At 35.4% G+C, this 72089-nt stretch overlaps 1 protein-coding gene across 1 annotated transcript; it reads right to left on the bottom strand.

Annotated features, from left to right (window-relative positions):
• Positions 1 to 15011: 15011 nt before the first annotated feature.
• On the bottom strand, positions 15012 to 48957 carry LOC131148260 (probable carboxylesterase 15). Its single transcript, XM_058097985.1, has 3 exons — positions 48266 to 48957; positions 43028 to 43319; positions 15012 to 15203 (listed from the first exon to the last, which is right to left on the bottom strand). The coding sequence occupies exons 1-3, from the start codon at positions 48919 to 48921 to the stop codon at positions 15012 to 15014; spliced, it is 1140 nt and encodes a 379-aa protein (XP_057953968.1). The 5' UTR covers positions 48922 to 48957.
• Between the last annotated feature and the right edge of the window lie 23132 nt (positions 48958 to 72089).

Genomic DNA, 72089 nt, shown 5'->3' with positions numbered 1-72089 from the left:
CTTCGTTCCCATATCTGTATCAATAATATATAAAATTCATACATTTCCATTTCAATATCCTCAGTATAACAAATTGGAACTTTGTTCCCATAATCTATATCAATAGTATAGAAAATTAATACATTTTCATTTCAACATATATCACACAAGTTTAATCCAAAACCCGCTAAATGATAAAAATCTAGTAAACATCATTTAAATGATTAAGTAAAGGATTCGAGCATCTCCTACTATAGTATAAATAAAAATAAATGATTTTTTGTAAAATTTGGAGATCATACGCCAAAATCCTCGTTTTTACCAAAAACCGTAAAATTAAAACCGGTATTTCTACTCGGTAGAATTTAAAGAATAAGCAGTTAAATCAGACATATAAATATAAACTAACTTTTTAGTGGTTTAGTTTTTCAAAAATGTTGTTATAATCAAATTCCCCTTACCTTAAACTCGAAACAAAACTACGTTTGGAAACGATCCAAACCGACAACTTGGGATCCTGAAAACCTAAAACCACATAACATAACCTTACTATAATTTCAACTATTATCCAAATATCCAATCAAAATTAAGATTAGATTCCTACCTTGATTTTTGGAAAAAACCCAAAAATCTCTGAAACGACGATCTGATCCGCTAAAATTGTAAAGTTTCCTCTTCTGATCCACACAGTACCCTCCGTTTTTGAAAACAGATGATGAACGGTGAAGAATCTTAGAGAGAGAGAGAGAGAGAGAGAGAGCACTTTTGGGAAGAAACTTAACTCCTAAGCAACTAGACTGGATATTTATAGGGCCTTTGAACAAGTCCAACTCGTCGATGAGGCAGCATCTTCGTTGACGAATCCACCACACAACTCGTCGACGTGGCCATCCCGTTGTCTCCGATTCCAAGTTCTGGATATTTCTCTGATCCGCTCGATATTTGCTCGTTGACGGGGTTCTGAATTTCGTCGATGAGGATCTGAAGGACTTCATCGATGAACGCGACCCTTCGTCGACGAATCTAGCTTATACAGGTTTGGGTCTCTACACCCATGGCACGGAATGTGCATTTATAATGCTCTAATTTTGTCCTAGGGGTATTAGGCTAGTCACGCTACTCTCTCCAGTCCGACTTGGCCCACACCACCCTGGCCTATGATCAACTAGTGGCCCTTCTTACCAAGTTAACTAGTTCGATACCCACACTCAAGAATAATGTGTGGTTGCACTATACCTCATGCTAGCAACGGTACCGTGCTTTCTTAGTAACAAGCTTTCTTAAGCGGTTCATATATCATATATACAATTTATATTGAAAGCATAGTAATTTGTTTTCATTCAAAAAGCATTTAAGCAGTTCCAGTATTTTTCACAATTCATTTATTCATTTAGTCATTCATTCAATCATTCATTCATTAGTATAAACCAGCACACACAGCTCTCAGTTTAACCTTGGCACATACAAATCTTTGTATTTAACTAGCATCTCTTCTCTACATTTCCTGATAACAATTTGGAACTCCAGTTCCCATATCTCATAATCATATTTTACAGTTCAGTATATTTCCATTTAACATCTCATGCCACACTCATTTGGTTTAAGAAGCATTAGTATAGCATATGGTTCGTAAAATATAGTTTAAATCGAAAACAAAGGTTTCAAGCACCTCCTACTTTAGGTTTAATTCAAATAAATGAGTTTTCAAAAAAATAGAGGTCATACCCCAAATGTGATATCCCATGGATGAAAGACTTAAAAGATTAGATGTTACTACCCATATCAACAAGGTGCACTTTTCTTTTCGGGAGCTTTCCCATAAGAACTCCATAGTTAAGCGTGCTTGGCTTGGAGCAATCTTGGGATGGGTGACTACCTAGGAAGTTTTCTCAGGAAGTGTATGAGTGAGGACAAAACACACTGAAAATGACTCGTGTTGGTTTGTGGGGCCAGTCATTAGTCCGATAAGGCCCGCCCCTTGTTGTCTGGTCCAAGTGGAGGAGGAGAGACACAGTGCTCCCTAGTAAACCCATGTTGGGGCATTATAATGGGGGAAGTAAATAGTGTAGTTATGATGTTTCAAAGCTGAGATGAGTTCATTCTGCATACATGATTTAAAAATAAAATGGACAAAGTTACAGCTTTAAGTACCGAGCTGAGGGATCGTACAGTGTATGGGCCTATACCTTACCCCAACCTCGGGAGCTCTCACTTGTAATGAGTCGTACAATCTTATGCAGGAATTATGTGTATATATATATATATATATATATATATATATATATATATATTTATATATTCTATATTATAGGTTTGTGAATGATATAAATGTCTAGCTGCTTTCTACTGAAATAAACTCATGTTGTCACACACTAATGTAATATGATCTAGCTTACTAAGAAGTGTCTCATCCCAATATACAAATCTTATTTCAGGTCCTACAGGAAATCGGTCATTGACTTCTAGAGGGATTCTAAAGTGTAGTGTTTTTGTTAGTTTATGTAAGTTCCTATTTATGTACTGGGCTTTGACCAGGATATCTTTTGGGGTTTGTAATAGTAGGTTATGTTTTTAGTTATGTATGGATGTATGTGAGGAAACAGTTAGAAACTCTTGTAAGTTTTATTAGAAGATGTATGTTTATGTTTTCTGTTGTGCATGAATGTGAAGTTCAATTTGAAACACCTGATTTCCCTTATTTAGGAGGGTAGTATATGTATGGTATCAAAGATATAATGTTATGCCTATATAGTAGCACTCCGAGGCCACCTAGAAGGCCGGGGCGTTGTAGTTGGTATCAGAGATATACATGTTATGTAGGTATAGTAGCACTCCGGGGCCACCTAGAAGGTTGGGGTGTTACAGTTGGTATTAGAGCAAGTTTCAGCCAGAAGTATGAAGAGATTCACATCGTCTGGTTATGGAAATGTTCAGAGCTTAGGTTCCTAGGTTCTGCAGACTATGTTGGATAACTTTACAAGAGTATAGGATGGGGATAGGACTTTTGAGTTTTGCTTTGTAGACCTAGAGACAGAATTCCATTGATGGAATTCTGTGTTTTTCTGGATCAATTGACGTGTTCATAAAATCGCGGCAATCCATTTACGGTTTTGTTTCTGAGTGGAGGGGCGAAACTTGAGCTAGAATGAGAGTGTCAAGTTAGCAGAGCATATCATCATTAGGGATGGTCATTCATTGAAGTGTGTGTTATAGTATTGTAGTTGTAGTAGATATGTAAGGAAATAGGATTCTAAATAAATTTTCTCAATTATTTCTTTAGGATGGAGTCCAGAGATAATACTGCTAACGCCGAAGGAAGTAGCAGTGAAAGGGCTGGCTATGAGGCCCAGTGACTCCACAGTAGCTTTGTGGGACTTCGCCTGGTAGCTTATGGTAGAAATCATGCGAACTTCTAGGGGGTAGGACCGTCCCACAAATGAGCAGGGATGTTCTATTGATCAGTTCACTCGACTGAAGCCTCCTACCTTCGTAGGAAGTGCAGACCCGATCCGAGCAGAGAATTAGTTTCGAGAGATCGAGAAGATCTTGGTTGTTTTACATTGTACAGAAGAGCAGAAGGTGGCTTATGCAACGTTCAAATTTATTGGAGAAGCCTAGAGGTGGTGGGAATTGGTAAGGATGCTGGAGGAGCATCGATTGGTACCAGTGGTGATGACATGGAGCCATTTCAGAGAGGTGTTCTTTGAGTGGTACTTTCCAGCCACTATTAGGAACGCAAAGATGGAGGAGTTTATGATTTTGACTCAGGGGCAGCTGATAGTTCAGTAGTATGCCTCCCGATTCTTGGAGTTAGCACGTTTTGCTCCTTTTATGGTACCAGATAAGGCGAGGAAGGCTTGGAAGTTTGAGAGGGGTCTGAAGAAGGAGATCTGAAAGCAAACAAAAATTCTACAGATTTAGGACTTTGCTACTATAGTGGATAAAGCCACGGTGGCAGAGGAGAGCCTGCAGGAGGACACAGTGGTACATATCCCGAAAGAAGAGGCCAGCGCCTCCTAGTTCTTATTCAGGTGCGAGGCAGGACACTTGGAAGAAATATAGTGGTAGAGAAGGTCAGAGGTGAGAGACTAGTGGTGGTACATCTTAGGGTAGCACATTTTCATCAGCTTGTTCTAGTCGCGGCAAGCGGCATTTAGGGAAGTGCTTGTTGGGTTCAGGTGTTTGCATTCGGTGTGGTAAACTAGGGTACCTAGTGCGTGATTGTGGCAAGCTGAGGAGTAACGCACCCCTATAGCAGCTATATAGAGGAGGTACTCAGGCACCACGTGGTGGATACCAGAGGGGTACAACCTAGGCAAGGGTGTATTTCCTAACTCCAAGCGACGCAGAGAATATCGGAGATGTGGTGACATGTAATATTTATATGCTTTTGAATAAAGGTGTAGTTCTTTTTGATTCAAGAGCGATGCATTCCTTTATTTCTTGGGGATTCGTCAAACTATGTGGGTTAGAGGTACAACTGTTAGATGATGAACTAGTAGTGGCTATACCTTCAGGGTTTGTAGTCGTATGTAGTAAGGTGATTTGGGATTTCCTAGTAGAGAGTCAAGGGAGAGTATTACCAGTTAGCCTAATTTTGTTTGATATGCATGACTTCGATATCATTCTGGATGTATTGGCTATCAGCGAGTTATGCCATCATCAATTGCCACAGGAGAGAGGTAGTATTTAGGCCTCCCGAGGAGTAGGAATTCAATTTCGTACGGTCGTGTGTGCATTCTGAACCACGGATCCTCTTAGCTATTTAGGCTAGGAGGTTACTTCAGGAGGGATGCCAAGGGTACCAGGCATGTGTGAAGGAAACGCCGAAAGAAGAACTTAAGCTAGAGGAGATTCCTATAGTAAGGGAGTTTCCAGATGTGTTTCTAGAGGACTTGTCGGGATTACCTTCGGATTGTTAGGTGGAGTTTTCTATAGAGTTAACTCCAGGGACGACGCCAATATCGAAAGCTCCATATCGTATGACTCTATTAGAACTGAGGGAATTGAAGGAGTAGCAACAAGAGCTACTAGATAAGGGTTATAGTCGATCGAGTGTTTCACCCTAGGGAGCACCGGTATCGTTCGTGAAGAAGAAGGATGGGTTAATAAGGATGTGCATCTACTATAGAGAAATCAACAAGGTGATGGTGAAGAATAAATAACTGTTACCCAGAATTAACGATCTGTTTGACCAGCTACAAGGCACACAGGTCTTCTCTAAGATCGATCTACGATCTGGGTATCACCAAATGAAGGTGAAATTGGAGGACGTACTGAAGATAGCTTTCCAAAACTGGTATGGCCATTATGAATTTTTGGTTATGCCATTGGTTTGACAAATGCTCCTGATGCATTCATGGATCTAATGAATATGGTGTTCCACGAGTACTTAGATAGGTTCGTGGCGGTGTTCATCGATGACATTCTGGTTTATTCAAGGAGCCTAGAAGAGCATGAGACTCATATGAGATTGGTTCTTTAGGTACTCAGGGAGGAGAAACTATTCGCTAAATTGAAGAAATGCGAGTTCTAGCTAGAAAAGGTTGCATTTCTAGGGCATATAGTGTCCAAGGAAGGAATATCAGTGGATTCGAGCAAGGCAGAGGCGGTAGTTGACTGGGCAAGATTGAGGAATGTGCATGAGGTTCAGAGTTTCTTGGGTCTGGTCAAGTATTATTTCCGGTTCGTTGAGGGCTTTTCTAAACTATAAGGTCCTCTGACACAGCTTATGAGGAAGAATAGCAGGTTTTAGTGGAATGGGAAGTATGAACATAGTTTTCAGGAATAGAAGCGATGTTTAGTTATGGCTCAAATATTGATCATTCCGTTAGGGGATGATGGTTATGTGATTTACAGTGACATATCCTAGAAGGGAGTTGGGTGTGTCTTGATGCAATGGGGAAAGGTTATTACTTATGTTTCTCTCCAACTTAAGGAGTACAAGAAGAACTAACTTATGCATGATTTGGAACTAGTAGCTGTTGTTTTTGTATTAAAGATCTGGTGGCACTATCTAAATGGTGAAAGGTGCGAGATCTTTACGGATCATAAGAGCCTCAAATACTTCTTCACCCAGAAGGAGTTGAATATGAGGCAACGCAGATGGCTTGAGTTGATTAAAGACTACGACTGCACCATTAGTTACCACCTAGGAAAAGCTAATATGGTAGCTGATGCATTGGGTCGGAAGTCAGTGGACGCATCGGTCTCAGCAGTTGTTGTACAACATCAGATCATGATGGATTTAGAGAGGTTGGGAGTGAAGTTGGTGAACAAGGATCCACAAGTATTCATTACTAGTTTAGTTATTCAGCCAACTTTGCAGGAGACAATTAAAGCAGCTCAAAAGGAAGACGCAGAACTGATAAAGGTTATGGAAGGGGTTTAGAGTGGCTTAAAGTCGGATTTCAATATCTCAGGCGATGGGGTATTGAGATTCCATACCCGGATCTACGTACCGAATGATGCCGATATCAAGTGGGTCATTCTAGAGGTGGCACATCGTTCGCTCTACACAGTACATCCAGGGAGTACGAAGATGTACAGGGATCTAAGGGAATCTTTCTGGTGGTCTAACATGAAAAGAGAGATCGCCTGTTTCATATAGCAGTGCCTGACATGTCAGCGGGTCAAAGTAGAGGACTAGAGGCCAGAAAGACCACTTCAACCACTTGACGTTCCCAAGTGGAAGTGGGAGCATATCTTGATGGATTTAGTATCGGAGTTACCTGCAGCGGTGCATGGACAGAATGTCATATGGGTTGTAGTAGATTGTTTAACAAATATTGCACATTTTATTCCCATTAGAGTCAGCTATTGTAGGAATAGGTTGGTAAAGCTATATGTGCTGGAGATTGTATGACTCCATGACATCCTTGTTTCTATTGTTTTAGATCGAGACCCACGATTTACTTCTTATTTCTGAAAGAGTTTGCAGGATTCCTTGGGATCGCAGCTCACATTCAGTACTTCGTTTCACTTGTATACGGATGGATAATCCGAGAGGACTACTCAGACTCTAAGGGATATGTTGCGGGCGTGTGTGCTGGATTTTGGGGACAGTTGGAAGAGTTCGCATATAATAACAGTTATCAGGATAGTATAAAGATGCCACCATATAAGGCTTTTTATGGTCACTGGTGTCGATCTCCAATGTACTGGGATGAGGTAGGTGAGTGGTAGATTTTGGGACTAGAACTGATTTAGTATACCTCTGCAAAGGTCAAGCTTATCAGGGAGAGAATTAGAGTAGAACAAAATTGACAGAAGAGTTATGCAGATACTCACCGACGGGCGTTTGAGTTCGAGGTTAAAGATATGATATTCCCAAGGATTGCCCCGATGAAAGGGGTGATGAGGTTTGGGAAGAAGGGTAAGTTGAGCCCTTGGTACATTGGGCCATTTGAGATCCTGGAAAGGATAGGTTTGATTGCTTATCGAGTGGCATTACCCCCAGCACTATCTAGAGTTCATGACGTGTTTCACGTGTCAGTGCTGAGGAAGTACATGCTAGACCCTTCGCACGTGCTAAGTTATGAACCTTTGGAGATTGGTGATGCGTTAGTATGTGAGGAGGTATCGGTTCAGCATCTGATTCAGAAGGAATAGAATTTGCGTACTAAGGAGATACCACTAGTGAAAGTGTTGTAGCGGAACCACGTCGTGGAGGAAACTTCATGGGCATTAGAGTTAGAGATACGTTAGAAGTATCCTCAACTATTCAGAGATGCTCAAAGCAAGGTAGGTAATTAGAATGGTAAGTGAATGGTTTGTATGTATGTTGGGTAGAGTAGGTTGTTTATGGTTTAGAGTATGTAGGGTCTCTTGGAGGGTTTTGTATTGATATTGTAATCTCCTGAGAAATTATGTTGTAACCATGGTATTCCTTTGCCATAGGTGAGGGTATGTAATAAACTTGGGTCGGAGCCGCTATATGGGTGGCTACTAACTCTTCTGTAGAGCTGAGTTGTGAGTGTAAAGCATACTTAGTAATAGTTGGCAAATTTCGAGGATGAAATTATTATAAGGAGGGGAGATTGTAGAAACTTGAACCCGGAAAATAAAAGAAAATGAATATAAAAGAGAGAAATAAAGGAAAATAAAATAAAAAGAAGGAATTTGGAAAGTGTGGACCCAAATCGGTGACGATTTTGTGAGCTGGAAGAAAACCAGCCACAGTTTTGGGTCAGCTGAGCCAGTCAACCACAAAACAGGCGACAATTTTATGGATATAGGGGAAACTGACACCGATTTTCCTCTGAGCCTACTCACCAATAAATAGGTTTGAGCTCTTTTTTTTTTTTTTTGAGAATCTTAATTCTCTCTCTTCTCTCTCCTAGGGTTTTGAAACATTTTAACCAAAAAGCCTTTCCGAGCTTTTCTTTGCTTCTCGGTTGCCTCTCTCACCCTTAGTCGAGCAAGTTCACATGTTTTCACCGATTAGAGGTTCTAGGGTTTTTTCGTTTCGAGCCATTCGGGTTCATTTTTCCATAAAAAAGGTAAAGGGATTTGTTTACATCAGCTATTTTTGAAATCTAATCCACTAGAACTGTGGGTTATGATATTATGTATGATATGATTGCTTATTTGGAAAATTTCACCAGGTGGAATTTGCCGGTTTTACGGTTTTGGTAAAAACTAGGATTTTGGGGTATGACCCTCATTTTTTTGAAAACTCATTTCTTTGAATTAAACCTAAAGTAGGAAGTGCTTGAAACCTTTGTTTTCGATTTAAACTCTATTTTACGAACCATATGCTATACTAGTGCTTCTTAAACCAAATGAGCATGACATAAGATGTTAAATGGAAATATATTGAACTGTGAAACATAATTATGAGATACGGGAACTGGAGTTCCAAATTGTTATCAGGAAATGGAGAAAAGAGATGCCAGTTAAATACCGAGATATGTATGTACCAAGGTTAAATCGAAAGCTGCGTGTGCCGGTTTATACTAATGAATGAAAGAATGAATAAATGAATGAATGAATTGTGAAAAATATTGGAATTACTTAAATGCTTTTTGAATGAAAATAGGTTACTTTGCTTTCTATGTAAATTGTATATATGATATATGAACTTCTTGAGAAAGCTTGTTACCAGGAAAGCACGGTACCGTTGCTAGCACAAGTTACAGTGCAACCACACGTTATTCTTGAGTGTGGGTATCGAACTAGTCTACTTGGTAGGAAGGGCCACTGGTTGATCACAGACCAGGGTAGTGTGGGCCAAGTCATATTGGAGAGAGTAGCGTGATTAGCCTAGTGCCCCCAGGACAAGATCAAAGCATTATGAATGCACAACCCGTGCCATGGGGGAAGTAAATGGTTTAGTTATGATGTTTCAAAGATGAGATGAGTTCATTATGCATATACATGATTTAAAAATAAAATGGGCAAAGTTACAGCTTTGAGTACCGAGCCGAGGGATCGTACAGTGTATGAGCCTATACTATACCCCAACCGTCACTAATACTCTGTTATTAGCAACAATTTATGAAAACCGTTACTAATAGTGTTTTTTATTAAATTTTTTTAAAGATTGTTATTAAAAATTTAGAAAATCAATAGTTTGTTTAAATGTGTAGAATATTTTTTTAAAATTTTTTATTTATAGATTTCAATATAATTTTAACAAAGATAAATTTTTTTCATTTTTTTTAAAATTATATAAAATAATTTTTGAAATCATTTACTTTGGAATTTGGATTTGAATTTATGTATTAGAACAAAAACTTTACATATGGTCAATATAATTTAAATCCAAAATCTAAATTTCATCATCTCATTCACAATGTAAGAGTTAGAAATCTAAAAAATAATTAAAATAATATTTTCTATATTTTGTATATAAATTTTAAAATTTTGAAATAAAAACTACTTTCAACAATTGAAAAATGAAAAATAAAATTATTTCCATAAGCATATAGTGTGAAAATTATTTATTGTTATTTATTTATCTCATAAATGTTATAAAAATGCAAAATTAGCTAGTTTATGTTTTTGTATGCTCTTGAAAAACTAAAATGAAAAACAATTCAGAATGAATCAAGAACTTCTAGGCAATTTTTCTGGCTTGAATTTAACTAGGAGAAGGTTGAATTCTTGTTTGTCCCGCTAATATCATTCCAAGCTAGAGTTTCCATTAGGTACTACAACTAGTGGAAGTGTCATATGTTGAATCGAGCAAATGTAGTGAAGTATATGTTTATGAACATGAGTAATCCTAAGATTTCACCATTTGATCAAACAAGAATGCACAAAAAATGTTGCAATGCCTCCGTATCGAGGAATCTTAGCAATCCTGGTGAAGCACACTCCAAGATCAAGGTAGAGTCGGTAAGTGAATGGAGCAATGAGGAGAAAGATATCCCTCTGGATACGAAGGTTCAACCCAGTGCTAGCGTGACCCTAATGTGAAATCAAAAGTGACAGCAATGGTTCCACCAGAAAAGGGTGAAAGCAGTTGTCATGACCCAGTCACATAATGAGTACTCTAAAACTGTCACTAATATATATAAGATTGCTAGTGAGAGTCTTGTTGGTAGAAACAACAATACTCAGACTCCCTCCTTGTGTGAATTTTCAAGAAACTATAAAATAGAGCAATATATATGCGGAAAAAATATATATACAAACACCACAAGCATAAGACACATGATTTTTATGTGGAAAATCTTCTCTATGTGAGAAGGAAAAGTCACAGGACCGTAGTCCACTCAAACAATTCCATTATCAATAATTACGGGAATACATGAGTCTTCTCTAATCTTAACTAGATGCATAAAATCAGCAACTATCTTCAAGAAATAGAATTCCTTGGCATAAATCAACTTCTATAAGAATTAAAGAAAGATCTTATAAAAACAGAGGCTATTGTTCATGGGCTGAAAAATAATAATAATGAATACTCAGAATCCAATCTCTATCGTTCACAATGAAGATTCATGTGTCATGAAGATCCCTACAAATTTTCAGCTTAATCGGACCACCCACGAATTCTCATTGATTGAGTAGTTGATCAAGACTGGACAATTATCTCTCACTGTGGTGGCATAAAAATCGAGGCTACTGTTCATGGGTTGAAAACCAACACCGAATACTGAGAATCCAATATACATCATTCACAATAAATTTTCACATGTCACGATCATCTCTATAAATGTTCAACTCAATCGGACCACGAATGCTCGTTAATTAGAGCAGTTGATCAAGACTGGACAACTTTCTCTCTTTGTGGATGAGGAAAAAATTGAGGCTACTATTCATGGGCTGAAAACCAATATCAGATGCTCAGAATCCAATCTCCACCGTTCACAATGAAATTTCACATGTCATGAACATCCTTGTAAATTTTCAGCTCAATTCAGACCATGAATGCTCGTTGATCGAAGTAGTTGATAAAGATTGGACAACTCTCTCTCTCTCTCTCTCTTTCTCTCTCTCTCTCTCTCTCTCTCTCTCTCCTCTCTCTCTCTCTCTCTCTCTCTCTCTTTCTCTCTCTCTCTCTCTCTCTCTCTCTCTCTCTCTATCTATCTATCTATCTGAGTGGCGGCAGCAGCTTTCGCTCCTTTTTCTTTCTTATTTTATAATTGTGCACTACTCTTTGTAGCAGCAAAGGATAGGGTTTAACCCTATTCTCCCAAATGGGCCTCTCCACACATGGGCCCGTATTGGGTAAGTTTGGGCCATCCTCACTTAGGAGGGAAACCCAACCCAACAGGTCTTTCTCTTTAAGCATTCTATTTAAGGAAATCCCACTTTCATCATTTACAAAAGATTTTTTCAGTTTCTTTGAGATAGATTTCGTAGTATATATTGTGCAAAGGTTTCATGGACGCATAACTCATTTTTAGCTTCTTCAATGAATTAGGTCTTGAAGTTTATTTCTCACTTTTTTCCTAATAGAATGTTGGCTTTTTGAATCCGATCCCTAATTTTTATAATGACAAATCGTAAGTTACTTATGTGTGTATCTAGTGATTGAACAGGTTATAATTCAACACACACATAAGGAGAATGAGAATGGAAGCCAAAGACACATAAAGTTCATTTGATTAGGGGTTTTCCATGAAGATTATAGAGCAAAGAAGATCAATAAGAAGACATTTTGATTTTATTTGTATATGCATTTAGGTTGTTATATATTTTTTTTGTAATAAATGCATGCATCTTGCATGATATGTTTTGAATGCTCAGACAGAACCGTAGAAAGACTTTAGGGCTGACTTCGATCGATCGAAGCCAAGTTTTTAGGGTAAATTAAAATGCCTAAACCATAGAAAGACCCTAGGAACCTGCACTTCACTTAAGGAAAATAATAGGGGTAAAATATAACCTAGGTTGAAAATTGAAAGGGATTCGGGTGACAGAACTAGGCATGTTAAAAATGCCTCGGTCGACCGAATAGTTGAAAAGTCAGAATGTTGACCTGACTTCGGGCGACCGAACCGAAATGAATGTAATATTCTCGGTAGACCGAATACTTAACCCTAACTTTTTCCAACAACTTGGGCGCCCTAATTCCACGATCATTTTGACCTCGGGTGACCGAAATGGCCAGTTCAATAGACCAAACTTAGGAACAAGTGACCGAACATCAAGTTGTTTGGAAAATTGCCTTGTTTAGCCAACCCAACATATTTTCAGACACCCGAATGTTTAAAATGTGCTCTTTTTTTGTGAGTGTTTGGGGGACCAAACCTATAGCTCGGTCGACCGAAACTTTCGAGTTGGGGTATTTTTAAATGCTAAAACGGATTTAAAATTTAATTAAACTTTTCTAATAATACCCAATGTGTCCCCAACGGTCAAAAAATTCCCAAACTCTATATATACCCCTTCATAAGTCAATATTAGTAACTTTGATTAGCTTAACTTTTCTCTCAAATCTTTTTCCTAATCAAAGTTCCCCCACATATTCTTTTACTTGAAAAAAAATCATTTTAGGGTCAAAATTTTCATACTCTCCAAACACCCTCTTTCATCTACTCTTGAAAATAATTTTAACAAGAGAGTATTATTTAGGCATTTTGTTTACATTCAAACCCTAGGTTCTCCTATGCCTTATTAAAAATATATTTAGGAGAAATATTTGGTTTAGGATTTAAATCTTTGAGGTGCTCATCATAGATATTATATTTAAAGTCTACAAAAATTATTTTGAAAGCACCCTTACTTCCCGAGCATTATTTCATATAATTGGAGTGTGTATTTTTATAAGCTTAATGTATACATCCATGCTTGCATTTTCAAAAGCATTATCTTATACAAATTTTTTTTTAATTGTACTGGTTTGGTTCAACCCGTAAATTGAACTAGGGAGTCTTAACCCCGTAAATGAGACCGGTTCGGTTTAGCCCGAAAATTGAACTGGGGAGTCTCAACCTCGTAAGTGAGACCGGTTCGATTCAGTTCGAAAATTAAATTGGGATTTTTTCGTCCCGTAAGAAGAGGATGTAAACGGCTTATGCTCTGTCCGTTTAAGTGAGCAGAGATAGTGTAATCCTTAGGGGGTATGCCTAAGGTGGGGACGTAGGCAGTATTGGCCGAACCTCATTAACAAATCTGTGTGTCATTCTCTCTCTATCTTATTTAATTTCCTGCACTTTAAATATCGCATATGTATGAATATTTATTTAATGTCATAATTATTTGCATACAAACATTTGATTTAAATAAGATATAATGCACATGTGTATGTTTACTTTCATCGTTAATTATTTTACATATACGCGTGTATATTGAATGAGATATGAACTGTGGTGAATCGAAAAATATTTAAATTTAGTCAAAATGTTTTAAAACCCAATTCACCCCTCCTCTTGGGATCACACCAATTCCAACATAGAAGCAACCTCGATCTATTTTTCTTTGTTATTTTTCTTCTTTTCTTCCTCGAACAAAAAAAATTAATATAGGCTAAATAAATGTTCCAAGTGACAATTCAAGGGTCAGTCCCCTGATCCTCTATTGCCTGTTCAAAATTAATTCAGAAAAATCTTCAATTGCCTGACAACACAGGTCAATCGTCTGAACAGTTATAAAATCAGTTTTTGAGGTTTGTTTCTAAAATCCTTAACTATCTTGCTTTGATACATTTAAAAAGCAATTTTTGAGGTTTTCAAAGTAAGGTCTCTAAGTCCATATCAACCCCCAATGAGTTTTAAAGCATTCAAAATGATATTTATAATGAAGTACTTACATAAGACATCCTAAAGACTTAAAAACTCTCTAAGCTTGAAGTCTTCTTGTATATCTTTGTTTTGAATCCTCTTAGACTTAGGCTTCAATATTATTTAAGCTTCCACATGTTTTGAACATCTTGGTATTCTTGACCTTTCTTTTGATCATCTTGTTGATGAAGTATAGCTTTATGGTACTTGTGATCTTGGACTTTCATTTCTTTGATCCTTTTGAACTTTGTCATACTAGGTTTCCTGAAATATCATCACTTAAACAATAACTTATTAGATTAACCTTTATTTGTTATCATCAAAGTAAGATTCGAAAGCCATGTTAGGCCAACAATCTCCCTTTTTTGATGATGAAAAATAAGGAGCAAAGATGAGAGAAACTTGAAAAGGCTCTCCCTTACAATAACGATACCTTTTTAACAATATGAAAAATGATGATTTCAAATATAAGTAAGTTCAAAACTCAATAAGTCATAATCAAGTGTTATAGCTCATTTCAACATACTTAATATTAAGATTATGTTTCAATGCATTATAGCTCATGTCAACATATATGCTTATGTTCTCATTTTTTTATGCTCTCATTTTTCTCATTTTTGCTCTCTATGATATCTCTCCCCCTTTGACATAAATCAAAAAGAGATAAGGAGCATAGTCACAAGGAGTCTTTAGGATAGAACATAACAATGAGCATAGTCATATAGGCATCAAAAAGTGCAAAAAATTCATAATCATAGAGAGTTACAAACCAAACTAAAACAAAAAACAAACAAAGCAACATAAGCCAAAGCCAATACATAGATAGTACTACAATAACTCAAAATGAAAAATAGATCAATCATCATCAGAAGTATTTTCATCATTAGCAGCTTCATCAACTATTTTATCACCTTCTTCAGTGCCCTCTTCACTTCCTTCTTTAGAATCTTCATTAGATAAATCATCACTACAAGGGGCAGAGTTGGTATCCATGGGATCAACACTTCGAGATGAGCTAGCCCTATACTGCTCTATGTGAGTAAGGCGCTGGTCAAGTGAGGAGCAAGTAGTGTGGAGTGAGGACACATTCTCTTGAAGTGATTAGAGGCCTGAATGCATGTCTCTGTTGAATGTAGTGAACTCATGGTGGAAGGGTACAAACCAATGAGGAGTGTCAGCTGAAGGTCCTTGTTGCTGATTTGGAGGTGGAGGAGGTACATCTACTGGCCTTTGTGGTCATCCTCCTTTCAAAAACCAACCCTACTCATGTTTTTCATATCCCATTTGTTTCAGGGTTGAGGAAGTGAAAAGATCATACCTAGTACGCTTGATGAACAATTCAATAGGAGTAGTGACACTAAGATGGGCAAAGATGAGGTTTAAAGCACCACCATAAGGAAGAGTGACTCGATGAGCTTCCAATTTAGCCCACCTCCATTTCAAAATTAGTCTAGAGAGATCGAGTCTCTTCCCTTTTAGCAAACACCATAATACAAAACAATCTACGTAGGATATGTGATCATACGAACTGGCTTGGGGTAAGATATTGTTTGTGATAATTTTCTGAAGTATTTGAGCTTAAAGATTCATCTGTTTGTACATTAGAGGATGGCCAAAGAAAATAGGTTCCTCTACCATAATTAGTGGCAAGAATTCCTCAAGAGTGAAACCTTGCTCTAGAATCCATGTTTGAGAAAATGCTGGACACTCAAATTCTCTTGGGCTAATATGCAAAATAAGAGCTAAAGTTTGTGGAGATAAAACTATCTTCTTTCCCTTAAGCTCAGTGGTTAGTACATTTTCTCCATGTATCATATTTGCATATAAGATCTTCACCAGGTTTGGATACAAACCTTTAGATTGATAAGCTACAAAATTCTTCCAACCAATATTCCAAAACATTGGCAGGATTTCCGGAAATTCTGAATCAAAGAAGAAGGTATCTATGACCTTACCAAAAATTGGATCCGTAGAATGAAGATGAGATCGGTATTGATGCTTCGATTGAGGAGTTACGAGCCATTGTTCGATATTATTATCATCTCTCCCTGAAGAATGACCTGGGTTTGCCGTAGTTTTGGTGCGAGGCATCTTTTATTTTGGAGGATCAAATGAATTAGCCAAGTGAAACCCTAGAAACCATGGGAAAAGGTGTAGGAGAGTGATTGAGAGGCTTTGATTTAAGGGATTTGGAGATAAGAATTAAGGGAGATCATAAGAAGGAGGCTTGGGTGAGTGATGGAACAGAGGTCAGTAGACTGGAGCCTAAAAAGTTACGGTTTTTTGCGCTTAAAATATATAAGACCCGTCAGGTCAGGCACCTGAAGTTTTGGGCTCAGTCGCCTGACAATTTATAAAATTAATTTTTCAACAGGCAGTAGCACATCAGTCGCTTGAGGTCTCAAGGCTCAGGCACCTAACCCCCCATTTTTCTTTGTTTGGTTGACTGAGGTTTTAGGCTCAATCGCTTGACCCTCTCATCTATCTAAAAATTCCTTTTTCATTCAACATGAAATCTTCCTAAATTACTTCGCTACTATGTAACAACCCAAGTTCTCTTCTAATTGATATAAATCTTTCTTTGGGAAGAGGTTTTGTGAAGATATCCGCTCACTGGTCATTTGTATTTATAAATTCAAGTAGTATATATTCTTTTTGTACGTGATATCTTAGGAAATGATGTCTTATATCAATATGTTTAGTTCTTGAGTGTGATATTGGATTTTTGGAAATGTTTATTGCACTTGTATTATCACACTTAATTGGAATAACTGAGTACTTTAAGTGAAAGTCTTTTAATTATTGTTTCATGTAGAGTGTTTGTGCAAAGCAACTACCGGCTACCACGTACTTAGCTTCAACGATTGATAAAGCTACAAAATTTTATTTCTTAGAAAACTAAGAGACAAGAGACCATCGTAAAAAGTGACAAGTCCCGCTTGTACATTTTCTATCAATCTTACAACCTGCGTAATTGGGAATAACTGATCATTTCAAATCCAGTGTCCTTAGGGTACCAAAGTCCTAAATCAGTTGTTCCTATTAAGTATGTTAGGATTCTTTTCACTGCTATCTAATGGGATTCCTTAAGAGCTGATTGAAACTGAGCGCACATACGAATGCTAAACATTATGTCCGGTCTACTAGTTGTCAAATATAACAAACTTCCTATCATTCCTTTATAGTACTTCATATCTATTGATTTTCCTTTTTCATCTTTATCAAGGCTTATAGAGGTACTCATAGGAGTTCCTATGGGCTTACTTCCTTCTATGTCAAACTTTTTAAGCATGTCTCTTATGTATTCTGATTGATTTATAAATGTTCCATTTTTAGCTTGTTTGATTTGTAAACCTAAGAAGTAAGTTAATTCTCCCATCATACTCATCTCAAACTCATCTTGCATACACTTTGCAAATTTCTTACATAATTCATCATTTGTAGCACAAAATATAATATCATCAACATAGATTTGTATGATTAGCATGTCTTTATTTTTGGTTTTAATGAATAAGGTGTTATCCACCTTTCCTCTTGAGAAGCCATTCTCTAGTAAGAATCTGCTCAATCTCTCATACCAAGCTTTAGGAGCTTGTTTTAACCCGTACAATGCTTTTGTTAATCTAAATACATAATCAAGATTGTTTATGTCCTCAAAACCAGGAGGTTATTCCACATAAACTTCTTCATTTATAAAACCATTTAGAAAAGCACTTTTTGCATCCATTTGATATAGTTTAAATTCTTTATGAGATACATATGCTAACAACATTATAATAGCTTCAATTCTTGCTACAAGAGAAAAAGTCTCATCGTAGTCTTTTCCTTCTTCTTGATTGTATCCTTGTGCTACAAGTTTTGCTTCATTTCTTACAACTATGTCATTTTCATCCTTTTTATTCCTAAATACCCATTTAGCTCCAATTATTGAGTGGTCATCAGGTCTAGGAACTAATTTCCACACTTTATTTTTTTTTTCAAATTGGTTCAATTCTTCTTGCATAGCTATTATCCAAGAATCATCACTTAAAGCTTCTTCTATGTTTTTAGGTTCTTCTTGTGATAGAAATGCATAGTGATTACGTAAGTTCTTTAATAATGATCTAGTAGTTACTCCTATGGTAGGTTCTCCTATGATTTGATCTTTAGGATGACTTCTTACATATTTTCATTCCTTTAGCAACTCAGAATTTTCTATAGGATCATCATTTGTAGTTTCTTCATTTTTCTCTTCTTTTTCTTCTTTGATTTCTAGATCCTCTAGTTTTGTGAAGTATCATTTTTTTCTTCAATCTCAATTTCTTTTTTAAAAGGGTTTGATTCATCAAAGGTTACATGGATTGATTCAATAATTGTTAGTGTTATCTTATTATAGATTCTAAAAGTTTTACTATTTGCTGCATGTCCTAGAAAAATACCCTCATCTGACTTAGCATCAAATTTCCCTAAGTCATCTTTGTCATTAAGTACAAAACACTTACATCCAAAAACATGAAAGTAAGTTATGTTAGGCCTTCTTCCTTTGCATAATTCATAAGGAGTTTTATTTAGGCTTGATCTAATGGACACTCTATTTATTACATAACAAGCAGTGTTAACCGCTTCAGCCCCAAAGTACTTAGGTAGTTTGTTTTCATTTAACATTTTCCTAGCCATTTCTTGAAGAGTTCTATTCATTCTTTTAACAACTCCTTTTTTTTTTTTTTTTTTTGTGGGGTTCAATATGCTAAAAAGTTATGTCTAATTCTATGTTCATTGCAAAATTTTTCAACATCTTTATTATTAAATTCTCTTCCTTGATCACTTCTAATATTTAAGACACCATAGCCCTTTTCATTTTGAATTCTTTTAGACAAGTTTATTAAGGTATTACATGCTTCATCTTTTGAGGCCAGGAAGAGTACCCAGGTAAACATGGAGTAGTCATATACGATGATGAAAGCATATTGCTTTCCTCCTATACTTTGAGTCCTAGTGGGACCAAATAAGTCTAAGTGTATAAGTTCTAAGGGCTTGCTAGTGGAGATATGTTTCTTCTTCTTAAATTTGGTCTTAGTTTGTTTTCCTAATTGACAAGCATCACAAATTTTATCTTTAACAAACTTTGTACTAGGTAGTCCTCTAACTAGGTTCTTTTTAACTAGTTTGACAATAAATCCATACTAGCATGACCTAACCTTCTATTTCATAACTAACTTGCCTCATTTATAGTTGCTAAGCATCTAATGTTTTGAGATTTTAAATTTTCAAACTTTATGCAATATATATTATCAATTCTTCTAGCGGTGAATATAATAATTTGTTTTTCTCTATTTTCAACAATATATTTGTCCTGTTTAAAGATTACATCAAATCTTTTGTCACTTAATTGACTTATGCTCAATAGGTTATGTTTTAATCCATCTACCAATAGCACGTCATCAATGGTGAGGGAAGATTATTTACCTATCTTACCGATCCCAATGACTTTGCCTTTGGCATTATCTTTGAATGTAACGTATCCACCATCTTTTAGCCTTAATGAGGTGAACTTGAATTTATCCCCGATCGTGTGCCTAGAGCACCCGTTGTTCAAGTACCATTTGTCTTTAGATGAGGTTGTCTTAAGGTAGACCTACAAGAAGGGTTCAATATGTTACTCTTAGGTAGCCAAACTTTCTTAGGTTTCTTTATTTCAGATTTGTTTTCTTTAATTTTTCCAACTTTCTTGATTTTCACATTCTTTCTTTTAAATGGACAATCAAATTTTATGTGTCCCTTTTTCTTACATAAGAAGCACGTAGTATGTTCATAGATATTAGATGAAGATATGCTTGCATAATACTTTGATTCTTTAACAAAGTATCCCATATAAAGATTCTTCTTCTTTTTGTTCTCAATTCCATTAAAACCTATTCCTTCTTTATCTAATGACATTTTTTGTTTTCCAAGAAATTTTTCAAAGTTTTACTTTCCTTTAGTAAAACTGTAAATGATTTTCTCCTTGTCTTCAATTTTACTTTTAAGGTATTTTATTTCAAATTCTTTCTTGCTTTCACCATTTACTTGTAATTTAACTAAATCTTGAGATAATTTTCCAAGTATTTTAGTAATGAAGGCAAGTTCTTCATCATCTAGTTCACTTGCATCTTCTTCTTCTTCACTAGAGCTTTCTTTGGTAGCCTTAAGAGCTATAGATTTCTTATTTTTTGTTTTCAGCTTTCCTTTCATTCATAGTCATTTCATAGGTGAGAAGGGATCCAATCAATTCATCTAGTGAAGTATTTTTAAGGTTTCTTCCTTCCGTTATAACTATGGCTTTGGGTTCGCAAATGAGTGGAAAACCTCTAAGGATTTTTTGGATCATCTCATAAGTAGAGTAAGTTTTCCCTAAAGCATTCAGGGAGTTTATGATATGAGTGAACCTAGTGTACATATTTGGAATAGATTCATCTGGATTCATCATAAAAGCTTCATATTCGCTAGTAAGAATGTCAATTCTATTATATCTTACATCAACGATACCTTCATAGGTTACCTCTAGTTTGTCCCATATTTCTTTTGCTGTTTTGCATGCCATGACCCTATTGAATTCATTTATGTCAAGAGCACAATATAAAATATTTATAACACTTAAGTTAACTTGCAACATCTTATGGTTGTTTTCGGTCATGTTTTTTTCTTCTTTGGGAATTTCTTTTCCATCTACAAGTTTGGTAGGGATAAGATTACCATGTGTGACAACCCTCCATGCTATCTAGTCCATAGTTTGAAGGTAGATTTTCATTCTTTGTTTCCAAAAATTATAGTTAAGTCCACAAAAGATCGAAGGCCTAGTTGAGGATTGACCCTTTCTAAATGGAACTACACCTCTATGTGCCATTTAGATCTTTATATAGCTTCTAATTAATATTTTCTATAACCCCGCTCTGATACCAATTGAAAACTAAGGTGTAGTTCCAATAGGGGGGTGAATTGGGTTTTTAAAAGTTTCTTTTAAATCTTTTTACAAATTCACAACCTTTTGTAAATTTAGAAAACACACAAGAATGTTTTGATTTTTAATACTTAATTAAACCAACCACAATCCACACTCAATATCAATACAAACCAAATACTTTCAATAATGATAATCAATCAACCAATCAATCAAACACAAGATTCTTAACCAATATATGAGCTGCAACACCTCCAAGATTCAGCGTTTGCAAAACACAGCGTAGAGTTTGATTAAAGCCCAATATTTATGGATCTTATGCACTTTGTTTTAGACAAGGTTTCCGCAAACAATTGATCAACGTACTCCCTTTAAAGTTTCCGCAAAAGATCAATCGACATGCTTCCTTAAATTAAAAGTTTTCTCAATCTCAAACTTTCAGCTTCTTGCACTTAGATACACAACCATACAATTTATATATGCAGAAAAATGAAAGAGTAAAGGTAGAGAGTGAGACCAATTTTTTACGAGTTCGGATTATACCCAGCCTACATCCTCTCCTTAGGCAAGACCACCTAATGATTCCACTATAGCATTCCTTTACGAGCGGAACAAACCGTTACAATCCTTCCTTCAATTAGGGTGGAGCCCCCTCTCTAAGCAATACCCCACGCTTAGTACAACGATCCAATAACCCTGAACTGTCAAAAACTACAAAAGAAACAAAAAACAATTCTTGTGTACAAGAGATGCTCTCAGATAAAGCTGATTAGTACAAATATAACATAGCTAATACTTCAAAGTAAATATCTAAGAGAATTGAATTGAAGCTCAAAGAAATATGTCACTGGGATTCTTCCTTTAATTTGTATCAAACCTCATAAGATTTGCTTTCAAATCAGTGATCAAAGACTCATTTTATCTCAGAAAATTCTCAGCAAGAATATGTGAGCAAGAGGGCTTTGAGAGAGAGTGAGCAATATAGCTTGAAAACTGATTTTCAATTCTTGGTATTTGATTTGATTTGAAAAACCATGTATTTATAGACTCAAAAAGTATTAAATTCGTGTTTCCCAAGTTATGCGGAGTGTTTTCCAAGTTTATACGAAATTTGGGGCACAAGTAACTTGATTTTGTAATTTAAAAAACTGTTTTAAAAACTAGTTGTTTGAGGGTCAATCGACTGAGCCCTTCGGGGTTAGTTGCCTAATATTTTTTAATACAGTGCAAATTTTCAATTTAAAGTAGGGTCAAGTGCTTTAGGATTCAGGGGCCAGTCGCCTGATCCTTCATTGCCTGTTCAAAATCAGTTTAGGAAAATCTTCAGTCGCCTGAATAGTTATAAAATCTGTTTTTGAAGTTTGTTTCCAAAATCCTTAGCCATCTTACTTTGATACATTTAAAAAGCAATTTTTGAGGTTTTCAAAGTAAGGTCTCTAAGTCTATATCAACCCCTAATGAGTTTCAAATCATTCAAAATAATATTTATAATGAAGTACATACATAAGACTTCCTAAAGACTTAAAAACTCTCTAAGCTTGAAGTCTTCATGTATATCTTTGCTTTGAATCCTCTAAGATTTAAGCTTCAATATTCATTAAGCTTCCACATGTTTTGAACATCTTGGTCCTCTTGAGCTTTCTTTTGATCACCTTGTTGATGAAGTATAGCTTTACGATATTTGTGATCTTGGACTTTCATTTTTTTGATCCTTTTGAACTTTGTCATACTAGATTTCCTAAAATATCATCACTTAAACAACAACTTGTTAAATTAACCTTTATTTGTTATAATCAAAATAAGATTCAAAAGCCATGTTAGGCCAACAGTTGCTAAATGAAGATTGATTTTCATCCTAAATTGAAAATGCATGCATAAGAACATATATAGAGGAGCTTAGTACCATTCTTAGAAATAGAGCATAAAGAATCCATTTGCATCATGTGCTTTGCTTTTTGAATATTGAGGCTCTTCCGAAAACCCTGAACATCGTATCCAGCTCTTAAAGTTTAGTGATTAAATATGGATTGTTCTTGGTTATGAACACAAAATCATGCCTTAATATAGTATGTACATATATGTTCAAACATTGTATACTAGCTAACTAATTTCTTGTGAAATTATTTTTTTATAGGGTTTGCGGCTGTCAAAACACTACAACGATGCCAAACACTACAGTTGGGTCAAATGCGCACATGTTTTGACTTTTCCTGTATTTCTTGTTAACTGAACAAAATTAATTTGTATATTTTAATTTGAATTTGTACTTGTATGTATTTTAATTTTGAACAATTTGTATTTTAAATTTTAATAATTTATGAATGTTTTAGTAATTCTAGTTTCATTTTATGTATGCTAAAATGTAATTACAGGTTTTTACATGAATTTTCAAAAACAAAAATAATTTTTTCAAAGCATTAGTGACGGTTTGCAAAATCGTTACTAATAATGGGAAGATGAAGTATTAGTGATGGTTAAGAAACCGTCACTATAGAATCAACATTATGGGGCCAAAATCATCACTAAATATCAAATATTAGTGATGTTTTTACAATTGTTACTAGTACTTAATTATTAGTGACAGTTTTAATTACTGTCACTAAAAAGCGTACCATTAGTAACGGTTATTAGATCCATCCTAGTGGTACGGAATATCTAGTTGAATGATTTAATTGTGCCTTATATGCATATAGTAAGAGGGGGGGGGGGCAAAATTATATCTTATTCAATAATATCCATAAATTAAAAGAGAGCTTAAAATTATTTATGAGAACACCAATGGTTTGCCATCATCAAAAAGGGGGAGATTGTTAGCCTGAGTGGCTACATGATTCTAATTGTCATATTTTGATGATAACAACCTATCAGTGGTTCTATGTTGTGATAGATATAAGTGGTGAAATCATATAGATATGAGTTTTAGTGCAAAGATTAAGCGAACACTCTCAATGCAAAGATCAAGTGGACATTTAAGTAAGAAAAATCAAAGTGGACACTCACTCGGAAGAACTCAAGCCCATCTAATAAAGCTAATGTAGAATCAAATGTAATGGGGAGTGTTTGAGATAATTTTTGTTGTAACTCTTGTAGTTCTGTTTCATACATGTTTATTGAGTAAGAGTTGAGCAATTGCATATGCATACTAGTACATAGAGTAGATAGGATATCGCTAAATCATAAGTTTCATAATTAAGAGTTTTCAAAGACAAAACCATGATTTACATGAAAATATCCTATACTCGATTTTGTTTAAAATGGGACAAGTGTTAAACGGCCTAAATATCATATATCTTCATATACTTGGTCTTGGTTGGGTTAAAACCATTTTTATGCACCTAAATTGTAACGACCGCAAAAATATTTATACATGATTAGTGTAATAATCTTAAAATAAATAAATAAATAAATAAATTTAATTAATTAATAATATAATATAATATTTTATATACATATATACACACACACACATATAGGAGGCTTCCCCCCACTTCTCTCTCTCATCCATTTTCTCTTTTCCTTTCATAAATTAATTATATAATATATATATATATATATATATATATATATGAAAGATTGAGATTCAGATTCAATCTCAATCCTGACATTCAGAACTCTCTTTCTCTCCCTATCCGTTTTCTCTCTCTCTCCCTCTATCCCTTCCTCTTAATTTTCCTATTCCTCTCTCTGTAAAATTTGAAGAACGGGAATTTCGTCTTCTACACGCTGCAAGCACTACTCCAAAAATAGGGTAAGTGGACTAGATTATGTTGACCCTATGGGTCATTCCCAGTTTTGATAATGACAAATACTCTGATATTTGATAACTTTCAAGTTTGTGTGCAGGATCATACTAACTGGATTATATTGATGGCATGCGGCACACAGTGGCCTGAAGCAAGAGAAGACACAGAATATTCATTGTTGTAATTTTATAAGTTTAATATTGGGTCTGTAATAGTAATATAGGAATGGTCTGTAATAATTAATGCATGACATGCATGTAGGAACTAAAGCTCAAAGACCGTAGATTGGCCTTAGGGATCACCCTTCGGTCGACCGACGCCAGAATTTTTGGCATACTTAAAAAGGCCTTAGAGAGACCCTAGGTACCAGAACTTGCACGTAAGAAAGTCCCCAATAACACTTATAATATTAGGGAAATTAAATAAGGAAAAATTAGACTTAATTGAAAATGTCGAGAATGCTCGGGCGATTGAACCATTGCATTTAAAACGCTTCAGGCGACCGAACCCTGGAAAAGTTAAACTATTGACTTTTGTTCAGGCACCCCTAACCATTTTGAGCGTATCTCCCTCAGGCACCCGAACCTGTTTCAGAACACTTTTTAACTACTCGAGCACCAGAACCTTCATGTTCATCATGGCCTCGGGCAACTGAATTGATTAGTTCGGTTAACCAAACTTAGCTTCAGGCACCTGAACCTCGGACAGAATGCTACTGACTTTGGTTCAGCCAACTGACTCTGATTTCGGGCACCTGAACCTTTGAAAAGTGAATTTTTGAGTGAGTCTATTTGGGCACCCGAACCTCAGACTGGGCACCTGAATCTCGCAAGGTAAATTAATTTTTACTAAAAATTAAAAGAGGTAAACTAGGTTAATTTTTCTAAACTTGTTTTAAACTTTTCTAATTATCCTCATTGAGTCCCCAATGGTAAAAAATTCCTCCTTGCCTATATATACATGTTCATTTGCAATAATTAACAAGGATTAGAAAAAATAATTAAGGCCAAATTCTCTCAAAATAAAAAATCCTATTTTAGCCTACACTACTCTCAAACACTCCAGAACTTCATTTTCTTTGATCTTTTAAGTGTTGTGAGTATATTTAGAGTTCTTGTGCTTAATCCTCATTTGCTCATACTCTCATTTATTGTGTTTATTGTTTGATTTTATTATTGAGAGTAAAGCTTAAAGTTCTTCCACCGATTTTATTTGATAAATTTTGTGTGGGAAGACTTAGAAGGTTGTGGTTCTTGCATTGTCATTGCAAGAAACCTAAGCCTATATTTTGTGTGCAAAATCATTTTTCAAATCTTGCATTCAAATACTCCTTGTGCTTAGTATATTAAGAACATCTTGTTGAGTTTGTTTGAATCATCTTGCTAAGCATATTTGAAACCTTGATATGATTTTGTGGTATTCATATACTGTGTTTCAAATTTTTCTTTGATATACACTCTTGATCTAGATTGATTATTTATATTTGTTTGAGTGTTTAGCACACGTTAAAGCATCGAGCTTATAGTTCATACATCATTGAGGTGCATTGATTATATTGTGCGTAGTGGTATATTTCAACTTGTGTGAGAAGCATTTCCGTGTACACAAAATTTTAGACACATTAGTTGTATTTCAGGAACGGGCCTGAAGAGGGAGACTGGCCTTGTTGAATAGTCCCGAACTAGCTTAGACTCTGTTAGGAAAGCTAGGTGTACCATCCTAGTAAGGTGTAGGTTGAGGTCAGTCCTGTTAATTGACCTGGTTGTAATCAATGCCGTTCCACCTATTAAGTGAGCTTTAATGGAATCCTCAAGCTTGCGAGCTAGAGGCGGGGACGTAGGCAGTATTGGCCTAACCTCGATAACATATTGTGTATGTGTTTATATTTCCGTACTTTATATTTACCGCACGTGTATGTTATAGTGTGAATGATGCGCATGATTTAAATTTCCGCGTATTATATCTATCTGCGCATTTGGGATTGCATAAAAATACCCTAGGTTGTGATATTCTGCTAACATCTGGTTTAACTTAGGAATAAGTTTTAAAATTCCAATTCACCCCCCTCTTGGGAATACACCAAAGCTAACAATTTGTATCAGAGTCTCGTGGCATTGACTTAAACATTTTTGCTAAAAGATCGAGATGGCTCACATTGGTGTATCCCCATTTGGAGAGGGATGATTACTTTCCAGTCCTCCATTATTTTGTGGTGTTGATTACACCGCTGGGAAAATTAGAATGAGCATATTTATAAAATCAATGGACTGGAGGGCTTAGCAGGTGATTATCAAAGGAATTTGTATGCCAATGGAAAATGATAATAGTTTAATGCATGCAAATTCATATGCCATGGAATTATTATATTGTGCTTTAGATTCTAACATCCTTTTTGAGATCATGACATGTAGAAGTGCACAGGAAATCTGGGATGAACTTGAAAGAAAATATGGAAAATCTCAGGGGAATAAGACCAGCACTTAAGGAGTCGTAAGTGATAGGAAAATAGAATTAACAGAAGAAGAGGTATATGATTCTAACTCAAACTCAATTGATGATTCTTATGTTGAATGTTGTGTTATTTAAAATGATGAATCATCTATTGAATTTCATGATAGTTCTGTTGTTGATGCATGCGATGATTCTTATAAAAAATTTTGTGATATATCTTATAATGAGTCATCGACTGTTTCTGATAATGATACTGTATGCATTGATTCATATGATAGTTATAGAGATAAATCTTGTATTGAATCATGCTATGAGTTTTATGATGAAAGCATGTCATTGAACATACAACTAGAAAAAGATTCATTTAAAATTCATAAGTCTCTAGTTGGAATGTCTTATCATAAAACATTTCTGAAAATTCAAAACAAAAGGTTGGCTAAACAATTAAAGGAATTAAAAGATTATCATGCCACCTTAGAGAAGAAAAGCATGAAGAAAATATTGAAAATAATATACCAGGAGGAAGAAATGGGAGATGATAAACCCTCAGGTCATAAAAAGAAGAATCTTTTCAAAAAGGGTTCAAAATCACTTAATAAATCACATACAAACTTTTATGCCTCATCAAGCAAACATAAGATTAGTAAGCATAGCCTTTCACGAAAATTCAAAACTTGCTTACAACATAAAAGAAAAGGGCACAACGGGTTTAATTGTTTAGCTGGAGGTACCGAAGGCTTAGAAAAAGAAATGAAATGGATAATCATGAAAGTAAACCCCGTAGGACCTTGGGAAAAATGGATCTAAAGTAATATTACATAATCATTTAATCCATCCTTAGTTTCTAGGTTTAGGGGTAGTGATGACCAAAAGGCTAGGAAGTGGTCTTTGCTTAAAATATCAAATCTTGGTATATGCATTCACTATATAATATTGTTTTACCAAGAACCTTTAGAGAATCACGTAGTGTGGAAATACATGTAATATATCCAATATGAACTTAATGCATATATATCATAATGATTGGTTAAAATATGAAAACATTGGCAGTTTGCTGAAATAAAATCTACTTCCAAATGGACATGGCATCTTTGTCAGGTAATTAATTTCAAGTGCTTAATCCATACTTGAATGAACAATTCTTAAGTTAAGCATATATTGTCCATTGCACAACCTTGCGGTTTAGGGAATTTCACGCTATATATCACATAATCCTAAACCCATCCTCGAACTTAAAAGTCTTGAACAAGTTGGAGTCATAACTCTTGGTATAAGCACTGTTTATCAAAATTCCATATCTATAATTTTCTTATTAAAAATCATCATTCTCAATCAAATTAGAGGTAGCCTAGTAGGGATTCAAACTATTCATCGAATTATAATAATAAAATCCCTTTGAACTTTAAATGTAAAAATTCTCTAATTTTGATTTATATAGAAGCTCTCTCCTTCATAGGAATTCTTTGTCCTTTCACGATGATATTCGGAAAAGACTCTTCCTATTCCTTGGTTCATATCCTTGCTTATAATTATAATCATGTCTAAAGGATACGTTCCATCGTTCAAAGGGCATTGTTCATGAAACTTTTATACTCCTAAATGCTCTTTGGCAAGATGAGTTGGACATATTTACTAGCATGAAAACATTTTTAAATTATGTCTTGCTTCTTCATGAATACTCTTTTGAACTTATAGAAATTTAATTGTTAAGAGTATTTATTCTTTACTTCTTTTAGAGATGAGTTGAATGGCTAAGTTGGTTGCACTAGGTCTCAATCTAGATGAATGCATATATTTCAAGGAGACCTATGCAAATGAGATTAACATTAAAAACCATTCCAACTTAAGCCTCTCACGTTTTAAAGATCATAAGAAAAGTGGTTGACATAGGCTTATCATCTTAATGAATATTCATTGTGACTTTTTGGTCCTTTAAAGTCTATGCATCTAGAGTTAAGTTTTAATCATTGAGAATCTTAAATCTCTTGGCTAAAGATCATCAAATGAGTCGAGTGCATAATTGAGGGGGAGCATTTATCCTTCATATCTATATAAATTAAAATGCTCTCATATTCTTATATCATTTATGTCTTTATGCCTATATGTGCATAGCATTGTAGCAGTGTCCATGATTCAATGAATGGTTATAATCTCTTTAATGAATATTTTATGTTTTTTTTTCCTAGCACGAATTACTATTGAGCTATATTGAATATTTTGAGTTGATTATACTACTGGATAGCATGCTTGTCTTGAAAGCCTCCTGTATGGCGGATGCAATTAATGTGTAATTGCATGCTAGTAGTGGATATAGGTTCTCGTGTGCCTTGAACTAAGTTATAAATTGCTTATTTGAACCTATCAGGTACAGGTTTCATGGAAAAATGTCTGATTTACAGACGACATGCTGCCGAAATTTCGATAGGAATTTTCCCAAAAGTAAAACCTTATACATAAATGATTATGATAAAATTAATGTTAAAAGACTTTTGAAAGGATGAGTGAAAACTCAAATAGATAATTAAACTTCATCCTAACATAATCATCAATCGTTTAAAAAGGCTCGAATCTATCCCTATAGAAAGCGCATAAATGATCCATATGCATCACTTTCGTCTACTGAATTATTGAGACTCTTATGAAATCCCTGAACATTATATTCTGCGCTTGAAGTTTTATGGTTTGACACGGAATGTTCTTGGGACATGAACATTATTGCATGCCTTAATATATATTTTCTGATGCATCTATGGTCTATAGGGGCAACTATACTGATAAGGATAAATATAGTTGATTATAATCAGTACGGTTAGTTTAAGAGATTTAAAATGAATAACTTATACTCTTGACATACTGAAATCAATATTGATGAGTATAAGTAACTTATTTCATCTAAGTTATAATTTAAATTGAAAAGGGGAGCATCTAAGCATAAATTCCCATTTTGTTTTGCTCACAAATATTTTTAGCTTAGATCTATTGTGAACTCACTATGGCATGTGCTTAACCGAAATGATCTTTGTGAAAATCTTAAGTTGATATATATTTCTTTGCCACATATTATTTGTGTTTGCCATGTGATCCTGCCTTTAAATTGTTTGACATCTTTAGGATCATTGTGGTTGTGATTTTATGATTATATTTTATTATGTGCTTAATGGACAAACCAGGAAATTTGTACTTGCTTGCTTTAAATTAAAATCTTATTTTTCAGCAAGCACACCCCCAGTTTTTTTGCAAATCTCAAAGGGGGATATATATTTATATTTATATACATATGTATTTATTTTAATACTTCATGGCAAGAACTAATTTCAAAACTAAAACTTTTTCTCTTGCCTCATTATTATTACATACATATATGTTTTTAAAATTGCATAACTGGTTTGGTAATTTTATATAAAAATGCATGTGAACTAGTTAGACTATTTTATGCTCAAACCTTCTTCCTGGTATTATATGTTGTGTGCTTTTAACTCAAATATTTTATGGGTCATATGATATGTTTCAATTGCCATGGTTTGTGCATATTTATGGTTTAATTTAGTTTTCATGTCATTTAAATCTTTAAATGACTAGTTATATAGTTTGTGTACTTAATTGCTAAACTTATCAATGCTTTATACTCTAGGAATTTGTTTGTGTTATGAAATGTATGATTATCATATCTCTTGCATGATTGATAGTTATATTTATGTTTTGAGAATACTAAACTGTTTGAGTAAGTAGTTGTGGATATCTTAGAAAATATATTACTCAATCAGGTCATTTCTATACATATTATTTTTTTGGAAAATATTCTATTTTCAAACGGCATTTTGCCAAAATTTTTAAATATTTTCCAAAACCATATTTGTATTTGAATGATAATAACCTTTTATTTGCCTATATATATATTTAAATATTTATTTAGACCATTTTTGTTGTTGCCAAAAGGGGGAAAAGTAGGCAAGTATTTTTCATCATAAAAAAGGGGGAGATTATTGACCCTATAGGTCATTCCCGGTTTTGATAATGACAAATACTCTGGTATTTGATGACTTTCAAGTTTGTGTGCAGGATCATACTAACTGGATCACATTGATGGCATGTGGCACATAGTGGCTTGAAGCAAAAGAAGACCTAGAAGATTCATTGTTATAATTTTATAAGTTTAATATTGGGTCTGTAATAGTAATATAGGAACAATTTGTAATAATTAATGCATGTCATGCATGTAGGAACTAAAGCTCAAAGGCCGTAGATTGGCCTTAGGGATCACCCATTGGTCAACCGACGCCAAGTTTTTTGGCATACTTAAAAATGCCTTAGAGAGACCCTAGGTCAGGGCACTTGCACGTAAAAAGGTCCCTAATATCACTTATAATATCAGGAGAATTAAATAAGGAAAAATTGGACTTAATTGAAAATATTGAGAGTGCTCGGGCGACCAAACCACTGCATTTAAAATGCTTCGGGTGACCGAACCCTCGGCAAGTCAAACTGTTGACTTGTGTTCAGGCACCCGAACCATTTTGAGCGTATCTCCCTCAGGCATCCGAACCTGTGTCATAACACTTTTCAACTACCCGGGCACCCGAACCTTCATGTTCATTACAACCTCGAGTGACCGAATTGATCAGTTCGGTTAACCGAACTTAGCTTCAGGCACCCGAACTTTAGACAGAATGCTACTGACTTTGGTTTAGCCAACCGACTCTAATTTCGGGCATCTGAGCCTTTAAAAAGTGAATTTTTGAGTGAGTCTATTCGGGCACCCGAACCTCAGACCGGGCACCCAAATCTTGCGGGGTAAATTAATTTTTACTAAAAATTAAAAGGGATAAACTAGGTTAATTTTTCTAAACCTATTTTAAACTTTTCTAATTATCCCCATTGAGTCCCCAACGGTAAAAAATTCCTCCTTGCCAATATATACATGTTCATTTGGAATAATTAGCAAGGTTTAACAAAAATAATTAAGGCCAAATTCTCTCAAAATAAAAAAAATCATATTTTAGCCTATACTACTCCCAAACACTCCAGATTCATTTTCCTTGATCTTTCAAGTGTTGTGAGTATATTTAGAGTGCTTATGCTTAATCCTCATTTGCTCATACTCTAATTTGTTGTGCTTATTGTTTGATTTTATTATTGAGAGCAAAGCTTAAAGTTCTTCCACCGATTTTATTTGATAAATCTTGTATGGGAAGATTTAGAAGGTTGTGGTTCTTGCATTGTCATTGTAAGACACCTAAGCCTATATTTTGTGTGCAAAATTATTTTTCAAAGCTTGCATTCAAACACTCCTTATGCTTAATATATTGAGAACATCTTGTTGAGTTTGTTTGAATCATCTTGCTAAGCATATTTGAAACCTTGATCGGATTTTGTGATATTCATATACTGTGTTTCAAATTTTGCTTTGACATACACTCGTGATCTAGCTTGATTATCTATACTTATTTGAGTGTTTAGCACACATTAGAGCACCGAGCTTATAATTCATACATCATTGAGGTGCATTGATTATATTGTGCGTAGTGGTACATTTCAACTTGTGTAAGAAGCATTTTCATGTACACAAAATTTTAGACACATTTGTTGTATTCCAGGCACGGGCTTGAAGAGGGAGACTAACCCTGTTGAATAGTCCCGAACTAACTTAAACCCGGTTAGGAAAGTTAGGTGCACCGTCCTAGTAAGGTGTAGGTTGAGGTCAGCCCCATTAATTGACCTGGTTGTAATTGGTGCTGCTCGACTCATTAAGTGAGCTTTAGTGGAATCCTTGGGTATGCGAGCTAGAGGCGGGGACGTAGGCAGTATTGGCCGAACCTTGATAACATCTCGTGTGTCTGTTTATATTTATGCACTTTATATTTACCGCACGTGTATGTTATAGTGTGAATGATGCGCATGATTTAAATCTTCACATATTATATATATCTATGCATTTGGAATTGCATAGAAAGACCTTAGGTTGTGATATTCTGCTAATATCTAGTTTAACCTAAGAATAAGTTTTAAAATTCCAATTCACCCCCCTCTTGGGAATACACCAAAGCTAACAGATTATGTGAGGGTTTATTTTAAATATATTCTTGATTTAAATTGATTATGTGAATTCAATTATTTACATATGCTTGGAAGTAAATTAAATTGCGTAGATTTGATCATATCGGGTTTTTGGGAATATATTGGAATTAAATTAAACAGCAGGGATTTGATCATATCGGGTTTTGGGGGATATATTGGAATTAAATGAAATAGGTGAAATAGATCATACCCACGTTTTTATTTAAATTTACTGCGTATATATTTATAAGAATTTCTCAGGTAATTTATGAAAATATAATTATTATACAAATCGTGTGACATGAGTTTATTTTATTTTATTACATAATTGAGCAAGTTAGAGATTTTGGCGGTGTTATGCCTATTAAGTGATTTATTGCAAATACTGATGCAATTTTATTACAAATTTTATGTTGGGAAAATGATAAGATTATTATATGTTTAATTGCATAAATTGTAGTTATATGTTTTAAGAACCCTGATGGCTTGAATGTGGTGAATGTTCGGTGCAATAACTACAGAGGAATATTAGTGCAACCACACTATTGTGGAAGTGTTGGCGGTGGCTAGTGGATTTGTCTTGAACAGGAGTGTGGGTACACACCTATTTCTGGATCAAGATGTGATAGACAAATCGCACTTACAAACATAATGTTTGATTCAGTTTTGGTTGGCCAACCAAGCTAAATCCAGTTTTTGGATTGCACAACCCAGTCATGGGGGTTAAACATGACATGCATCGGCTAAAAAGGTGTCTTTTATACATATTTGTATATTTGTGTGATTATGACCATTTAATAGGCTTGAATGATATTTTGGAGGAAAGTATAGATTTTTATTTATATATGTGATTTTTATTAAAGTAAAATTATTGAATGTATTTTTATCCTGTAAAGCTTATGTTAGCCACACAATGATCATCATCTTTGTCACCGACGAAAGCAACAACAGTGGTAGTACTCTCATTTCTTTTGGTTCTCTCATCGTCTCCGGTTCTCAAGTGTTCTCAACAACAGTCCTCTTCACTGGCCCTCGTCGTCGTTCGCTCTATCTCTCTGAACTCTGGTTTTTACTTATTTTTAGTTACAATTCTTACGATGCAATTATTAAATCAAAGGTTCATTTTCTGGTCGTCGCAATGATCGGCTTTAACCCGATTCGACAATTTTATTTATCTGAACTATTTAACGTTATAGAAGCATCTGATTCTTCAGTGGCTACAAATACTATCACCGGTTCTTCAACTTCTTCTAAGATTGCTATCCTTAGTCTCACCAGCGAACAATGTCGTCAACTCTTGGATCTTTTATCACCCTTGAACACCAACTCTGCCAATTTTGCTAGTAACCTCGCCTCTTGTCATTCTGCTTCTCTTTCTAACACTGAATGGATTGTTGATTCAGGTGCCTCCGATCACATGACTTCCAATTTGTCTTCTCTTGATAATATTCAGCTTCTCAATCAGCCATGCCCCATTAAGCTTCCAAACGGTGACATTGTTTTTGTAACTCATACTAGTACTATGCGATTTTCTCCTACTTTCTCTCTTTCTAATGTTCTTTGTGTGCCTTCATTTAAATTTAACTTATTATTCATCCGCAAACTTACCACTAATCTCAATTGTGTGGCTATATTTTTTTCTACCTTTTGTGTCTTTCAAGACCTATCCACGAGAAAGCTGATTGGAACGTATGAAGTACGGGATGGGCTTTGCCACTTTAAACCTCCCTCCGCCTCAGTTTTCCACTCTCACCGTGTTTCTGACACTACTCTTTGGCATCAACATCTTGGTCACCCTTCCATTTCATATATTCCGAAAACCTTACATATTTCTTCTTCTCATTTGCCTTGTGATGTTTGTGTCAGAGCAAAGCACACTCGTTTATCTTTTTCCTTGAATACACATAAGAGCACATTTTGTCTTAATCGTATTTATTGTGATATATCGGGTGGTTATCCTACAACTTCACTCTTTGGTGCACATTATTTTTTAACAATCGTGGATGACTACTCATATGCTACATGGGTTTATCTTATGCACATGAAATCTGATACTTTCTTTTGCCTTAAAAATTTTTGCGTCATCGTCAAAAATCATTTCAATTGCACTGTTAAGCCTATACGCACTGATAATGGTCGCGAATTTCTATCCACCCCGCTTCAAACTTTTTTCCATGATTAATGCATTTTTCACGAGCGCACATGTGTGGATACACCTTAGCAAAATGGTGTTGCCAAGCGCAAACATCGTCATCTTCTTAATGTGGCTCGGTGTTTACGTTTTCAAGCCAACCTTCCCATCTCTTTTTGGGGCGAATGCATTCTAACAACCACCTATTTAATTAATCGCACTCCTTCACCCAGCCTTAATCATAAGTCCCCTTACGAACTCCTTTTTCCGAAACCACCATTGTATACACACTTTCGAGTGTTTGAGTGCTTGTGCTATTCCCAAACCACTCGCCAACATCGTGATAAATTCTCTCCTCGTGCACTTCGATGTGTTTTCTTGGGTTATCCTACTCATCATAAGGCTTATCGTGTATACAATCTTGAAAACAAAAAAATTCTCATCTCCCGTGATGTCACTTTTCAAAAGCATATTTTTCTTTATCATCTCATACCTCCAGCTCCTACATCTTCTCTCGTCCTTCCCCTTCCTATTTCTGATATACACCCTTCCTACACACCTACCCCTAACCCCCTACCTCTCTTTCCCTCTCCCTTGGTATCCTCCTCGACACCCTTGCCCCCTCCACCAACCCCTCAACCACCTCCTCCATCCACCTCCTTATGGCCCAAATGAGCTGTCACACATCCCTCTTACTTGACTAATTATATCTGCCCTACTTTACCAAAGTCCTCCACGGCTTCACAAGTTTTAAGATGTTCCTCAGGTACGGTTCATTGTCTCTCCTCTTTTTTATCTTATCATTGTTTCTCTAATGAACATTTGGCTTTTCTTTCTGTCATGTCCCAACATCCCAAACCCACCTCATATTCTCAGGCTGTGCTACGCTTACATTGGCGTGATGCCATGGCTTCTAAAATTCAAGCCTTAGAAACCAATAATACATGGGTTCTTCAACACCTTCCACCTGACAAAAAACCAATTGGCTGTAAATGGGTGTTCAAAACAAAACTTCGAGCCGATGGATCCATAGAGCGACACAAAGCTCACTTCGTGGCCAAGGGTTACACTCAGGTAGAAGGTTTGAATTATCATGACACTTTTGCTCCTGTTGCTAAATTCGTTACTGTTAGGTGTGTTCTTGCAGTGGCTGCAACTCAGAATTGGCATCTCCTTTAATTGGACGTCAACAACGCTTTTCTCCATGGTGACCTCGATGAGGAGGTCTATATGCTCCCTCCACCGGGTTATTACAAACAAGGGGAGACTCGTGTTTGTTGTCTTCAGAATCCCTTTATGTCCTCAAGCAAGCTTCTCGCAATTGGTTCTCTAAATTATCTTCTGTTTTACTTGCTGCGGGTTTCACCCAATTTCAGGCTGATCACTCTCTTTTCACCCGCTGTTGGGGTCAGTCTTTTACTCTTATACTTGTTTATGTTGATGACATTCTCATGGCAGGCAATGATCTCTCCGATATTAGCTCTTTGAAAGTCATGTTCGCTCGAAAATTCAAACTCAAGGATCTTGGTAAATTGAAATATTTCCTTGGCCTCGAAGTAGCTCGCTCTCCCACTAGCATTTTTCTTAACCAACGCAAATATGCTCTTGACATCCTCACTTATAGTGGTCATCTGAGTGCTCGTCCTGCCCACTTTCCCATGGAACAAAATCTGAAGCTCAATAATACTGATGGTGATCTTCTCTCCGATCCAAGCTCGTTTCGGCGACTCATTGGACGTTTGATCTATCTCACCATCACTTGTCCCGACATTGTATTTCCAGTCAATATTCTCAGTCAATTTATGCACCAGCCCAGATAATCGCATTATGATGTTGCTATACGTGTTCTTCGATACATTAAGGCTTCTCCAGGTCAAGGCTTATTTTTCCCTACTGCCAACACTCTTCAAGTCTCTACTTATTCTGATTCGGATTGGGCTAGTTGTCCCCTCACTCGCCTCTCCACCACTGGTTTTTTCATTCAATTGGGCACTAGTCCAATTTCCTGGCGCATTAAGAAACAAACTATAGTCTCTCGCTCCTCCGCCAAAGCTGAGTGCCGGGCACTTGTTTCCACTACCTATGAACTTACATGGTTCAAAACCTTTTTAAATGATCTTGGCGTACGGCATTCCCAGCCTATGCTCTTATATTGTGACAGCCAAGAGGCTCTTCACATTGCCCAGAATTTGGTTTTCCACGAACGTACCAAACATATAGAAATCGATTGTCATATTGTTCGTGAAAAGTTACGGGTTGACCTTTTCTTCACTAAACATATTCCTACCCATAGTCAGCTTGTTGATATCTTCACCAAAGTTTTGAGTCGTGAACATTTCCAAAACTTATCACGCAAGTTGGGCATTACAGATCTCCATGCTCCAATTTGAGGGGGAGTTTTAGAGATATATACACTTTCCATTTTGTACAATATACACTTTCCATTTTTTACAATTCTTTCATGTATATATACCCTTGTAATCCTTGTATTATGTGTGAATTAATAGAAAAAAAAATTTTCTCCCAATTTAATACTAATAATAATCTAGTCATTACTAACTGAGAGGTATCTCACCCCAATTATTATACATTTCAGATATCCTAAGGAGCATAATCGAAAATCAAAGTAGCGTAGCGGAAGCGTGGGTGGGATTAGAAAGAGCGGTTTTAGATTAAATATTTAATTTTTTACTTTTGTATATTTTAGAAATTCTAAGGATGTATTAAATTTAATATTAGAGATATTGTTATAATGAGGTTATTTAGTACTCTGGTATAATGAATTTGAGGTCTTGCACTATATAAAATTAATTGTAGGTCTGTATTACTACAGTTGGTATTAGAGCTCAAGATATAGATTCTGTAGACTTTAGGAATGATTTTTACCGAAGTATAGGTATGAATTATGATAAGGGTAGGAATGAGTAGGTTAGGATAATTTTAAACATAATATTATGCTAGATTTTATTTAGAGATATATTTAGTAAAATTTTGAAGGCGAAATTTTTATGAGGAGAGAATGTAACAACTCCAAAATATTTATACATAATTAGTGTAATAATCCTAAAAATAAATAAATAAATATATGAATTAATAATAATTATTAATTAAATAATATAATATAATATAATAGTATATTAATATAATATATATGTAACAGATGGATCAGGAGGCTTCTAAAAGCATCCTAATCGTACAGGAGGCTACCCCCCTTCTCTCTTTCATCTATTTTCTCTTTTCCTTTCATAAATTAATTATTTAATATATATATATATATATATATAATATAATAATATATATGAAAGATTGAGATTGAGATTCAATCTCAATCATGAGATTTAGCACTCTCTCTCTCCCTATCCATTTTCTCTCTCTTCCTATATCTCTCCCTCTCAATTTTCCTATTCCTCTTTCTCTGCAAAATTTGAAGAATGGGAATTTCGTCATCTGCACGGTATAGACATTACTCCAAAAATAGGGTAAGTGGACTAGATTATGTCATGGTAAATATATTCCTTATTTAAATTGATTATGTGAATTCAATTATTTTCAAATGCCTGGAATTAAATTAAACTGTAGGGATTTGATCATATCAGGTTTTTGGGAATATATTGAAATTAAATTAAACTATGGGGATTTGATCATATCGGGTTTTAGGGATATACTGGAATTAAATTAAATGGGTGAAATTGATCAAACCCGTGTTTTTATTTAAATTTACTACATACATATATTTATAAGAATTTCTCAGGTAATTTATGAAATTATAATTATTATAATAATCGTGTGACATTAGTTTATTTTATTTTATTTTATTCCATAATTGAGCAAGTTTGAGATTTTGGCGGTGTTATGCTTATTACGTGATTTATTGCAAATATTGATGCGATTTTATTACAAATTTTATGTTGGGAATATAATCAAATTATTATACTGTTTGATTGCATAAATTGTAGTTATATGTTTTAAGAATCCTGATGGCTCGAATGTGTTGAATGCTCGCTACTGTAGTTACAAAGGAATATTAATGCAGTTATACTGTTGTGGAAGTGTTGGCGGTTGATAGAAGATTTGTCCTGAGTAGGAGTATGCGTACACACCTGTTTCCGGACCAGGATGTGATAGGCACATCGCACTTACATACATAATGTTTGATTTAGTTTTGGTCGGCCAACCAAGTTAAATCCAGTCTTCGGACTGCACAAACCTGGTCATGGGGGTTAAACATAACATGCATGGGTCAAAAAGGAGTCTTTTATACATATTTGTATATTTGTGTGATTATGACCATTTAATAGACTTGGATGATGTTTTGGAGGAAAGTACAGATATTTATTTATATATGTGATTTTCATTAAAGTAAAATTATTGAATGTATTTTTATCTTGTGAAGCTCATGTTAGTCACACACTGATAATAATCTAATCCTTACTCATTGAAAGATGTCTCGCCCCAATTATTATACATTTCAGATTTCCTAAGGAGCATAGTCGAAAATCAGAATAGCGTAGCGGAAGCATGGGTGAGATTAGAAAGAGCGGTTTAGATTAAATATTAAATTTGTTATTTTTGTATATTTTAGAAATTCTAAGGATGTATTAAATTTGATATTGGAGATATTGTTATAATGAGGTTATTTAGTACTCTGGTATGATGAATTTGAGGTCTTCCGTTCTATAAAATTAATTGTAGGCCCGAGTTACTATATAAATACACAAGAATATCAAATTTGTGAAGAAATAGGGCAAACTGTTGACAGTTTAGCCCAAGTGCTTCGATGGTTTTAGGAAAAAAGTTAAATGGAAATTGGTGTGGATGAAATCGTCCACGATTTGAGTAAATCATCGACGGTTTGGGGGAAACTGTTCACGGGTTAGGGGAAACCGTCAATGGTTTGGGGAATCTATTGACGGTTTGTGTCGGAATTCCAAACCCAACGACTATAAATGACTAGTTTTCAAAATATTATATCATATTTTAAGTCCAACGACCATAAAATGGCTAGCACTCCAAATGACCTATAAATAGAAGGCCAAAGACTTGTTCAAACATGGATTTAGTAATTTATACATAGAATATCATTTCCAAGCACACTATATTTTAGTTCATCATTTTTGTGCTCAATATCCATCTTGCTCTCTAGCCTTGTGGTGATTCATTACTTGAGAGATTAGGGTGAGGTTTTCATTGTATTAGATATCAGCTCATTCAAGGAGCTTTGTTTATAAATCATCTTCATCTTGTAAGGGTTCTCTATGAACTATGTGTTAAGGGATTATTTTCCTTGTAAAGTCTCTGAGTGAGCAATAGGAATTGGTTCCCGTGTGAAGGTTCTGTGTGAGTAAAAGGGATTTTTTCCGTGTGAAGACTTTGGGTGAGCATTAAGGGACTTGTTCCCTTGGAAAGGCTATGTGTGAGTGTAAAGGGATTGGTTCCCTTGTGGTGTAAAGGCTTCTCCGTCCTTGAAGGAGATCGTGATAGTGGATTGAGAATCCTTGAGTGTGTCTTAAGGCTTGGACGTAGGCAAAAGGTTGAACCACATTAATATTGTTTGTTAAGTTTTTCTTCCCTACTCTTTAATTTATATTTTGTGCATAATTTACTTTGTATATATTGTGATATAATCATTTGCATCTTGTTAAGATTTCTTATTTTGTAGAGAAAAGTTAAAATACACAAAAAAAATCTATTCAGTACCCCCCTCTAGACTCAACTCTAGAATCAACAAAATTATAGTATTAATTACATAATTCAGTTTCATGTAAGAGGTGAAATTAGTTAGGTAGTTGTTTAAATATGTACATAATTATAGTATTGAATACATTTAATTATCATGTTAAATTAAACTACATAATTATGATGTGCACAATTAAATTAATTAATTTTTATTATAGAACCAAATTTATTACACACGTAAATAATTACATAATTACATAAATATTGAAGTCAAATTGTCCACAATAATGTAATTGTGTGCATAAATATTCAACATTTAATATTGATTACATAATCGTAGTATATTTTTAAATGAGATGCATTAATCAAGTACTGTTATAAGTTTATGAGGCTAGAAATTTAAAAGAATTGATGAGTTAACTAAGTACATCCATTTTCACTCATTTAATTTTTGAATTTAAATTAGTTACCCATTTATGATCCATATAATTACATGAGTGTACTATAATCCATTTAGTCATGGTGGGTATGTTTAAGCTAATTGGAATGTGTTATAATTACAGTCAATACTATTTGCATTATTAGCAAAACCCCCCATTTTCTCTCATCCTATGTTTGGAAGTGTTGATTTCATGCTTCCAAATGCAATGTGAATGTATATGAACCTTATTCCTCTTATTGATTGGCAGTCAAGTCTTGGGATACTTGGCACAACATAATTAAGGTTAAAATAGGGAAATATGGCTTTAATCGAGTTTATAAATGTTAATTTATTTTAATATTATATTATCAAAGTTGATTAATCATTTTAAAAATAGCATTTACCTTAGGGTTAAACTTCTATTTAATTGAGTGTTTAGAAAGGACATGTACCTTGAAGTTAGACTTTTGTTCAATTGAGTCTTTGGAAAGAGCATATACCTTAGAGTTAGATATCTATTTATTGAGTTTTTGATTTTTTATGTTTCTTAAATTCAAAATATTAAGCATACCCCTTTTTTACGTCTTGTGTGCCTATAAATACCCTAAAGCATTGGCTTTAAAACATAGTCTCTATGGACAATTCTCGTCATATTACTCTCGTAATACTATTATATTATCCAAGTATAAAGAGTTTGAAAACTTAAGAAAGGTGTTTTTTGTGTAACTTTAAACTCTTCCATTTGTATATAATTGGAGAGAGTTATGTGATTAAAATTGGACTATCGTATCTGAGGGTAGACAAGTTAAAGTGAAGTTCTACTGCACCAGTTCATAGGCTGAGTCAAAAAAACCTTAAGAGGGCTTGAATCTCCTTCAAGCAAGCGAGATATCCATGTCTCAGCCTAATTGTGAAATGTGTGTCTGATTTGTGTTTACATTTTTTTTATTATTATATTTGTACTGTATTCCTAACAATAAGTAATTTCTTAACACAATTTTTATTGATTTTATACATCCACAAATTTGAAAAAAATGAGTGAGTGAAAAAAGAAGATTCTATATATTTGCATTGGAAATGAATCTTCTAGAGTTGTTTCATGTTAAGTTTATTAAATCTAAAATATATGTTTTTTTTTTTTTTTTGAAGTTTTTATAATTTGACATGACTCTTGTATTCATAAGAAAGACAGAATCTAGAAGAAAAATAGATCTAGTTTTCCAACTCCACATGAGGTATCTGCAAAAGGTCTCAATACAATGCACGACAAATCCTCCTGCATTTTAAAGCACTTGGTGTTATCACTGTTATGAGTAAAAACTCATTGTAGCACAGAATATTCCTATAGCGATGCAAAGCTAATAGGAGAGTTACATATATATATATATATATATATATATATATAAGAGTAGTGTCACTAACAGACTTACTGCTAAACCCTACAAGAGGTTTAAAAACAAAACCCTAATATGAATTCACACGCATAAATTTTTTAATAACTTGCAACAGTTCCTTCGCCTCTTTTGAGAATGGATCATTCATAAGGAAACCATGTTGTTTTCCTCCAAACTCAACATACTGGATCTTCTTCCCAAGCTCTTTCAACCTCCTCGCATAATCCTCTACTCTATCTTTCATCAGTTCTTCGCCTCCCACCACTGCTAGGATTGGATCAAGTCGCACTGATTTAAGGTTCGGACTAGCAGGCCCAAATGGATTCACCAGCGGATGGTCCATGGTATCCCCAATGGGTAAACATAACCTCCAAAACCTGTTATGATGTAAACAAAAGCGGAAATGCAATACACACTAAAATGGATCAATCAATTTTCAATTATTTCACCCTTAAAAAAAATATGTATTGGAAAAAAGTATGCTTCGAAATATAAGAAAACTCATATTTTTAAATATGAGTCACAATTTAATCCACTGAAAAAACGAATTCGTACTAGGAAAATTACATAAGATCAATCCTTCCATGTTGTGTTGTGCATGCACCTGATGCCGGACTCATGCTCACCACATAGTAAAGGGTATACCTTTTGTTTGAAATGAATTTTAATTATTGGGGTAAAAGACACTGAGATTTCAAATATTTTAAGGATCTCTTATGAAGTTTCAAGAATTTCAAGGATCTCTCATGAAATTTGCTAAAAAGACACAAATATCCCCTTATATTTTGCAAAAAAGATAAGTTTTTAAAGGGGATGTCTGTGTCTTTTGGCAAGGTTCAAGGGAGATATGTGAAATTTTTAACATCTTAGAAAAGATTTATGACATTTTTGAAATCTTAGGATGGTTAGGTGAATATCTTTTACCCTGAGTACTATAAATCAAAATAAGTAGAAAGGGTGAAGATTACTAAAGCATAACAAAAACTTTATACACTAAATACATGACTGAATGGAGGGATCAGTCTCCTCTATAATTTTTTATTAAAATTAGCACAAACAATTAGAAGAACTTGTTTCGAGATTGAAAACTTTCACTTTCCACCTCTTTTAAGGGATATTCTTTTTTCCAAATTCTTTTGTGAGTTGAGTTTTTATGAGAACCTTTTGAGTTGTCAATGATGAATTTCCTTTTCCCCATCGAGTTTCAAATGACCAGGGTGAGGCTGTACACTTATTGGATGGGGCACTAACTTATAATGGCATTACACAACATTACATGCAAATAAGCAATATAATTAAGCTAGATTATGATCACCAAACTAGCGGCTGCAATGGATGTATGATGGCCCTACCAAATCTCCACAAAGAGGTTTTTTCACTGTTAAGCTTTAGTTTGTATTTTAATCCCCAAACATTGGCACTTGATTTTGATTTGATTGATGAGTAAGTCAACACTTACTCCATGGTAACTTAAATTTTTGAATTGGTATCATTTGAACAAAATTCCATTCAAAAATTATATTAAATTTCTTAATCTCTATAAACAGTTTAGTTATAAAAATTAAATTAAATTTTCTCAAATGTAATTTTAACCCTGTGTTTAACCGTGTATAAATTTATATTATATATTGTAAAGACTGTATTGAGTTATGTTCAGATATATACAAATTCAAATTTAAGATTTGAACGATTAAAATTTGAAATTGTTTGGATTTAAATAAAATCGTACAAATTTTTTTACTACATTTTATTTAAATTCATACAAACTCAAATTAAGAATCTGAACTCAACTAAGCTTAAAAAAAGGAATTTTATAATTTTGAAAGTTTAAAGTATTTGGATTTAAACAAAATTATATAATTTTTTACTATTTTTTTTTTTTTTATAATTCGGGGACTCTAGCCACCATCGCGCCACTTCGAACACTATGGTGCGGTACCAAATCCTGGGGGGTGAAAGCCGCTCGCCCGCTCGTTGACACACTCCTGGTAATTCACCAGCATAATGTCTCAAGGGGAATCGAACTCATGACCTTGGGGTCACCAAAGTCATAAGTCGTCCTTACCACTTGAGTTGGCCCAGTTGGACCTTTTACTATGGTGCGACACCAAATTCGGGGAGGTAAAAGTTGTCCGCCCATTGACGCACCCCTAGTAATTCATCAGTTAAATGCCTTAAGGGAGAATCAAACTTGTGACGTTGGGGTCACCAAAGTCACAAGTCGCTCTTACCACTTGAGCTGACCCAGCTAGACTTTTGACTACATTCTTTTTAAAATCACTGGAATTCAAATTGAAGATTTGAAGGGTTTTACAATTTTGAACTTGGTAATGGTAAATTGGGAAGAAGAAAGATGGAAGGAGTGGATGATAATTGAGAAAGGAGACAGTGCCGTGGGTACGTACGTGCAAAATATTCAAGGGCTTAGTGGCCTACACATGAAAGATGACAATATATGGATGGCCCGACGTGAGCCATTTTTTTCAAATCCAAAATGGAGTTTTAAGTTGTTCTTGCTCCCTCTGACGTCCATATGCATATCATCATATCTATGTATATGTCACTACAAAATCTTCATTTTCTTTCTCCTAGATAATTATTAATCTTCTGTCCCTAATTAGTAGTGGAGAAGGAAATGATTTGTGGGTCAGAAAATTATACATTGACAATAGCTGGCAACATTGAAAAAAATTACTTATAATTAGCATAAATTAAAAGTAAAATCCTAGAAGGATGTATATATAATAGATTACCACTTTACCTAAAAGGTAACCAGTTCTGATCCCATATTAGATTACCACTTTACCCAAAAGTTTAAGCTGTTAGGTTGTGGGTCAACAATTTATATCAAACTTTAACAATCTATACCCTTGAGGATAAGAACAAGCCATCAATTCAGATGCTTGTTTAGATTTGGATATAAGTTGTCTCTTATGACAAAATAAAGATTTGAGCTCTTATATTAGAGGTTTCAAGTTCGAATTCATGAAAAAAGTACGGGATGGGAGATCAACTATCTCTCGTTATATAATTTAGACCTTGGCTTTCAATTAACCAAAAAATATTTGTAATTAAGTTTTAGATGGCCATAATAAGAAGAGTATCTCAGTATTTTATATTAAAAAGTATAAAATTTACTACATAGAGTTTCCATGCTACTAGAGAGTGTATGTGCTATATGTTTTGATAATAGAGTTAAAGAGTCCCTCGATTATTAATTTTTTTTTTTTTAAAAAAGAATAAACAATCAAAGAGTGCGTGCATTTTTTTAAGGTCTACAACGAGTCTATCAGACCTAAATTCTACAATAAGAATTAACCGATCGATAAAACATCTTTTCTTTCATCTCCTATATTAAAAAAATATATATATCATTCCTATCATGTTTAAAATTTGAAATTCAAGGAAAGAAAAAAAAAAAATCATAGCTCTTTTTCTAAGCACAATTTCACATTTTGATTGGACATTTGTTTGTATTATAAACGTGAGAAATGGCAGGTGGGGCGAGTTCTTGTCATGGACTTGGTTGGAGGCATCTGCCTCTCATGGTTTGTCCACACAGACTCCCTAATTAAATTAGTGAACAGTTGAACACCAATGGATGGATGGCCTAGAAAGCTTCTGAAAAGAAGACAAACCCCACAAATTTGGGGCATATGGTAGGGTTAGCTGAGTTATATTGGTTAATATAAATATAAACATACATATATATATAGATATATATGTTCACCATTTATGAACCTTTTTAGGGATGTTGATGCATGTTGTGGTGGTGGACCTAACCCATGAATGATTAAATTCAATTATCCTTACAAGACATAATGTCCCTTAAAAGATTGACACCTCAAATGGTTAAAATTTTAGATTTTTTTATTTTTTGTTATAAGTTTTAAATTCGAAACTTTTAATGGTATCTTTTATTGTGTAATTTGGGTCTAATTAGGCGTTCGGTGATATAAAAAATATACAAAATAGTATAAAATTCTTAAGTTTATTTATGAAATAAAATTTATCGATCTTTTCTCTCACATGGTTTTATTTTTAGTTTTCTACTTTTAGGGTCACCACTCAAATGTAACCATTAGAATAACAAGAGTAAAATTCTTGTAATGAAATTTGGTTTAAATCAATAGTGTTGACAAACTCAAATTTCAGTATTGTCATCACTTTATGATAAGTAATGCTTTTCTTTTATAAAATATTGAATGCTATGTTATAACGACATCAATAGAAATTTTATGAACCAACTATAATCTTATGTCATATTCATTATTCAGATAAGACAAAGCTAGAAATATATACATATATTGATCAAATTTTAGTCATTAAAAAATTTATAAAATATTTTGCGGCTTTTATATGCAAATAAAATTGGAGGAAGAAATACTCATTTTTCATTTGAGACAATATTAGATACACTAAGTCTATGCATTGGATTTAACATAAATTTTTCATGTGTGTAAAAAAATTATCTAATTTAATTAAATACATGCACATGAAAAAATTAAATTAGATCTTATGTACATACCCTGTGCATGTATCTAATAATTTTTTCATTTTATAGCATAATAAAACCACAAAGTCATAAAAAATAAAATAAAATCACCAAAGATGTGGTAATTAATAAATATGCATTAGCATTTTATAATAATACAAACAAAAAATCTCATAGAAATTTTAAGGATTCGTTCGAATCAAAGATTTTGATGAAAGAAAGAAAGAAAAAGAAAGAAAAATAGGAAGGAAATCTATTTTCTATTATATTTTCTCTTTATACCAAATAATACTAAATATAAATATTTGTTGTTAGTGTAATTAAAAATTTGAAAATTTAAGTGCTAATGATGTTTAAAATTAAAATTTTAATGATTGATTTAGTATATTTTTTATTTTTTTTTCTTAATTTCTTTTATAACTAAACATCAAAAAGTAAGATTCTTCTATATTTTCCTTTCCTTTCTCACATTTTTTAAGTTTCAAACGAGGTTTAAAATATCATTTACTGTGTTGTATATTATTTTGCATATTAACTTAATCAATTTTGTTAAAATAAAATTGCTTCACAAATTGACCCAAATATTATATTTATGCAAATATTGAAGGTTCATTTTTCTACTAAATAAACATAAAATTCGTATTTAAATGAAATAATTAAGTATAAAACCTTTTATCTTGAAATCACTTGATTTATTTATAACCTTAATTTAATTTGTCAAGTTTATTGCATATACGTGGCAAGTTCCCTAGAAAAACTCCCATGAAAGAAGGCACGTGGCAGCAGCCAATGAACTGCCACGTACAGCCTGTCGCCAACGTAACATACCTGTCAAGTAGCTCCAAACTCAAATAGGATTCCGGAGGACCCTCCTCGGACCTCGTCCTCAGGCTACCCCCAAAAAACGGTGCCAGCAGCACGAACCCCCTCACCCGAACCGGGCTCAGCTCCACCGAACCGGACCCGATTCGAACCGCCAGCTGGTGCGCGATGTTACCCCCGGACGAGTCCCCCATTATAAAAACCCGGTCAAAGTCAGCCTCCTCCCTCACCCAAGCGTCACCACTCTCGGCCACGGCCTGAGCCTGCAGCCACTGCACCGCCCGGAGGACGTCCTCCACGGCGGCCGGGAGGCGGTGCTCCGGCGCCAGGCGGTAGTCCGGCGCCACGACGAGGGCTCCGAGCTCGGCCGCGAGGCGGAGGCAGCAGGTGTGGCAGTTGGGCCAGGTGCGGGAGCCGAGGCAGAAGCCGCCGCCGTGGATGAAGTAGAGAACGGGGAGTAATTTAGCGGGCGGCGCCGCGGGTTTGTAGAGGCGGAGGTGGAGGTGGTGGGTTTCGTCGTAGAGGGAGTCTTTCCAGGGGACGGAGCCGTCGTCGACGGCGGCGATGGGGAAGTCTATGTGGGCGGAGCGGCAGACGGAGCCGTCGCTGTAGAGTTGGAGGACGCCTAGGCAGTCCTCTACTATATGGGGAAGCGAACCCATTTGGATTTTGTTTTCCTTTTTTTATTTGGGGAGAAGATGGGGTGGGAGGGGGGTATAATGATGGTGGGTAATTATGGGATGGGGTATAAATAGGGAAAGATGAGGGGTAAAATGGGAATTTGGGGGTGTATATATATATATTATAGTACATGGGTGTATGTGTGCGTGTGTGTATGGTGGCATGTGCACTACTCACCAATTTTGGCTTATCCTATAAATGGAGTCCTATGGTTGTGGAGGGTTGATGAGGATGGAGGAGGGGGTGAAGGGTGCGGGATAGTGATGTGCAGATTGAGAAAATTTAGAGCATTTAGAAGTTGAGATGAATAGAAACAAATTTGATTCAACATAGGACTATAATGATAGGGCACAAGACGCATGTGTGGAGTCTATATTTATCGAATATTTTAATTTAATTTAAATAGAAATATAATGATAGCTAACAAAATATTGTGAATTTACATGGATACTAATTAATTATACAATTGTTTACTAAATTGTCGTTTCATAATACCATATTTATGAAAAATTTTATATATATAGAAAGCTGAGTACTATAACACTTTGCACCTTACTCTGACTTGGATTCTATACATTTTCTTTTGTTAGGATTTTGTTATATAAAGCTCAGTCTAAAATTTGTGTCTTTTATCTTTATAAATTTGTTACTATAAGATGCTAAGAGAGATAGATTTGCCTATCATCCTAAGGTAACAAACTTATAAAGAAGGGCAGTTGTAGACATCACAATTTATCCAGGGCTTATATAACAAAATTAGACAAAAAATTTATTTCATAAAATAGAAAAAAAAAATACATAGAAATAAACTTTTACATTAAAAATAACAAAAAAAAATGCAGAAAAAAATAAAAATAAAATAAGATTCTCTAATTCTATGTTGGCACTTGCACACATGCACAAAGGAAACAATTAGAGAATCAGCAATAAAGATTGATTGATCTTTTGTCTATTATTTGATTGATCCGTTTTTAAAAAAATTGATTGATCAAGTTTAAATGTTGATTTATGTTAATCAATGCTCACAAACCTATACATGGAAGTTTTTTGAGAATGATAGGACACACGTGAAAGAATAAAAAAATTAGGAAATTAGTAATAAAGATTGATTGATCTGTTTCTTAATTTGTTTGATATCTTTTAAAAAAAAAAAATTGATTGATCAAATTTAAATGTTAATATATGTTGACTAATGCTCACAAGCCTATAAATGTAAGTTTTTTGAGACGGATAGAATTCACATGGAAGAATAAGCTGTTAGAAACTTAGCAATAAAGATTGACTAATATGTTTTCTAATTTTATTGATCCATTTTTTGATTTAATTGTTCAAGTTTAAATGTTGATTTATCAATCAAATTTAATGCTAATCAATGCTCCCAAGCCTATAAATAGAGGTTTTTTTTAGAGACACATATATTTTTAGATTCACACATTCAAAGAGACACAATCATAGAGAGAGCACAGACAATCGTGAGAAAAGTATGAGAGTTCTAATTAAAAGACAGTAATAGAGAGAAATTATAAAGATAATGGTCAAATAATTCTTATTGAAAGAAAAAAATAATAATTCTAAGTGGACAAGGAGTTTGAATTGTTGAAGAATTAAGGATCTAGAGAAGGAATTTAGGAAAGCTTGAAGGAGTTCCAAAGTTAGGATTTAGAGGCTTGGAGGAATAGCCTGAGTCAGAAGCTCGAGGAATAGCAAAGCATGGGATCAAGATCAAAGGAGAGTAGGAAAAAAAAAAAGAAAAAACTAACATTGGATATGAAGATCAGAGGAGTTGAAGATTCAATTTGGTTTTTCTTTTCAAATTTTTGTTTAATCCTACTTTGAATTATACAAATTTGAAATTGATCTATAATTTAAATGTAGTATCAAAGTCAAGATTCGAATTTGACCCATTAGTTTAGATCCAATCCATTGACCCAAAGACCAGGACCCTAGACCCAGATCCAAATTTGGATATGGGTCTATTGACTATGGAATTTGAATCCAGCCCAATACCCAAGCTGAATTGGGTCCGACCCCAGTTAGCTAGTTCAAGCCCAAGTTCATTCTTAAATAAATAAATAAATAAAACAAAAAAAAAACAAAATTCAAGCCCAATGAGAACAAGCCCTTAGGCCTGGCCCAACTAGCAAGCTCAAGCCCAAGCTCAAGCCCAAATCCTATGACCCATTAGCCAAAGCCCAAGTCTAAAGCCCAGTCTCCAACCTAATTAGCCTTCATCCCAATCACAAATCAAGCCCAAGCACTCAAACCATCCCAATCACATATCAGTCCCAATTAGGCCTAACTTGACTCAACCTACCCCTTAACCCAACCAGTTGTAGTATGTGCCTCATATCGAGTGGAACACATGTACAAAGAAAGCAAGTTGAAGAAAACAAGGAAGGTGGTCTGAAGCAAAATCGTCAACGATTTGCATAATATGTTGACGGTTATATTGATGGTTTCAGATAGAAGCCAAATTAGGAAGAAAACCGTCGACGGTTTGAATAGTACATCGACGATTTCAAGCATAAGCTAATTAGGAAGAAAATCGTCGATGGTTTTGCTCGACATCGTTTTTGAAATTTAAAAAAGGAAGATTAATAGTTGGGGATACGGAGGCAAATCCTCCGCGGATTGATACAGGGGTATTTGAGGGATTCTATAATAATGTCTAGGGGTTAGTATAAATATAATCTTGTAACCTTGTTTTTTATGGATAGTGATTTTTAGCTACCACTTGCTCCTGTGGACGTAGGAATTTGGACGAATCACGTTAAATAAAGTTATGTAAAGAAGGATGGAGCTTCTTTCCCAACCCCAAGTGGATTTATCACTTAAGGTTTTCGCACCAAGGCACTAGATCTTAAGGGGGGAAAGCTATAGTTAAACGTGTGTGACTCAATCTCTATTCCCTATCAGCAAAAGGTTCCCAACATATCCCTTATTCTCACCCAATGGGCTTGGACAAAGTACAAATTGAGTGGAGTGTGTTACACACCCCCAAAGACCTTGTCTCCTAAGAGTTAACGGTACTACACCCCTATCTAGTCCACAAAGGTAAAGCCTGGATAGGACACCTATGAAAGTGTGTGAGTTCATACAATTATCCTATCCTCCTAATCCCCACATTTCATTAAACTTTGCACATGCTCATCAATCATACACAATATGTATATCAAAATATTCATAGGTAAGTAACAATACCCATATTTACAAATAAAATATTAAGGAGGAATTAAAAGACTATAAAATTTATTTTTTGGATAACTCATAATTAATTAATGGCTTGACTCTCTAAGGTTCCCAGCGGAGTTTCCAAGTTGTTGCAATGTGCCCTCGGCGTGCGGTGATGCCCCGGGACGAGTGAGGGGTAATGAAAACTAAGGTGTAGTCCCAAGAGGGGGGTGAATTGGGATTTTAAAAGTTTCTTTTAAATCTTTTTCTAAATTCACAACCTTTTGTAAGTTTCTTAATCACACAAGACTGATTTGATTTTCAATACTTAATTAAGCCAATCACAATCCACACTCAATCAATGAATTGATCAAATACAAACCAATGATTCTTAATGTGATACTTTCAACAATGTCAAACAATACCTAATCAACCAACCAATTTACCAATCACAAGTTACTTAACCAATTTTTGTAGCAGCACTTTCAACGATTTAGCGTATGAATAACTCAAGGTAAAGTTTGATAAAAGCAATATATTTATGAACTTTATGCACTTCCTTTTAACCAAGGTTTCTGCAAACTATTGATCAACGTACTCCCTTTAAGGATTCTGGAAAAGATCAGTCAACGTACTTCCTTAAATTAAAAGTTTCTCAATCTCAACTTTCAGCTTCCTGCAATTAGATACACAACCACACAAATTATATATGTAGAAAAATTAAAGAGTAAGGGTAGAAAGTGAGATCGAGCTTTTACGAGGTTCCTTTTATACCAGCCCACGTCCTCGTATTAGGTAAGACCACCTAAGGATTCCACTATAATGCTTCTTTACGGGTGAAGCACATCATTACAATCCCTCCTTCTTTTGTGTAAAAGAAGTACTCTCAGATAAAGCTAATTTGTACAAGATTAAGCACAGCTAATACTTCAAAGTAAATATCAAATAAGAATGAATTTGAAGCTCAAGAATGTCATCGAGTTTCTTCCTTTGATTTGAATCAAACACATAAGTTTTTGCTCTTAGATTAGTGATCAAAGACTCAATATATCTTAGAAAATTCTCAGCAAGAATAGGTCACGCCCTAAACCTAGCAGTGGGCCCCAGGGTGTGATTTAGTAACCAAACCTATCCCTATATCATACAACCATCCATGATACTATACAAAATGAGGGTCCGACCCTATAGGGTTCACGCATACCCTATACACAATCATATACACAATATACGCAACGGAATTATTCAACCTATTACATTCAATACATACCATACCAGAGTCTATACAATACTAGAATGAACCATAACATAACCCCGGGTGTCTACATAACCCAAAATGACTCCCTAGCCACAGTTCAGTACTTACACAAGTACTAATACAATGCTAACCAACAACCACGCTCCTAACTCACTAAAACGCTAGTTTTGGCTACTTGAAGGACCTAAAACGCATTTGTATAATTGGGGTGAGACACTTCTCAGTAAGGGAGAATCACGCTATATCAATGTGTGGGCACATGAGTGTTATTTCAATAATAAAACATAACATTTCACAATTCCAATATTTTCACAACACAATTCCAATATATTCACAACACAAATCAATCAATCTATTTAGTGTCGTCACACTCTTCGGCCTAAGCTGGCCGCATGATACGACGCCCCCGGTAACCTGACATAGCATAAGCCTCCATAGTGTTGAACCGGCGAGAACATGGTGACTCACACCCTTTAGTGATAAATCGGAATAATAGGTGGTATTTCACACCCTCGGCAAAAGCTGGACCTCTCAGCCTACGATATTATTCCGACTCGGCTCAATATCCCAACCTACAGTATTATTCCGACTCAGCATCAATATCTCAGCCTACGGTATTAGTCTGACCCAGCTTCAATATCTCAACCTATGGTATTATTCCGAATCAGCTTAATATCTCAGCCTACAGTATTATTCTGACTCAATGTTTTCACAAAACCTAGAACATTTTGGAACTCCTATTCCTATATCTCATTTCAACATTTCACAACTTAACTCATTTAAATACACAAACTCATGCCACACTTATTTGGGTAAATAAATAACCACATCATATTTACTTCGAGAATACAATTTAACATAAATAGAGGTACGGTCATCTCTATACTATAATTTATTCATATATGTAATTTTCCAATAAAAATTGAGATGATACCCGAACCCCCAATTTTTTCCAAAAACGGTAGCCCGAAAATCCTGTCATTTCACCTAGTAGATTTTCCCAAATAAGTATTCAAAACATCCGCATCATCGTAAACCATAGTTTTACCGAATCATATTTCACAAATAACTCATATAAACAAAATTCCCTTACCTTTCCCCAAAAATAGAAACATAAACTAAATGGCTTCAAAAGTGCAAACCGAGTTCCCAAAACCTAAAAACCAAAGAACAATTCTTCACTACAATCCTATTTGCTACATACCCACTGAACCGAAAATGAACTTAGACCCTTACCTTGATTTCGGGATAAAACCTAGAAATCCTCAAAACAAAGATCCGATCCGCTATAATCATAGAGGTTCTTCTCTTAATCCACGTAGTAACGTTGGATCATTGATTTGGGTAATAGACGGCCCAAGATCATAGAGAGAGAGAGAGAGAGAGAGAGAGAGAGAGAGAGAGAGAGAGAGAGATAGTGTGGTTTGAGTTCTAGAGAGAGAGAGAGAGAGGATTTTTAGTTTCTTAGCAATGAAGCAAACTAAGTGATATTTATAGACCCCTTGACCCGGTCAGTCTCATTGACGAATTGGAGCACTCGTCGACGAGCAAAAGAAGGGCATTCATCAACGACGGAGTTGGCCTCGTCGACGAGCCTGAGATTCCAAAATTCCATAAATCTCTCGGTATCCTCTCGTCGACAATCCTCTGAATCTCGCTAACAAGCCATAGAAGAGACTTCGTCAATGAGAGAAGAAACCTTATCGACGAGCCCTGCTATTTTCTCCTTTTTAGTTTCCCTTCCCTTTTCTTATTTATTTACTCTAGATTTCTCGGGTCAAGTTCTTACAACCTCCCCTCCTTAAAAAAATTTCATCCTCGAAATTTGCAATCTCTTGCTCACTAACTCATCAATATACAAAAATGCATACCCGACTCTAGGAAGAGCCGACGACCACCCACATAGCAGCCCTGTCCCAAATGTATTACATACCCTCACTTATGGGGGAGGAATACCATGGTTATATATGCACTATCTCAGGAGCTCACAATATCACAAACCTCTCCCAGAGACCAGCCACACATCATTACTCTAATTAACAGAAACATTACATACCTACCTAACCGACTCTGCAACTCTATTCCTCAGAACAAATGTGGATATTTCTGATGTATTTCTGTATCTAGTTCCCAAGAATCTTCCTCAATTGCGTGATTCCGCCACAGCACTTTCACTAACGATATCTCCTTGGTACGTAGCTTCTGTACCCTCTAGTCTAAAATCTGAACGAGTATCTCCTCATACGCCAAAGCCTCCCTAATCTCCAAAGTTTCGTAACAAATCACATGTGACGTATCTGGCACATACCTCCTCAACATAGATACATGGAACACATCATGGATCCTAGAGAGCGTTGGGGGTAGTGCAATCCTGCAGGCCATTGGACCCACTTGCTCAAGTACCTCGAATGGTCCTATATACCTCGGGCTCAGCTTGCCCTTCTTCCCGAACCTCATCACTCCCCTCATCTGAGCGATCCTCAAGAATATCTTACCCCCACACCTTGAATTCCAATTCCCGATGGCGCACATCCGCGTAACTCTTTTTCTGACTCTGAGCTGATTTAGTTCTATCCCTGATCAGTCTAACCTTCTCAGAAGCTTGCTACACGAGTTTAGGTCCCAATATCTGCCGTTCACCAACCTTATCCTAGTACAAGGGAAACCGACACCTCTGACCATACAATGCTTCGAATGGTGTCATCCCGATACTAGCTTGGAAGCTATTATTATAGGCAAACTCCACCAATGATAGGAACTGCATCCAACTACCGTCGAAGTCTAACACACAAGCCCATAACATATCCTCCAAGATTTGTAACATCCTCTCTGACTGTCCATCAGTCTGAGGGTGGAATGTTGTACTAAAAGTAAGCTTCATCTCCAGTGCTTCTGGTAAGCTCTTCTAGAACCGAGAAGTGAATCTTGGATCTCAATCTGAAATAATAGATACCGGTACCCCATGCATTCTGACTATCTCCTACACGTATAGGTTTGCTAACCTACTCAAAGGGTAACTAACCTTCATTGGCACAAAGTGAGTAGATTTAGTCAACTTATCAATGATCACCCAGATTGCATTCTGCCCGTGAAATGCTGGTGGTAACCCAGTGACAAAGTCTATGGAGATGTGCTCTCATTTCCACTGGGGAATGCTCAATGGCTGAAACAACCTTTTTGGCCTTTGATGTTCAGTCTTTATCTGCTGACACGTTAGATATTGCTCCACAAATTGAGCAATCTCCTTTTTCATGCCACTCCACCATAAGGATTAGCGCAAATTCTGATACATCTTCGTGCTACCCAGATGTACTGTATACAAAGAACGATGTGCCTCCAACACTCTGCCTGATTCCAAACCTCAATACACCATCATTGGAGATACTGAAACCTACAGCTAAGCCCTTCTGTACATTTTCCACAGTCTCACTAACTCCACATCATTTGCCTGCGCGGTTTTAATCCTCTTAAATAGTGTTAGCTGGATCACCAAGCCAGTAATGAAAGCTTGGTCATTTTCTTCCACTAATTCCATGCCAAGACCCTCAAGATCCCTCTTAATATGATGTTGATCTACCACTGTAGATACTAACACATGCTTTGAGTTCCGACTCAATGCATCAACTACCACGTTAGCCTTTCCTAGGTGATAACTGATGGTGCAATCATAGTCCTTGATTAATTCAAGTCACCTCCTCTGTCTCATATTCAACTCCTTCTGTGTGAAGAAGTACTTGAGGCTCTTGTAGTCAGTGAAGATCTCATACTGTTCACCATACAAGTAGTGTCTATAAATCTTCAATGCATACACCACTGGCTCTAACTCTAGGTCATGCGTAGGGTAATTCTTCTCGTACTCCTTGAGTTGCCGAGAAGCATAAGCAATCACTTTCCCCTGTTGCATCAGCACATATCCCAAACCCTTCAAAGATGCGTCACTATAAATCACAAAACCATCGTCCCTAGATGGGATGGTCAAAACTGGAGCAATAACCAATCAATGTTTCAACTTTTGGAAATTTTACTCACAATCATCGGTCCAAAAAAAATTCACATCCTTCCGCGTTAACTGTGTTAGAGGGCCAAACAACTTAGAGAATCCCTTCAGGAACCGACGATAATACCTTGCAAGTCTAAGGAAACTTCGAACTTCCTGCACGCTCTTCGGTTTCACTCAGTCAACCACTACTTCAATCTTACTTGGATCAACTGAGATACCACCTCGTGATACAATATGGCCTAGAAATGCAACCTGGTCTAACCAGAAGTTGCATTTCTTCAGCTTAGCATACTGCTTCTTTCTCGCAATATCTAAACCACCAACCTCAGATGGTTTTCATGCTCTTCTGAACTCCTAGAGTATACCAGAGTATCATCAATGAATACAACTATGAATTGGTCTAGGTATTCATGGAAAATCTTCTTCATCAGGTCCATAAATGCAGCTAGAGCATTAGTCAACCCAAATGGCATAATTAAAAACTCATAGTAACCATATCTGGTTTGGAAAGCAATCTTCGCAACATCCTCAGTCTTAACTTTCACCTGATGATACCCTGGCCGTAGATCAATCTTTGAAAAGACCTGTGTTCCCTGCAATTGGTCAAACAGATCGTCTATACGAGACAATGGGTATCTGTTCTTCACTGTTACCTTATTAATTTCATGGTAATCAATGCACATTCTCATTGACCCATCCTTCTTCTTCACAAACAATACTGGAGCTCCCCAAGGCAAAACGTTGGGACTGCTCTTCAACTCTTTAAGTTTATATGGAGCCATCCGATATAAAGCTTTAGAAATCGGTGTCTTGCCTAACAGCAATTTAATAGCGAACTCCACCTTCTTTTCAGGAGGTAAACCGGGTAAGTCTTCGAGAATACATCCAAAAATTCGTTAACCACTCGGATATCTTCAAGCTTCAGATAACCTCAAGGTGGTTCCTTTACATAAGCTAGGTAGCCCTCACACCCATCCAAAAGTAACCTTCTTGCTTGCATTGCCAACATAATCTGTGGCGTCGAACACATATATGATCCTACAAACTTATGCTCTTGTTCCTTAGGACGTCTAAACACCACCACTTTCCTACAACAGTCAATCATAGAAAAACTAGAGGATAGCCAATCTATTCCCAGTATGACATCAAACCCAAACATATTGTATACTTCTAGATTCACCAGTAGTGACCTTCCCTGAATTACCATTGGGCAGTTGCCTAACATCTTCCTAGAGATCACCACACTCCCATATGGTGTAGCCAAAGACAACCCCTCATTCATCACTTGGGTTTCAACCCCACACAGTTTCACAAAGTTTGGAGATATAAAGGAGTGGGTTGCTCCTGAATCAAATAAGATAACAGCTTTATTTGAAAGCAGTAACATGGTACATTTCACCACGTTGCCCGCATGCTTTGCATCAGCTGGGGTAAGTGAGTACACCCTCACTTGAGCTATGTTTCCCTGAAAGTTTTCCTAGGGCACCTGATTCTTTCCCCAGTTCTGAATTGGTGCATATGTATAATCCATCTACGTACGATAGTCTCAGGACTTGTGACTTGGTTTGCCACAGCGGTAACAGTCACCCACAAACGATCGCACGAGAGATGGATCCCCCTGTGGACCCCGTGGTTCCACATCCTAGTGATTTCTCGTACCATAGTTCCTCTTCTTCCATTGCCCCTCACGAGAACCAATCTGAGAACCAGAAGGTACTGGCCTCTTCTTATGTTCTTGCACCACTTTATCCTCCTGGAGACTAGCCTCAACCACTACGGCTTTATCAACCAAAATAGGGAACTCCCGAATTTGCAGCATTCCCACCAACCTACGGATATCCTTCCTCAAACCCTTCTCAAACCTTTGAGTCTTCTCGTACTCATTCAATATCAGACACGATGCAAAATGAGATAGCTCAATATATCTAGTTGCGTATCTCTACACCGTCAAGGTCCCTTAGGTCAAACTCGAGAATTTGTCTGCCTTTGCATCACAGACGAAAGCCGAGAAGTACCTCTCGAAGAATACCTCCTTAAAACGACCCCACGCCATCCCTGATGGGTCAGTCCTCTGCTCCTCTAGGAGACTCGCCGCCATCCACCATCTCTCAGCTTCTCCCTCTAGTTGAAACATAGTATAGAGAACTTTCTGCTCAATGGTGCGGTGCAGAACTTTCAATATCTTTTCTGTCTTCTGCACCCAGTTCTCAACCACAATTGGGTCGGATCTTCCAGTAAACATCGGAGGATGTATGTGGGTGAACTTCTCAATGGTGCAACCTGCAGTCGTAGGCGGACGCTCAAGTCCCCTAACTCTTCACCCAATCTCTCGCATAACTTGCCTAGTCAAACCCCGAGGCATAGTAGGTGACCCATCACTCGAAGTCCCCTCCAAGCTACTATACAAGTTGCTATCCTTAGGCTCCATTCTGAAAATAGGATAGGAATAGATTATCATTCCTCTATCATATCACAATTAGCACAATCATTGCAGAATAATCATGTTAACTTCTAAACTCTCAGGTCGAGGTTTGGCCCACAGCACAAACATGAAAGCATCAATGGTTTGTCGTGGTTTTACTGATCGAAATCGTCATTCTAGGAAAAACACAAAATACTGTCAATGAATCCCTGTCTAGCTGCAAGAAAACCCTCAACCTACTCTACTCATTCCCTACATTCTTATACTCTGGTATGTTTACATAATCAAGCTTAACCAAGTCTACAAGACCTAACAACCTAGTTAGCTCTATACCAAGTTGTCACGCCCCAAACCTGGCAATGGGCCCCAGGGTGTGATTTAGTCACCTAACCTATCCCTATGTCATACAACCATCCATGATACTATACAAAATGAGGGTCCGACCACATAGGGTTCACGCATACCCTATAAACAATCACATACATAATATACGTAGCGGAATTATTCAACCTGTTACATTCAATCTATACCATACTAGAGTTTATACAATACTAGAATGAACCAGAACATAACCTCGGGTGTCTACATAGCCCAAAATGACTCCCTGGCCACAGTTCAGTACTTACACAAGTACTTATACAATGTTAACAAACAACCATGCTCCCAACTCGCTAGAACGCTAGTTTTGGCTACTCAAAGGACCTGAAATGCATTTGTATGATTGGGGTGAGACACTTCTCAGTAAGGGAGAATTAGGTTATATCAGTGTGTGGGCACATGAGTGTTATTTCAACAATAAAACATAACATTTCACAATTCTAGTATTTTCACAACATAGTTCCAGTTTATTCACAACACAAATCAATCAATCTATTCAGTGTCGTCACACTTTTCGGCCTAAACCGGCCACATGATACGGCACCCCGGTAACCTGGCATAGCATAAGTGTCCATAGTGTTGAACCGGCGTGAACATGGTGACTCACACCCTTCGGTGATAAATCGAAATAATAGGTGGTATTTCACACCCTCGGCAAAAGCCGGACCTCTTAGCCTATGGTATTATTCTGACTCTGCTCAATATCCCAACCTACGGTATTATTCCAACTCGACATCAATATCTCAGCCTACGGTATTAGTCCGACCCAACTTCAATATCTTAACCTACGTTATTATTCCGACTCAGCTTAATATCTCAGCCTATGGTATTATTCTGACTCAACATTTTCACAAAACCTGGAACAATTTGGAACTCGTGTTCCTATATCTCATTTTAACATTTCACAACTCAACTCATTTAAATACACAAGCTCATGCCACACTTAATTGGGTAAATAAATAATCACATTATATTTACTTCGAGAATACAATTTAACATAAATAGAGGTACGGTCATCTCTATACAATAATTTATTCATATATGTAATTTTCCAACAGAAACTGATATGATACCCGAAATCCTAATTTTTCCCAAAAATGATAGCCCAAAAATCCCGTCATTTCACCCAATTGATTTTCCCAAATAAGTATTCAAAACATCCGCATCATTGTAAACCACAGTTTTACTGAATCATATTTCAAAAATGATTGATATAAACAAAATCCCCTTACCTTTCCCTGAAAATTGAAACACGAACTAAATGGCTCCAAAAGTGCAAACCGAGTTCCCAAAACTTAAAAACCAAAAAATAATTCTTCACTACAATCTTATTTGCTAAAGATCTACCGAACCGAAAATGAACTTAAACCCTTACCTCGATTTCGGGATAAAATCCGGAAATCCTCAAAACGAAGATCTGATCCGCTATAATCGTAAAGCTTCTCCTCTTGATCCACGCAGTAATGCTGTATCATTGATTCGGGTAATAGACGGCCTGAGATTTTAGAGAGAGAGATTCTGGTTCAACTTCTAGAGAGAGAGAGAGAGAGAGAGAGAGAGGATTTTTAGTTTCTTAGCAATGAAGCAAACTAAATAATATTTATAGACCCCTTGACCCGACCAGTCTCGTCGATGAATTGGAGCACTCATCGACAAGCAAAAGAAGGGCATTCGTTGATGATGGAGTTAGCCTCGTCAACGAGCCTGAGATTCCAAAATTCTAGAAATATCTCTGTATCCTCTCGTCAACGATCCTCTGAATGTCGATGATGAGCACAGAAGAGATTTCGTCAACAAAAGAAGAAGCCTCATCGACAAGCGCTACTGTTTTCTTCTTTTTAATTTCCCTTCCCTTTTCTCATTTATTTACTATGGATTTCTCAGGTCAGGTTCTTACAGAATATGTGTACAAGAGCGCTTTGAGAGAGAGTGAGCAATATAGCTTGAAAACTGATATTCAATTCTTGGTGTGTGATTTGATTTGAGAAACCATGTATTTATAGACTCGAAAAGTGATAAATTCGTGTTGCCCAAGTAACTTGGAGTGTTTCCCAAGTTTTTATAAAGTTTGGGGCACAATAAACTCTAATTTTAAATTTAAAAATCATTTAAAAAAAACTAGTCATTTGCGAGGGTCACTCACCTGAACCCTTCGAGGCCAGTCGCCTGATCTTTGAACACAGTGTATTTTTTTCAGTTTAAAATAGGGTCAGTCACCTGAGGTGCCAAGGGTTAGTCGACTGATCCTTCACTGCCAGTTCAAATTCAATTTAGGAATTTTGTCAGTCGCCTGACCAAGCACAAGTCAGTCACCTGAAAAGATAAAAATACTATTTTTCAGGTTTGTTTTCAAAATCCTTAGCCATCATGCATTGATACTTTTAAAGAGAATTTTCCGGGGTTTTCAAAGCAAGGTCTCTAAGTCCACATTAACCCCTAATGAGCTTCAAATGATTCAAAATGATATTTAAAGTGAAGTACTTACATAAGACTTCCTAAAGACATTAAAAACTCTCTAAATTTTGAAGTCTCCATGTATATCATTGCTTCAAATCATCTTTGCCTTGAGCTTGACTATTCTCTAAGCTTCATATGTCTTGACCATCTTGGAACTCTTTGAGCTTTCATTTGATCACCTTGTAAACGAAGTATAGCTTTATGGTATTTGTGATCTTTGGACTTTCAATTCTTGCACCTTTTGAGCTTGACATACTAGGTTTCCTGAAATATCATCACTTAAACCATAACTTGTTAAATTATCCTTTATTTGTAATCATCAAAACAAGATTTGAAAGCCATGTTAGGTCAACAATCTCCCCCTTTTTGATGATGACAAATAAGGAGCAAAGATGAGAGAACCTTAATAGGGCTCCCCCTTACAATAAGCATATATTTAACAATATGTATCAAAATGAGGATTTTAAATATAAGTTTAAAAAAATCATTATATCATGATCAAGTATAAGTGCATTATAGCTTATTCCAACATACTAGTATTAATATCATATTTCAAGTTTTTATTTAAAGTATTATCTTAAATAGTTGGCATTATACTCATTTGTGCTTTATCATTATGCTTATTTGTGCTTTCTCCCCCATGCTATGTAATATTGTCAAAATTATTCTTATGTGATCTCATTATCACCATGCTCTCATTTTTGCTCTCTAAGATATCTCTCCCCCTTTGACATCAATCAAAAAGAGATAAGTAACATAGTCACAAGGAGGCTTAGGATAGAACATAACAATAAGCATAGTCATATAGGCTTCAAAGGGTACAAAAAGTCATAATCAAACCAATAAAAACAAACAAAGCAACACAAGGGCAAAGCCAATACATAGATATTACTGCAATACAAATGACAAATAGATCAACCATCAGAAGCATTATCATCATTTGCTGCATTATTAGCTACATCATCATCATCTCTAGTACCCTCTTCACTTCATTCTTCAGATTCTTCATTAGATAAATCATCACTATGAGGGGCAAAGTTGGCATCCATGGGATCAACACTTTGAGAAAAACTAGCCCTATGCTGCTTTATGTGAGTAAGGCGCTGGTCAAATAAGGAGCAAGTAGTGTGGAGTGGGGATACGTTCTCCTGAAGTGACTGGAGACCTAAATGCATGTATCTGCTGAATGTAGTGAACTCATGGTGGAAGGGTACAAACCAAGAAGGAGTATTAGATATAGGTCCTTGTTGCTGTTCTGGAGGTGGAGGTATAGTTACTGGCCTTTGTGGTCGTCCTCCATTCAAAAACCAACCTTTCTTATGCTTTTCATATCCCATTTGCTTTAGGGTCATAGAATTGAAAAGGTCATACTGAGTACGCTTTATGAACAGTTAGTAGGGGTAATGACACTAAGATGGGTAAAGATGAGGTTAAGAACACCTCCATATGGAAGAGTGACTCGTCGAGCTTCTAATTTAGCCCACATCCATTTCAGAATTAATCTAGATAGATCGAGTTTCTTCCCTTTCAGCAAACACCATAACACAAAACAATCAACGTAGGAGATATGATCATATGAACTGGCTTGGGGTAGGATATTGTTTGTGATTATCTTCCGAAGGATTTGAGCTTGTAGGGTCAGCTATTTATACATTGGAGGATGTCCAAAGTATACCGATGCTTCTACCATTATCAGTGGCAAAAATTCCTCGAGAGTGAAACCTTGCTCCATAATCCAAGTTTGAGCAAGTGCAGGACATTCAAATTCTCCCGAGCTAATAAGAAAAATTAGAGCCAGAGTTTGTGGAGTTAGGACTATCCTCTTTAACCTAACCTCATTGGTTGGTACATTTTCTCTGTGTATTATATTTGCATAAAAGATTTTCACTAAGTTAGGGTATAACCCTTTTGATTGGTAAATGACAAAGTTCTTCCAGCCAATTTCTTGAAACATCGGCAGGATGTTGGGAAATTCAAAATGAAAGAAGGATGTATCAAGAATTTTACCAAAGATTGGTTCCGTAGAATGAATGTGTTTGGTATCGATGCTTTGATGGAGGAGTTAGGAGCCATTGTTCGATGTTCCTGTTCTCTCTCCCTAAAGAAGCACCTCAGTTTGTCATAGTTTTGGTGCAAGGCATCTTGATCGTAGAGGAGCAAACAAAACCAGCCAAGTGAAACCCTAGAAATCGTGGAAAAAGTTGTAGGAGAGTGATTGTGAGGCTTTGATTCAAGGGATTTTGAGTTAAGAATCAAGGGAGACCAAGAGTAGGAGCCTCGAGGTGAGTGAGGGGACAGAGGTCAATAGCCTGGGATTTGAAAAGTTTGGGTTTTTCGTGGTTAAAATATATAGGATCCACGAGCTCTGGCGCCTGATGTTTTGGGTTCAATCGCCTGAAAATTTGTAAAGATCAACTTGCAACAAGCAGTGCAACATCAATCGCCTGAGGTCAAATGACCCAGGCGCTTGATCCTCCAATTTACACTGCTCGGTTGGCTGAGCTTCCAAGCTCAGTTGCCCGACCCCCTTAATCTTTTAAATTTTGTATTTTCACTCAACATGAACTCTTCTTAAACAACTCCCTTACTATGTAATAAACCAAGTTCCCTTCTAATTGATATAAATCTCTCTTTGGGAAGAGGTTTTGTGAAAATTCCGTCCATTGATAGTTTGTATTTATGAATTCAAGTAATATGTCTTCTTTTTGTACATGATCTCTTAGAAAATAATGTCTTATATCAATATGCTTAGTTCTTGAGTGTGATATCGGATTTTTGGAAATGTTTATTGCACTTGTATTATCACACTTAATTGGTATGGCTGAGTACAAGTCCCGCTTGTACTTTTTCTATCAATCTTACAACCCGCATAATCGGCATCCGAATAACTAATCATTTCAAATTCGGTTTCCTTGGCGTACCAAAGTCCTAAATCAATAGTTCCTATCAAGTATCTTAGGATTCTTTTCACTACTATTTGATGGGATTCCTTAGGAGCTTATTGAAACCATGCGCGCATACATTTGCTAATTGTTATGTCTGGTCTACTAGCTGTCAAATATAACAAACTTCCTATCATACCTCTATAGGACTTCATATCTACTGATTAACCTTTTTCATCCTTGTCAATACTTATGGAGGTACTCATGGGGGTACTTGTGGTCTTACTTCATTCCATGTCAAATTTTTTTAAGCATATCTTTTATATATTTTGATTGATTTATAAACGTTCCATTTTTAGCTTGCTTGATTTGTAATCCTAGGAAGTAATTTAACTCTCCCATCATACTCATCTCAAACTCATCTTGCATGGACTTTGCAAATTCCTTACATATTTCATCATTTGTAGCACCAAATATAATATCATCAACATAGATTTGTATTGTAAGCATGTCTTTATTTTTGGACTTAATGAATAATATGCTATCCACCTTTCCTCTTAAGAAACCATTTTCTAGTAAGAATCCACTTAATCTCTCATACCAAGCTCTAGGAGCTTGCTTTAACCCGTACAATGATTTTGTTAATCTAAATACATGACCGGGATTGTTTATGTCCTCAAAACCAAGAGGTTGTTCCACATAAACTTCTTCATTTATAAAACCATTTAGAAAAGCACATTTTACATCCATTTGATATAGTTTGAATTCTTTATGATATGCATATGCTAACAACATTCTAATAGCTTCCATTCTTGCTACGGGAGGAAAAGTTTTATCATAGTCTATTCCTTCTTCTTGATTGTATCCTTGAGCTACAAGTCTTGCTTTATTTCTTACAACTATGCCATTTTCATCCTTTTTATTCCTAAATACCCATTTAGTTCCAATTATTGAGTGGTCATCAGGTCTAAGAACTAATTTCTAAACTCTATTTCTTTCAAATTGAGTCAATTGTTCTTGCATAACTATTATCCAAGAATCATCACTTAAAGCTTCATCTATGTTTTTAGGTTCTTCTTGTGATAAAAATGCATAGTGATTGCATAAGTTCTTCAATGATGATCTAGTAGTTACTCCTCTAGTAGGTTCTCCTATGATATGATCTTGAGGGTGATTTCTTACATATTTCCATTCCTTTAGTAACTCAGAATTTTTAATAGGATCATCATTCGGAGTTTCTTCATTTTTCTCTTCTTTTTCTTCTTTGATTTCTAGATCTTCTAGTTTCTATGAAGTATCATCTTTTTCTTCGTTGTCAATTTCTTTTATAAAAGGATTAGATTCATCAAAGGTTACATGGATTGATTCAATAATTGTTAGTGTTCTCTTATTATATATTCTAAAAGTTTTACTATTTGTTGCATATCCTAGAAAGATGCCTTCATGTGACTTAGCATCAAATTTCCCTAAGTCATCTTTGTCATTAAGTACAAAACACTTACATCCAAAAACATGAAAGTAAGCTATGTTAGGTTTTCTTCCTTTCCATAATTCATAGGGAGTTTTATTTAGGCTTGATCTAATGGACACTCTATATATTACATAACATCCGGTGTTAATTGCTTTAGCCTAAAAGTACTTAGGTAATTTGTTTTCATTTAACATTGTCCTTGTAGCATCCTCAAAACTCTTATTATTATTATTATTATTATTATTATTATTATTATTATTATTATTATTATTATTATTTGTATATCTACATCCACACCTAAGTAGCGGGAACACATATTATATAACCATTCACATATATATACTATACAATACTAGAATCTATTATATACTGACCATAGCCATACAAAAATACCCCCCAGCATCATCTACTCAAAAATATACACAACTCTGTCAAAAACTCACCCTATAACCAGGGTAATCAAACTACTTTCTATCCGCGAGCTTGATCTGCTCGCCTAGCTGGCTCACCTGAAAATGTTATAGTAATGGGGTGAGTCGACGCTCAGTAAGTGGAAATATGCTATTACTAGTGTGTGGCAACTAAGTTAAGAATACTTTTTAAATAGCAATTGAACTGTAATGCAATAAACAATCTATAAAGCATACATTTCTTTTCACAATTTAAAATATAACTGTATCATCTGTATTTTCTACTTTTCATACTACTAATAGCATACTATACTTATCATATACTGTAAAATTGTATACATATACACATCTGTGTTTTATCCCTGGGACTCTGTATGTCATGATTTGACCCCTCATGACTGGGTTATGCGGCCCGTAGGCGAGACTTCATCTGGTCGGCCCTCCAGATAAGTCAGTATACTCTACACTACCTCAGGCTGGCCAAACTGCATCCACTTCTAAGCTCGGGACTGGCTACTACCTTATCAAATCGACCCCCTCCACCCAATGAACTAGGGAGCTGCATACTCTCCGAACACGGTTGACGGTACCCACACACTATCTGAGATATGTGGTTGCACTCTATCTATATCTAGCAATGGTACCGTGCTCTGTAATCCTTATTTGTATCTGTCTGTAATCTTTCCTCAGGGATCTGATACTATATATATAGATATATATACTCTTTTACTGTTTTCATCATGTTTTCAAAATTACCATAACTCTATCTTTCTGTACTGTAAATACTGTAATCTCTGTATACTGTATCTGTAGCATTTTGATGCTACCTCTGTATCTCTATCTGTATACTCTATCTGTATACTCTGTATGTTATGGTAATAGGAAACATGGCATGCTATAACTCTGTTTATACTATTCTGTATAAAACTGTAATATAAATATTGATTTGATATATGTATATATATATCTGTTTCATGAAACTATCCATATAAAAGCTATATATGCATGTACATTTCTCTGTAAACTCTCTATGAATATAAATATATATCTTTATATTCTGTGTAATCTCATATACTGGAAAAACTATATAAACTGTATATTCTGTCTATATCTGTGTATTCAGTATAGTATGATACTTTATAAAAACTATATAAATTCCTTCATCACATGAAAATCTACTCAAACCACACAAGCATTTAAACTCATATTCTGTAAATACTATATAATAAACTGGTATAAATATGTGTCTATGAAATCTCTGATAGCATTATGAAAAATCCTAGCATAACTTATTTCCCTTACCAAAACTCTGAAAAGCCCCTATAAAACTTTGGCTTTATACCCGCAGGGTTCCTAACTCAACATCCTGAAAACACAATCCTCCAGAAAAAAATATCAGTATTTTCTTACCTACAACATTTCTTATAACTGAGGGAAAAACAAATACTGAAGAAAATGTCTTACCTTGAGATTGAGACGAAATCCAACCCAACTTTTCCAACGATCAGCTCTGGCAGACTTGTAAATAACTTCGCCAGGAATGTCATGGTAGCCTTAGATCTTCAATCCAGTGAAAAATAGGCCCGAAAATGAAAAGAGAAGGAGAGAGAGTCGTAGGAGAGAGAGAGGGGTGCTGAAATGAGATAAAAATCTGATTTTTCCTTATTTATAGGGCCAGATTCATCGACGAATCCTTCAATAAATTTGTCAACAACTCCCTGTATTCGTCGATGAAATTCAGGCTGCCCTAGAATCACTCTCGGTATTTTCTCGTTGACAAACCCCTGTATTCGTCAACAAATTTTGGCAATTTCTTTTAAATTATTATTATTATTACTATTATTATCTCCAAAATGCGATGTCGTCGCAAATGCTCCCAACGAAGTCTACGGCCTCCTTCGATTCATGTTTCCATTTTCCTCTCTCTTTAATATTTAAATATCAATATTTTCCGGGTCGTTACAGTCCCAACCATTTCTTGAAGGGTTATATTCTTTCTTTCAACACTTCATTTTGTTGTGGAGTTCTAGGTGCTTAAAAGTTATGTCTAATTCCATGTTCATTGCAAAATTTTTCAACATCTTTATTATTAAATTCTCTTCCTTGATCACTTTTTATGTTTAAGACACCATGGCCCTTTTCATTTTGAAGTATTTTACATAAGTTTATTAATGTACTACATGCTTCATCATTTGAGGCTAGGAAAAGTACTCAGGTAAACCTAGAGTAGTCATCAACAATGACGAAAGCATATTGCTTTCCTCCTATACTTTGAGTTTTAGTGGGACCAAATAAGTCTAACTAAATAAGCTCTAAAGGCTTGCTAGTGGAGTTGTGTTTCTTCTTCTTAAAGCTAGTCTTAGTTTTTTTTCCTAATTGACTAGCATCACAAATTTTATCTTTAACAAACTTTGTACTAGGTAGTCCTCTAACTAAGTTCTTCTTAACTAGTTTTGATAGTAAGTCCATACTTGCATGACCTAGCCTTCTATGCCATAACCAACTTACCTCATTCATAGTTGCTAAGCATGTGATGTTTTAAGATTTTAACTTTTCAAAATTTATGCAATATACATGATCAATTCTTTTAGCGATGAATAGAATATTTTGTTTTTTCTCTATTTTCAACAATATATTTTTCTTACTTAAAGATTACATCAAATCCTTTCTCACTTAATTGACTTATGCTCAATAGGTTATGTTTTAATCCATCTACCAATAACACGTCATCAATGGTGAGGGAAGATTCTTTACCTATCTTACCAATCCCAATGATTTTGCCTTTGGCATCGTCTCCGAATGTAATGTATCCACCATCTTTTAGCCTTAATAAGGTGAACTTGGATTTATTCCCGGTCATGTGCCTAGAGCACCCGTTGTCAAAGTACCATTTGTCTTTAGATGAGGTTGTCCTAAGGCAGACCAATAAGAAAGGTTCAATACATTACTCGTAGGTCGCCAAACTTTCTTAGGTTTCTTTATTTCAGATTTGTTTTCTTTAATTTTCTAAACTTTCTTGATTTTCACATTCTTTCTTTTAAATGGACAGTCAAATTTTATGGGTCCCTTTTTCTTACATAAGAAGCACGTAGTATGTTGATAGATATTAGATGAAGATGTGCTTGCATAATACTTTGATTCTTTGACAAAGTATCCTGTATAAAGATTCTTCTTCTTTTTGTTCTCAATTCCATTAAATCCTATTCCTTCTTTATCTAATGACATTTTTTTTGTTTTCCAAGCAATTTTTCAAAGTTTTCCCTTCCTTTAGTAAAATTGTAAATGATTTTCTCCTTGTCTTCAATTTTACTTTTAAGGTCTTTTATTTCTGAGTCTTTCTTGCTTTCACCATTTACTTGTAATTTAACTAAGTCTTGAGACAAGTCATTTATTTTCTTCATAAGCTCACCAATATGTGAGTCTTTTTTCTTTTTCAACTGATTTTGATGTATCTAGTTGATTTTTAAGTGATTTATTTTCTTATTTCAAGGCAATGTTCCTTTTAGTTACTTTTATGAACCTATTATGTAAGGAAAATAATTCAACTTGAATTTCTTTGTATGATGGCATATTCTCACATGAATCACTACATGATTCATCACTTGATTCTTCGGATGAACTATAGTAGGATTTTACCTCATCATTATGAGCCATGAAGCATACGTTGGCCATCTTTTGTTCTCTTGATTTGTTCTCCAATTCGCTTGAGCTTGTATCATCTCATGTAGCTTTCATTGCCTCATTTTTCTTCTTCTTGTCTTTCTTCTGCTGTGGATAATTAGGTTTAATATGTCCAACATTTTTTGCAATTATAACAAGTAGGGGGTTCATTCTTATTCTTAATTTCCTTTTTACTTGCATCTCCCTTTTCAATTTTTAAACGTCTAAACTTTCTAGTAAACTTCTTTTTTAAAAAAAAGAATTTACCAAGTCTTTTAGTAATGAAGGCTAGTTCTTCATCATTTAATTCACTTGCATCTTCCTCTTCTTCACTTGAGCTTCCTTTGGCAACCTTAAGAACTATAGATTTCTTATTTTTATTTTCAACTTTCTTTTTATTCATAGCCATCTCATAGGTGAGAAAGGATCCAATCAGTTCATCTAGTGAGGTATTCTTAAGGTTTCTTCCTTCCGTAATAGTTGTGACTTTGGGTTCCCATATGGGTGGAAGACCTCTAAGGAATTTTCGGATCGTCTCATAAGTATAGTAAGTTTTCCCTAAGGCATTAAGGGAGTTTATGATATAAGTGAACCTAGTGTATATATTTGTAATAGATTCATCAGGATTCATCCTAAAAACTTCATATTCTCTAGTAAGCATGTCAATTCTATTATCTCTCACATCAATGGTACCTTTATATGTTACCTTTATAGTTTGTCTCATATCTATTTTGCTGTTTTGCATGCCATGACCCTATTGAATTTGTTGGAATTGGTGTGATCCCAAGAGGGGGGATGAATTGGACATTTAAAACTTTTTCGATAATTTAAACAATTATACCGATTCACCACATGTTATATCCCATTCGAAACAAAACATGCATGTAAAGTAAGTGAGCAATGTCTGCATATCTCATTTAAATTAATTCTGTGTTCATGCAATATGGTTATAATAAAACATGAAGAGGCATACACATATTGAAATTAAAGAGCGAAAAGTAAATGAGGTAGAGAGAGAGAGAGAGAGAGAGAGAGAGAGAGAG

Source organism: Malania oleifera, chromosome 1 (genome assembly GCF_029873635.1).
Source record: "Malania oleifera isolate guangnan ecotype guangnan chromosome 1, ASM2987363v1, whole genome shotgun sequence".
NCBI classification, from domain to species: Eukaryota; Viridiplantae; Streptophyta; class Magnoliopsida; order Santalales; family Ximeniaceae; genus Malania; species Malania oleifera.
This window is presented reverse-complemented; position numbering and strand designations above follow the sequence as displayed.

What these genes read in the sequence shown, in the direction of transcription:
- LOC131148260 (XM_058097985.1), bottom strand. Translation starts at nt 48,921, where the DNA reads ATGGGTTCGCTTCCCCATATAGTAGAGGACTGCCTAGGCGTCCTCCAA. An exon ending in AGTTTGGAGCTACTTGACAG is followed by an intron (nt 43,320 to 48,265) that starts GTATGTTACGTT and finishes ACATCATAACAG; the next exon opens with GTTTTGGAGGTTATGTTTAC. An exon ending in TTATTAAAAAATTTATGCGT is followed by an intron (nt 15,204 to 43,027) that starts GTGAATTCATAT and finishes TCACTTGACCAG; the next exon opens with CGCCTTACTCACATAGAGCA.